At 41.2% G+C, this 64,941-nt stretch overlaps 1 protein-coding gene and 1 non-coding gene across 4 annotated transcripts; one reads left to right on the top strand and one right to left on the bottom strand.

Annotated features, from left to right (window-relative positions):
- Nucleotides 1-5,457: 5,457 nt before the first annotated feature.
- On the bottom strand, nt 5,458-64,332 carry MXD4 (MAX dimerization protein 4). Of its 3 annotated transcripts, none has more exons than XM_067535381.1 (6): nt 64,176-64,332; nt 63,551-63,717; nt 51,980-52,009; nt 19,093-19,207; nt 13,577-13,736; nt 5,458-11,053 (listed from the first exon to the last, which is right to left on the bottom strand). In XM_067535381.1, exons 2-6 carry the CDS (start codon nt 63,667-63,669, stop codon nt 10,905-10,907), a joined length of 573 nt encoding a protein of 190 aa, XP_067391482.1. In that variant the 5' UTR covers nt 63,670-63,717; nt 64,176-64,332; the 3' UTR covers nt 5,458-10,904. The 3 variants fall into 3 exon arrangements, with proteins under 3 accessions (XP_067391482.1, XP_067391480.1, XP_067391481.1); XM_067535379.1 differs by having other exon boundaries at nt 63,551-63,650; XM_067535380.1 differs by having other exon boundaries at nt 63,551-63,647.
- On the top strand, nt 59,357-59,541 carry LOC137144896 (U2 spliceosomal RNA). The gene has a single exon (XR_010917514.1). It is a non-coding gene; the product is annotated as a U2 spliceosomal RNA (small nuclear RNA).
- Nucleotides 64,333-64,941: the final 609 nt, after the last annotated feature.

Here is a 64,941-nt window from a genome sequence, read left to right as displayed (position 1 = left end):
ACCACATACGTGGAGGCTGCCATATGCCCCAACAGCTGCAAACAGCGTCTGGCTGTTGTCATGGGAGACATCTGTAAGTCTGCGATAAAGGATCCCATTGCCTCAAAACGTGGCCGAGTTAGGAACGCTCTGGCCTGTATGGCGTCCAGGGAGGCCCCTATAAAGTCTATACGCTGCACCGGGGCGAGCGTGGACTTCTGCTCATTAATGAGCAGGCCCAGTCTGGTGCATGTGGCGCAAACCAGCTCCAGGCTGTTCTGCACCTGCTCACACGATCTACCCTTGATGAGCCAGTCATCCAAATAAGGGAAGATTTGAACCCCCTTACGGCGTAAGTGGGCCGCCACTACCGCCATACACTTAGTGAAGACTTGGGGCTGAGGACAGACCAAAAGATAGCGCCACGAATTGGTAGTGGCCTCCCTGTACCCTGAACCTCAAGAACCTCCTATGTCCAGGCAAAATGGAGATATGGAAATAAGCATCCTTTAAATCGAGGGCAGCGTACCAGTCCCCTGGGTCTAGAGCCAGAATTATGGAAGCAAGGGAAACCATGCGGAACCTAGTCCGTCTGATATATTTGTTCAGACGATGGAGGTCCAAGATCGGTCTCAGACCCCCCTTGGCCTTGGGGATCAGGAAGTATCTAGAGTAAAATCCTTTTCCCTTTTCTGTCTGCGGAACCTCCTCCACTGCACCAAGCTCCAGGAGAGAGTGGACCTCCTGTAGTAGGAGCTGTTTGTGTGCGGGGTCCCCCATATTCGACGGGGTAGGAGGAGACTCCGGAGGAGAAGTCGTAAACTGCAGGGCGTATCCCCTGAGGACGACTCCCAGGACCCAACAGTCCGTCGTGACTGCCTCCCAAGCATGATAGAATGGCCGAAGCTTATTCGCGAAGGGTTGGTTATGACCCAGGGGGAAGGAAAAAGCGCCACCCTCATAATCGCTGTCGAAAGCATTTATTACCATTCGCGCCGCCGGTTTTTCCGCCCTGCTGTGCCCGCGCTGAGGAGCCCTGCCGATCCTGGCGGTTAGGCCCTCGAAAGCAGTCTCGCCCCCTCCTCTGCTGAGTGGGTCTAGGGGCTGGCCTGGGCGGGGGAGGTGGCTGGCGCTGAGGTTGTGGGCGAGACTGGCGTCTTGCTGCTTCAGGGGTGTACAGCCCTAGGGTCCTCAAGGTGGACCTAGAATCTTTGAGGGCATGCAACTTCTCATCCGTCCTCTCCGAAAAGAGGGCGGATCCCTCAAAGGGGAGGTCCTGAATGGCTTGCTGGACCTCCACTGATAACCCCGACGCCTGTAGCCAAGAACAGCGTCGCATGACGATGGCCGAAGCCATCGCCCTGCTGGCGGTGTTGGCCACATTACTGGCCGCCTGCAACGCCGCCTGGGCCACGGCCTCTCCCTCCTGTGCCACTGTGGCCAGGTCCGCTGCCTGGTCCGGGGGAAGGGCAGCAACCAACCGCTGTAGCGAGGCCCATAAATTTTGGTTATACTTGCCCAAGAGGGTCTGGTGGTTAGCCACCCTCAATTGTAGTGCCGCCGTAGAATAGACCTTGCGGCCAAACAAATCCAATTTCCTCCCCTCCTTATCTTTAGGGGTACTCCCCTGGCTGCCCTGGCGATCCCTTTGATTCACCGGATCAACTACCAGGGTTCCAGGGGCTGGGTGGCTATAGAGAAATTCAAAATTCTCCTTAGGTACATAATATTTTCTCTCTGTTTTCTTGGATGTTGCAGGAACAGAGGAAGGAGTTTGCCATAGGGCCTTGGCAATACTCATGACCCTGTCATGGACGAGGAGGGCCACCCGTGAAGGGCCTGAGGACCCTGAAGGGCCAAACAATGAGTCATCCTTCTCAGACATCTCCTTAAGCGGTAGCCCTAAGTTATTAGCCACCCGCTTAAGGAGTTCTTGGTGCGCCCTAAAATCAAAAAGGGGCGTCTTATGGTCCCTGGAGGTGCCTTCATAAGGGGATGAAGAGGAGGACGTGGGAGAGGCCCTGTAGATGGGCCTTCCTCCGGGTCTGATTCCTCATCAGAGGGAATGTGCGGTGGCAACTGTGAGGGTGGAGGTGGAGGCTGCACCACCCCGGAGTGGAGTGAATCAGCGCCCTGAGCCTGCTGAGCTGCCCACGGACCCCAGTACGGCCAGTGTCAAGGTCCCTGCTGCCACCCTGGCACAGGCAACTGCATGGCATCCCCCTTGTGATCTCGGCGCCCTGAGTCCCAAGACCGTCTCTTATGATGCCTTTGTGGGGAGCGGCTCTGTGAAGAGGAGGAAGAGTAGCGTCGATGCTTACGATGCCTCCTGGAGGAAGACCGACTAGACGAACTAGTGGATTTTCTTCGTCTGCGGCTGGACTGCTTATATCTGCGTTTCCCGCCACGGGAGCGGGAGCGGTGGCTTCTACGGCTACGCTTCGAGGATCTCGACCGTGGACATTGCGCTGCTCCCAGCGCGAAGCTCGGTGCCGAGGCCATCAGGACAAGCGCGTGGCTCGGTGCCGATAGGCTCGGTGCCGCGTATGACGGTGCCACCAGGTTCGGTGCCGCGTGCAACGGTGCCGACAGGCTCGGAGCCGCATAGAACGGTGCTGGTGCCGCCGGTGGCGGTGCCGTCGGTAGCGGTGCCGGTGGGGTCAGTGCCGGAAGCCCTGGAGTCAGAGGCATGGATGGCATCGACCACATCAGGGAAGTCTGCTGCCCCAGTGGATCTGGCAGCGTTGACAGTCCCGGTGCCGGTGCCCCCACGGTAGAGGATGGTGCCAATGCAGTCGGTGCCGTCTTGGAGGGGGTCTCCCGAACCTCACCACGGCGCCGCGACTCTCCGTGCTTGAGAGGGCTCGAGTCCGACTCCTAGGTGGTGCTGGAGTCAACTCTGACAGCCGAGCGCCCGCCTTTTGTGCCTCTGGACCGCCCCCGGTGCCGCGGTGCCGAGGCGCTCGACAACCTAGAGTCGGAGCTCGGAGGGGATGCGCTCTCCGCCCTCCGTGACCGTCTGGGTGAGGGTTGAGAACGTTGGTTCCTCCACCCACCGGGGCCACCCAGCGCGGGTTTGCCCCGAGACGCCGGTCCCGTGCCCCTCGGCCGAGAGGGGGACGGAGGCATGGGCAAGGCCATGAGGGCCCTTGCCGCATCAAACACCTCCAGCGTCAACGGTCCTTGTAGAGGCACTCCCCCAGCTTTTAGAGTCAGGGGAGGCTCCCTACGAGGAGACACCGGTGCCGGAGAAACCTCCACGGCATGTGGCTGGGGTGTCTCCTTCTCCTCTCCTTGCTTCTGTGGATGGGAGGAGTCTCTGGAGGCGGTGCCGGCAGTCTTGATCTTCTTCAGCACCGAAGCCTTTGGTGCCACAGCCAGTGCCAGCGGTGCACTCTGCACCGAGCGTACACTCAGTGCCGGTGACCTGGACGCTGGTCGGAGCGCAGCCTCCATGAGGAGTGACTTCAGCCTCGCGTCCCGTTCTTTCTGGGTGCAGGGCTTAAAGGACTTGCAGATCCTGCATTTCTCCTTTCGATGCTGCTCTCCGAGGTAACGGAGGCAGCGATCTTGGGGGTCACTGACAGGAAACTGCTTTGCACAGAGGGAACAGCTCTTGAAGCCCGCGGAGCCAGGCATGGCTCCAGTCAAAAACCCCTAAGGGCCCTTGAACAGAAAGTCAGTGGCTTCAACTAACTGTCCTGTCTTTGAATAACAATAGTCTCTTCTTAACAACTGATCTCTAATCTTCTAATAGATGCAATTAGCTAGGGACTGCTGCTTGCAACGGCAAGTGGCAGAAGTTCCAGCAACCGTCAGAGGCGGAAAGAAGGAACTGGGGGCCCGCGGGGCCAGCAGCGCCCTTTATACCGCGACATGAGCGTGGCACTCCAGGGGGCGCCAGAGCTGGCCCTGCGGGACTTGCTAGGGAAAAAGGTTCCGGGAATCTGTGCACGGGGTGCGCACACACTTAAATTGGAATGCATATGAGCAATCACTCAAAGAGAAAACCGTTGAAACATTGCACTAAAACAACTGTAAACTAGTTATTCTAAAAGAAGTCATTGGCTACCATCATGAGACTACTCTACCATCTATGTTTCTTTTTCAAATTTAAATTGAGTTGCATAGTGATATAAAAATGTTTCATTTGAATGTTTACCCTATAAGTACTTCAAAGGTGTGTGCACTTTAACATTTAACCAGTGAACCATTGATTGGGAGATCAAATTTACTCTAACTGTAAAGAAAACAAATTATAAATACATTAAAAGATTAGGCCTGTACAATCCACAAACTACACACAGTTTGTTGTATTTAAGTATTGCCATTTTTGTATTTAAGTTTAAGTATTGCCATATTATCTTTCATTACTCATTATTACCTCAGCTGACCTACCCTGCTCACCCAAACTTAGTACTGCCCCAAAAGATGTAGAGGTCAAAATAGCATATTAAGATGATCAAATCCCTTTTCCTATTAAACGGATCAATTTATTATCTAGTAATTTGCTAAATTGCAGTTTCTATGCATTCTGCACCAAGTGCATTTTCAAAGCTCTACTGCAAGAACAGTTTGTGAAGTATGTTTTGTGCAAGAATCTTTAGTGATTCTACACAGCAGAACATAGACTCATGATCTGATACACAACTGATTTAAGAATATCACCAATTTGACAAATTACTTGTGATTCATTACACGGTAAAACCTAAACTGTGATGTGTTGAAATAAATTTGTCATAAACGTCCACATATTGAAATGTAGGTAAGAAACACTCATTGTGGAACAAAGACAAGTGAGTCATGTTGGCTAATACCGATGCAATATAAAATGATATAACTGATATGCTTTTGCATGTTACATTGCTGTATTTATTTTTTCTCATATTAGCAAGCCAAATTTTTAATTTTTAATCAGGATATCTGTCACTTTTGGCGTGAGCTCCATGCTCCATTTAGTAAAACAGTTTAGTCAAACATATTGCTTTCTATGCTGTGTTAACACCTCATTTTGGTTATACCTTGTATACAGCTGGAATGATTTTAAGTGAAGTTATATTTTCTTAATATTTAGAGGAGAAATTAATTTGTTTTTTTATAAAGTTTGGTTTCACACAAATACGGTATTGGTATGCATATTCTAGGGTAGTTCTGGGCATCCCTGTTAAGAAGGAAAAAAATATAACAACTCTTTTAAAATAATGGGACCTAATCAATTCCTGATGTAATGCTATTGATTAAAGAGGAATTAGACACGGTTTTTATTTGGGACCAGTATATTTAGCAGAGAATTTTAATTTGAGTGGTAGCTCCAAACTAGTTATAGCACCACCAGTAAGACTTGAAAGGGTCTTTTACTGAGCAGAGCACCCAATAAGCTTTTTATAAAACGTTTATTAACTCTGTGTGAAATGAATTGCAAGAAAAAGTACACACACACAAAGCAAATGATGAAAGAAAAAATTAAAACTGAAAACCACCACAAATATCAGGTATAAAAATTTGTATTTATGTTACAATGAAAGAATGATACAACACAATACTTTTCAGTGTGTGCTACAGAACGTAGCATGCACCATGTACGTGTGTACAAATGAATCTTTACAATATAGTACATCTTAGAAGCTATGAAGTGTTCCTTTTTGGATATATATTCCAATGGCTCTGGCACAGAACTCACCCAGTACACCTCTAGAATTTCACCAGAAACATAACCTCCACAGCAGGAGGCTCTTTTTCAGTGCCTACTATGTACTTCACATGTAGTGAAATATCACTCACTAAGACTTATTGCACAGACCCTTTAAACCACATACATTGAATGTCACCTTATTTTACACCCATATTACCTATGCAAAGTTGAAGGCTGAAGTTAGACTGCCTTCACTATGGTTCACTACCAAGTTATTCTGTAGGTGTACTTGGGTCACCAGGAATCTTTGCTGGGATTTATTTATAGAATTTAAGATAATGGCAGCCCAAATGACCAAATAGTTTCTAGTAGTTCCCACTTTATACTTTGCCTACATTTTAAATAGTTACATAGTACACATAACTTAGATATTTCTTTTGGAGCTATCAAATAGGAATATTGCTTTTCATTCACTAAGCATATTAATTCACATTCATTGTTGGTGAAATGTCTCTCATATCTGATTAATTTGACCTGTTTTATTTTATAGTGAATGCAGCTGTCCTTTAAAAAATAAACCTAAAGTGGCTTGGTAGTCGTATTGAATTTTAGAAAAGGCATTATTGATGGATTGAATGTTTTGACACAGTTTTTTTTTAAACACAAGATGCTGGCCGCCAGCAGTAAACAAAGGTAATGGAGAAAGATTCTGAAATTTGGTTTTTAAACATTAATAAGGTAATGTCTTCAAAAAACAAGTGTATAAAATTAATATCCTTTATTCAATGACTGTGCTTGGCTGGGTTCATAATTGAGAAGCATTTTATTTTCCATATGGAAGCGACATTTGAGGAAGAAAAAACAATGATAATTAAATAGATTAATAATTGAATTAACATTGATAAAAGAGTCAAATTATCACTTGTCCTACCTGTATACATTGTTTTATTCAACTGCAAAAGAACCGAGGACTGTACTCCACAGCTGAACAAGCTTTGGTGTAGTAGACAAGAGCATACTTGTAGACCAAACTGACATGCACACAATCTCTTACAATTTTTTTCATCTTTATGATTAATTACTTTATCTTTTTAACTGAAAATACTAAAATAAAATTGGTTTAATAGAACTTGTGATAAGAAGATAATCAAAACCAGGTAAATATTTATCAAACAAAAAATTTTCCATTTGTCATGTACTCGCTGGATTGTTATAAACTACCAATTGCCAAAAAAAAAAAAAATTAAATTGCAGTTGATATGCCTGATCCAATACCCATTCAAGTCAGTTAGTCTTTTCCTTAACTTAAATGTGAGTTGTAGCAGGTTCTAGCAGACAATACTGCCTACTCTGAAGAAAGCTTTACAATAAGAAATAAACATTTAGTATCTTTCTAAATACCAGACATAATTTTAGCCCTGTCACTGGTTTGTTTATTTATTTGCCCATTCCTGCACTCTTTACTCTGGCAAAAGTCCATTGAAGTCAGCAGGAGCTTTGCATAAGGAAATACAGGATCAAATTCTTGGATAGGATTATGCCCCTAGATCTGTATGTGGGGAGGGTAGGTTGAGTCAACCCTTCATCAAACCTACCCTCCCCCAATTTGTAGAAACAATTGGGGAGGGGTAGGATGTGAGTCGGGACATGCATCCTCCTGAAGTCTAGTGGGAAATCTGGAAAAAAATAATGCTGCCTCAAAGCTGCTTTGACTTTTCCATGGCCCCACCCAGACTTTGGTAAAGAAAACACACACAACATAACTCAGATGGAGCTGAGAAGGTGTGGAACAGTAGGCACCAGAACTAATGCAAAGGCACTGGTTCTGGCTAGGACCTGGCCTCCTGCAAATCCCCTGAGATGTGCAGATTCTGAAGGCAGAACTTCCTCCTTGTTCCATGGGTAGGAGAGCAGTCAAGCCTTCCCATCTCCTTATGGAACAATTTGAGAAAATTCTGCAAAGAGAACTTCATGGCAATTTCCTCCCTCTAGAATCCTCTTCCAGGGAGAGAAACTCCAGCCCTATAATCTGGTAGACCTCACAACTTTCCACATTTAGCAAGTGCAAAAGAAAGAAATTTAGAAATGTGACATTCTCAACTTTAAAATAATCGTAACACAAAATGGCAGGATGATTGGGTTAGGTGCAGTTACTCCAAGGAAGTGATTAAATACCTTTCTTTTTTTTGCTGTACTTTGTTTTGATCACAACTCTAATAGTTACACACACACAAAAAGCCAAAGACAAACATACATCTTAAAATTTATTTAAAAAAAAATAACAGGAAACTATTCATCCTTAGTTGCCAAGCCACAAGTTAATGTCATAATTAATAACACTGCTGAATAGGGTGGAGAATAATGTTTTGGAACAGAATCATGGGACTATATCCATCACCACAGAAGTCAAAGGGAGACAGGTAGCACTCTTAGCACTTTGCTATGGGAATGATACCGTTCGGGCTATTGGTCTGATCCTGCACACCCTTACTCATGCAAATAGTACTTACATCAGTTGTGCCGTTGACATCAATGGGACTACTTCTGTAAGGAAGGATTTGCAGGAGTGGGTCCCATGTCTGAAAGTGTAATATTACATCAGACTTTAAGACAAACACTCCATGAAAATGATACCATATTTCTCTGTCTTGATAATGATTACCATAGTAATATGTGAAAGAGTAAAAACAAATAAAACCCTTTTTATTTCCATTCAACTTATTGGAGTAATTTTTATTGAAAATATAAGATCTACAAAGCCATGGATACCCAGCGTGGAAGAACTCATTAAGTTAGCACATTCATCTTTAAAAGGAGAACTTCAGCTCAACATAGGGTACAACAATGTTGGGTTTAAAATCTCTACTCTCCTGTGAATTTCAAATCTTTTTTTTTTATTAGGAGGTTCTGTGCAAGAGCTGCTTGTCATGAAAAGAAACACTTTACATTTCATGAATGTGTTCATTATATAACAAATGAACAGCAACACTATACGAGCCTCCCCCTTCCCCCCTGTTAACAGTCATGTGTTAAAGTAAACACTTAATTTTTCCAGATTTGGAAATTAGTTACATATGCACCAAAGGAGCTAGTAATTTCTGCTGCTTGTCAGCTACACACAATGAGTATATTGCTGTGTGTTTTCCCCAACAATGAGGATTTTAGTAATATGCAAGGTGTATAACATAATACCAAAACCTGCATCACAGAAAAGGTTAATTGTTGTTTTTTTTTTATTATTCAGCTGCCAGAGTTTATAACCTTATGCCCCTCCCCAAAGCCAAAGTAGGGGTGGCCATAAATTAGGTTATGTAACTTAAAAGTATACATTTTCCTTGTTGGCAAGTTCCAAGCAGTAAGCGAGAGTGCAAACAAGGATTGTAAGCTGCCACAAAATGTATTCATATTTCTACTCTGTGTTGTAAGAGCCAAAGGGAGGGCACATATGTCAAATGTTGAAAGAACAACTGAATCTTTGTTTTTAATCATTATAGTCAGTATGTCATGAGATTTTTATATTTGAATATTAAAATGGTACCACAGTTAGGCATCCTATAGCATTATACAATACATTTGTTTCCATTGCCATTTAATGTTGGTCTCACAGAGACCCTGGCTTTAAAAGCTAATAAAATGTAGATCTGTGTGCTGAAGAATCAACAAGAGGCCCTGTATGAAGATGATAAACCCTCTCACTAAAACCTAATTTTATAATTTTACTAAAAAGCCCCACAGATTGGATGTGAGAGGATTTATAACTCTCAGTGCTTTACTTGTATAAGATGGACAACTGACCATTCAAATAGAGGATTTTGAAAGAAACAAAGCTTAGTTGCCCTTTAAACAATGAAAAAGGAGAGACATACATAAATGGTCACCAAGGCACAATATGACAAGGGTGAAGAGTCCCTGAGACTCTGATTTGGGTCTGTACCATTCCCCTCCCTATACAAGTAAATGAGAACATTTAGGAAAATATAATACAAAATCTCTTACAGGAAATATAGACTACACTTGCTAAAATCACTTCTCTAAAAGTGTTTATAGCTTTTTTTTTTTTTTCTCTTTCTTTTTTTTTTTTTTTCTTTTTTTTAAAAGACCTTCTTTAAACAGATAATGCAAAGACTGGTCCATTTTTCTTACCCAGCAAGCCAAGCTCTAATGACTTCACTAAGCTGAAGTTGTATTAAAATACATCTTTGTAGTATTGCTACAATTTGGGTAAATATGTTCTGAACAGCTTGATGAGTACTAAATAAACTTTGCTGTTTTACAGCATACACTTTATTTTTTTGCACTTTTTTAAAAATAGAAAATGCAATTATAGCGTGCAAAAGAAGAAAAAATGATTAATTATCCTTTAGCTGAATACTGTAATTATAAGCCATGCCTTCCATAAAAATGTATTGGCAGCTATAAATAGGAATAAAGAAACATTAGCAAACACTCCTTGTAAGGAAAGGTTTAATTATCAAAATCTGGATCATTTGAGCTCTGTATTCTTTACAGAAAATACTGAATTGTTTCAAATGTCATTCATTCCATGATAACAGGTTAACACTGCAATGTTGGTTTCTGCTAGCTCTTATCATGGTGAGAATGATTTGCTGCTGGTTGGATGTTGAATGCAAAAAGCAAAAGAAAGTTGGGATAATCCCACATGAAGTCATTATTAGAGCTGGCTTTCCCCTCCCCGCCCCCCGTTTTGAAGTACAGTAGTGACTTGTTAATATGATCTTTTTCTAAAGATCATCTGAGATTTGGATTTTTTTCTGTCTGCCTCTCTCAAACATAGCTATTAAAAGAATTTATACTCTACAGCCTGCTATAAAGCATTAATAATTTCTCATGAAGAAAAAAAACAAGAAAAAAAGCTGAGTTTGTATAGCTTTGAATCACTAACACATCATAGATTCCATTCTTCAATATTTGAAAATGGTTTCTGTGAAATCAAAATGATTTTCTTATTAAACTTCCTTACACCATCATATGTTTTCAACAGTTTGAATTTAATACTTCTTGCATGGAATGATATGATTTTTTAAAATTTGCAGTCTTGCTACATCAAGCTAGCTTTAAGTCACAACTGTACCTAATCACAGTTCTCTGCAGTAAAACCATGATTTACAATATTGAATATTGTGGTTACAGTGCAGGGAACCATGGATACAAAACCTCCATTTCAGAATGCTGTGGTTGGGGTTTGCCGGAAGAGTGGCAGTTGACACCTCTGGAATTTTCTTCTATAAGTGCTTCAGTTAGATGGTCCTGAGTTGAGTTGATAACTCAGGCACTATGAGAGCCTGGCATTAAGTCTGCGGGAATGTGTATAGCCACCATCACTTGAACTGCTTTGCAAACTGTAGTGGTCTTCAACATCACTGGCACTTCCAATACTGTCCATTTCACCTGGTGTAAATTCCATTCCTTCAATGTCTACTTCTAAATGAAACACAAAAGGCAGATTTTCAGACATATACAGAATAGTCAGTTACTGTAGGCTGATATTGAATGCGTAATTAAAAGCCTAATGTGAAATTCAAACCACACTTAATTTTCCTATACGTTTGGTTTTTTTTCAAATTCAGTGCTAGTGAAAAGTACCAGATTGACAGCCCTAGGAATTAAACCCTCTACATATTTATCCACATAACAAATACAACATGACATCAGCACAAAAGGCTTTCTCACATTGTCCTGAACCCTAATCCAGAGAGACCGCCTCACGGTGTGGAAAGATCATCTCTAGGGCTAAAAAAATAATAGTATAGCTCCCAAGACAATACTAGCAGTCTTTGCTGACACTATCAACAAGGGTGACAGTTAGTGACAACTGTGGGATGGCTATATGTCCACTAAGAATGGGACAGATACCAACAACTCACTTCACACAAGCCACTGAAAATCGATCATTTGGTAACAAGTCTGAGTAACTCACAACGAACAAGGGATTAGCACTGGTGCCCTAGAGTTGAAAGATCCATGTTTTATGACTAATACTTTGAATCATACAACACAAACTTTTGGTGATGAGAATCAGCCTGGACAAAATTTTCAAGCATTTTCTGGTCTGAATAATGCTTTACACAGAAATAAAAATCTATTAATATAATTTATGGGAAGAACTAATTCTTCACAAAAAGAACTCTAACCATGTATTGCTAAATAAAAAAAATTGGCAAGTGCATTTGTAAGTGCTGAATGGCAGTACAAAACTCCTAACGTATTACTACAGCTGGTCAAAAAACTGACATTTTTTGCCAAAATTTTCAGACATTTTGAAGTCACTTTCATTCTGCGGATTTCAAAATGGAACAATGTTTTGTTTATTTGAAATTTAAATTTTGTTTTTAAAAAAAATCTTTTTTTGATTTTTCCTTCCACCTTTTTTGATTTTGCCACCGAAAAAAGGGAAGGTAAACTCAGTGATGAATGAAAAAATTGACTAAATTTTTTGTCTTCCAGCTTCTTTGGAAAAACTGAAAACATTTTTATGACAATTTCCGATTTAGAAAAAGCCTGTTTTTCAATTTAACTTTTTTTGTTTGAAAAATCTCAACCAGTTCTACTTAATTATCCAGAGAAGGAAGAACATGGAACAACCACAAGTTAAGCAGTATCAGAGACTTAGCAGACATCTGAAAAAAAATGTCCTAAAAACGAGTCAGATTCTGATATTCTTGCTCACAATGAGTAGCACCTTATTTCATAAACAGTCTCATTCATTTCAATGGGATCACTTTTGAAATAAAGTGTTACTCATCCTGACCAAGGATATCTGCATCGATCTACAAGAGCTCAATATTGTTCCCAGTGAAGTCAATGGCAAAACTACCACAGACTTAGAAAGGTGCAGGATCAAGTCCAAAGCACCAGTATGGTACATGCATATGACAAAAAATTGCACTGCAGTTACTTATAAACAAAAATTGTTATCAAAATAATAAATTTAACTTGTGATAGCAAGTAACCAAAACCAGGAAATAAAAAGCTAAATTTGATATGCCACCCCCTTAAGTCACAGCTGGCAAAATTAGGACCTATCTTCAAAGAGGACATCATTACCTTTTAAGAAAATGAACACTGACTATATCCGTTATTAGTAACTTCCAGTCAAAATAAAATATGTAACACAAGAAGTGATACACAAGATAAATATCTACTAGGGGATATTATCCTTGACACAGGTGTAAAATTTCCATTAATCTTAGTGGGAAATCAACACATTAATCGGGAGAGAATAGGCCCCAAATGTATTATTAAAATCATGGCATAAAGGAATTTATGTTGTTATTCACTCAGTAAGATAGTTGCCAATACTGTAGCTTTTACATTTCTGTATGGTTTACTGCTGTTACAATCCTGGCTTGTTACAGTGCTACTCACATCTCCTTATAGAAAATGATGAATGAGCTACTAGATCATGAGCCAGATCATCAGCTGATGAAAATCAGGATAGGTCCATTGATTTCAATAAACTCATGAAGATTTTCAGCAGCTGAAGATCTTGCCCTTAGTCTCAAGTACTGTGGGCTACAGCAGCTGGAAACATGATGTAGTCAATTATATTAATTGCAATACATCTAATTCACAATACATTTTCTAATATGTTAACCAATATATATTAGAAAAATACTTACAATAATCTAATTATTAATACAAACTTGTAATGTGCAATATAGAAGACGAACAATAATCTATCAGATTGGAGTAAATTTCATTTTTAATACTTGCATTGATTCCCAATTTACCATAAATACTCTCAGCTAGATTCTGCATTACTCATGTGAAGTAGTAACCTCACTTCGTGATTAGTCCCCCTGATGACATAAGAATGTACAGAGAATACAACAGCTTACACTGGGACTGCACGCAGAATAAGACACTTCTAAATTTGATTAAGGGTGGCAGACGCTGGTCCAAAGTTTTAATAAACCAGAAGACCTCTACCTCTTGCTAGATTACCTTGTTCAGAATCAGTGGATATTGTTGATCCCATACTGTCAGTGCGGATACGTTCCATGCCCTGCACGGATAGCTGTTCCAATCTGCGTTTGAGGTAGCGGTGCTCCCGCTGTAATTGTTCTTTAATATTTAGAGCTTTTCGGTCCTGTTCTTCCAATTTCTTGGGGGGAAGAGGTGGTTTGTGAAAAATAAATTAAATAATTAATGTATACCAATTTTTAAATGTAAGTAACTTGTTTCAAAATATTTTAGTCTATTTCTCCTATATATATAATATTAAAAATACAAATATATACCATGGGCCAAAATCTCTTCTTTAGTTCCACTGGCTTCAGTAAAATTTCAACTGTTGAAGCCAGCAGTAAGTTTGGCCCATAACAGAACACCTATTCTTGGAAAATATCCCTTAGAAATTGCTGTGCCGCTGGTAAAGCTGTCTCAGACTAAGTCCCAATTAATGTTGTATTAGTGCTGGGAATTACTTAAATCATTGTACCAAGTATTAACAAAAGAAATGAAAAACAGGCCATATTAGATTAATACAGAATAAAATAATAAGTAAGAACCAGTTTTCAGTCAGAATGTAATGCTTCCATAAGTGTAAAATGGGTTTTAATAATAGATTTTAAGGTCAAAACGGACCATTCTGGTCATCTAGTCTGACTTCCTGCATAACGCAGGCCAGAGACATTTTACTACTTAAGGCTATGCATTAGTTAGGCAATACTGTGACATCACTAAAATAGAAATGGTTTGCTAATGGTGAATTTTCTACTTGTACATTGTATTTGCTTTCCCCCAAATTTCTCTTGAATAAGTACTGTTCATATATTTTTCATGAAATAGGAGTGTTAATCCAAATGTCCTAGACAAAAAAAATCAATCAGGTAACTATATTGTCTTCCCAAAATTTTCCTTGTAGTTTTAATAAAAGAAGTTACCGATCAGTTAATACTCAAAGCAAAAACAAAAAAACAACACTCCCAATATTTGTGCCATGTTGCTTAGATAGATGGCTGCATTATTAATAATCAATTATTTTCTGAGATTTTGGCTGAGCCTTTTTTTGCCAAATCACCTACAATCATTTATGGAGGAAAAAATAGAAGATACTACACTAACATGGAAGTAAATATAAAGAAGCCTGGGATCATATGCAAAAAATATCCACGAATCAACACCCTTTCACATGTACGTGTCATACATCTTCCTCAGAGACCAGCTCCATTAAAGATAAAAATAATGTCCTTTTTTTTGCTAGTTGGTCCAGAATGATGCAGGAATTACCAGTAGGAGTTTGCTATAGATGCCCTTACTTTAGCTGCCTTCACATGACGACCAAGATTCAAGAGACCTATTAGGAAGGACCAGAGCTACTAGAAGGACTCTTTGCTCATCATATGAATGTATTTATGCCTGATTTTCTAGAGGATAGTGCTGCGTGAAAGTGTGCAGCAAACAGCAGGTTGCCGTCCTGAATGACTCCAAAGATCCTGCTGTTTCAGAGTAGCCATCATAAAATAGACATACTGATCTTTCGAAGGAAGGAATAATTTGCACTGTTGATTTTGGACATTTGCCTGGATGAACAACAAAAGGTGCAGCAGCCTCACATTAAGACTTATACAAGGCAAGGCAGCATTTTTGTGTGTGTGTGTGTGTATATAATACATAGATACAACATTCAGAAATGAAAGAAATGTTCATTGGCAACACCTGGTTTAAGAAGAAGGCCAAGCAGAGGTGGACATGGATCTTAGCAAATGTGAAGAGCAAGAACAAGATCGACTATATTCTGATGGATAAACACCACATTATACAAGACATTTCAGTAGTGCCATCATTTAACACTGAGAGTGACCATTGCTTGCTTAGAGCGAGGCTTAACTTCAACGAAAGGATGGAGAAGAAAGTGCTACAGATGGCAAATCAGACACAGCAGTCAAAAATATTTGATACAGCAATCTTGAAAGCGAACATTCTAAGGAAGACTGGAGTCTTGCAGATGCAATGAGGATTATAAATACTCTGCTGATAAGATGAGGCAATGTGTGAAATCAGCCAAGAAAAAAAGACCAAAAAAAGCGAAGGGAAGAATCTCAGAGGAAACGAGTAACTTGCTAGAGAAGCAGAGGAATATGAAATGAAATGGTGACTCCTTTCTCTGTAAGCTGATAAGAAGAAGACTAAAGAAGGACTTCGAGAAGTACCAAAATGAAAGGTTCTTAAAGACGGCTGAAGATTGCAGAAGCATCAAAAAATGCAAGTGGGAATTGATGCTGTACAGGTTGACAATAATGGCATTGAAGAACAAGGACGGGAAAGTAGTAATAGATAGAACAGAGATGGAAGTGGTCTGCAAAGATTTTTACACTGAATTGTTCGCATCCCAAATAAAACATTCCATTACCAAAATGTCAATAGACCAACAAGCGTGTACTCCCAGTCCTCGTCAGTGAAAGTTCAACATGCAGTTTATCAAAGGAAAAGCTCCAGGAAAAAGATGGGTTGACAACCGAAATGATAAGAACGAGGAGCTAAGACCTCTGGAAAATCCTTGCTCACAGGTTTAGCTGCTACTTAGAAATGCAGAAGATAGACTCCTTCTAGCTAGAGGATAACACTGTTTTGCCGCACAAGAAGGGCCACCAGTAAAGATCTAAAGAACTATCATCCAATATGCCTGCTCTCACGTTTACAAGCTATTCACTAAAATAATAACAAACCAACTCTCACAGACTCTGGACGAGAAGCAACTGAGATAGCAGGCAGGTTTTCGAAGGAATTTCAGCACAATGGACCATGTCTTCACTATAAACTGGCTATTGGAGCGCTCAAGGGAATACAAATTCCCTTTATGCATTGCCTTCATCGACTAAGAAAAAGTGTTTGAGGGCACTGAGATCAATGCAGTGCTGAAAGCTCTTGCAGAGCAGGGCATCGGACACAAATTACATCAAATTACTAAAGGAAGCAAACTCTGACTGCACTACAGATATAATTCTGTATGACGCTCCCCTCTGCATCCCAATCATAAAAGATGTGAAGCAAGGACTCTTCAGAGTCTGCGTCAAAATGGTGATGAGGCAGATGAACTAGAAGGGTGGAATCAATGTCAGAGAGCAGTTAAATCATCTAGATTTGCGGACAATAACATGTTGATTGCTGAAAACACTATCAAACTACAGAAAATGCTGTGAGAGCTCAACACAAAAAGCAGCCAAGTCAGACTGAAAGTGAACCACTCCAAAACTAAATTTATGTGGTCTGATGCCCTGCCAAAAGCCCAAATATTAGTTAAGGGAAAACAAATAGAAATTGAAGAATACGTCTACTTGGGCCAATACATTAATATGTGCCACGATCAGAAAGGTGAACTCTCACGAAGAAAGTAAGCTGGTTGGTGAGCATTTAATTCTATCAAGGATGTCCTCCAAGGAAAAAAATCTATAAGGCAATACATGCCAACCTCTTCCACTTAACAGTACTGCGGCAATGTTGTACGGCAGTGAAACATAGGGCACTGACGAAGACAGAGGAGCAACAACTGTCTGTCACATCCCTCCAGAGGGCAATGGAGAGAAGAATTCTAGGGATTTCAATCCTGGACCAAATCCCTAATAAAGTGATCGGACTGCAAAGTGGAGGTCTGGATGTCATTGTTGAAAGCAGGTACAATAAAATGTGATGGACCGGGCCTATAGCGAGGTTACTGAATTCATGGACTGCAGCTGTCGCCATGTGGTACCCATGGGAATTGAAACAACAACTCAGCCGACCTCCAAAGAGATGGGAAGATTTTGTCGTGAAAAGGCATGGCCGTACATGGAGAAGGAAGGCCAGGATAAGAGAAGAATGGAAGATGTGTTGTGATTGGCGCAATCTATACGACAGCTGAAGGACTGATCGATCAAAGTGACCCCATTCTAACTGGAAGAGAGATTAGCCCACATACACTTGTTGATTTATCAAACTACCACACCCCAACTGATCAGATTTCCTTATTCTCCAGCTGCTACTTATCTGCTATGAACTTGAGCTCTACAGAACACTTTGGCCTTTAACTCTTGATCGACAGACAGACTGAAAACTCTGTCCAATTCTTCAGTGCAAATATCAGTCTGTTGAGAGAAGGGAATGACATGTTCAAAATCTACTAAAGTGACACTGCTACCTTAGCAATAGTGAAGGAAGAAAGGCACTAATGTAATCGGTCATTGCAGGTGCAATAGCAGGCCCAGCTAGTCTTCAGAAAAGTAGTACTGACAACTTGAAAAGCTTTTACACCTGCTGGAAAGAAGCAATCCAGCAGCAATTCAAAAGGAATAGTTTCAGTTTAGCTCTTTAAAAAGAAAAGCTATTCACTTTCCAAAAATGGGAGATTAACTGTAAAGTTCAGAGTGACCAGGGAACAAAACAAGCAAAGGGAATTTATTCCTAGCTTTACTGTCATCTGAATGATGGTCCCATGGTTAGTCGCACAAATTTGTCACTTTTCAATTCAAATCATAGTTCTGCATTCTGTAGTACACAGGTAGTATCACTGACAGACAAGAACAAATAGAGTATTCATGGCCTTTCATTCATTTTAATCTAAACTATAAATATGAGATGCCTGATGCTCAGCACGAATAAATTGTGTAGCTTTATTGAAGGAAATGGAGCTACAAAGATTTACACCAGCTGAGGATCTGAATATTATATTTGTTACTAACAAGGATGACTTTGCTTACCTTCATCTACAATATTTGACAAGAGCTATATGTTCCACTCCTGTTAGTTGCATACTTAATATAGTGCTGTATGACAGCACTCTCATATTTCAGATGTTTTACTATAAAGTACTATATTACTTTTAACAACTTTTCTTTTTACATGATGAACTTTGCTGTAACTTTGGAATGGACCAACTGAATGGCTACAGTACTGAACACAAAACCAGAATTGTTTTAAATAATTTTTTGTTATATTCAATTGTAGAGCAGATTAAAAAATATTCTGAAAGCAGGAGCCATCATTTCAGTTTCCTTTAAATGGCTGTCAAACACGAGAAGATCTAGTTGTCAAGGTACAGGGCACATAGTGTTACTAATAGCCATAATCTTTCCCATCAATTATTTCATCCCTGAATAGGGTTGCTTTTACATTAAAAGCAATGCAGTAGCATACTAACCTGCCCCAGCCTTTCAAAAAAATCAGAGCATGGCCATTATTGACTTGTGCATTATGGTTATAAGGCAGAGTATAAACCAGTAGAGACTGAGCAGAAACCACCAACATTTTACATGCATGGTTAGCAAGTTCATTTTTAAAGTGTCACTTCAGATGAAACAATATTTGATCCAGTGGTTGAAGCATTTGTGTTTAATAAAGATCTGGACATAAGGAAGATCATTAATACTACATGTGGATTTACTGTTAAAAAAAAAAAAAAAAAGTTCCTTCTCAACCAATACACATTCCTGAAGGTTCTGCTTTAAAGAAAACTAAGTATGGATGGATATTTTTGTTTTTACCTTGATATGCATCTTGGCTCTTTTCAACAGACTTAGAGTGGTGTGTCTGGTGCTATCTGGCCCAAGAGGCACAAGCTGTTTTAGCTGCTCCAAATATAGCCGGAGTTTAGCCCGTCTGAAATAATTAAAAATGAAGAATGTTGTAGTAAAGTTATCCAGTAATAGCATATCCTGTATGCAAACACCATCTGCTTTGCAGGATTTCTGTACAGAAGTTGATTCAGCAGCAATGGCTTCCTTTCCTCTCCCTTTGTAAAAGATTCAGGCCCAAAGGTCACTTGAAATAATACTTGGCACCTCTATAGTGCTTTTCATACCTGGATCTCAAAGCAGTTTGCAAGGATGAGTATGAATCATTATCCCTATTTCAGAGAGGGGGAAACAAAAACAGAGATGTGGCCAAGGCCACAAAGTGAATCCATGGCAGAGCAAGAAAGAGAAAATGGGCTCAATCCAACTGCTATTCATGTCAGAGTGATTTTTTTCAATTGATTTAAATGGGAGTTGGATTGAGCACAATGTCTCTTGACTCCTGTGCCCTACTTATTAGGACAAAATGTTCCTCCAAAAATAATACCTTTTATCTTTTACCATACATCAAGAATGGTGTTTACAGTGCAAACAAAAGGGGAAAACTAGGAGTTACAACCATGGTGTATTCTGTCATGTTTACTACAATATTCCTTCATAAGTAACACTTCTTCTAACCACAACAATCTGCCTCCTACATTAAATAACACCCAGTCCCTCAGTAAAAGGAAAGATGGTAAACATCTACAAGCTGGTATTCTGTATGTGTTTTTAAAGCATTCTGTGTTTTCTTTCACCAACTGGCTTGGCAGTAGACAAACAGAATAGTCTGTGAAATATTTTTACTTTAGAACTCTAAACAAAGCAAGTAAAAACAAAACATTCCAAGAATATATTTCTGCATTTAAAAAATATACTTCCTATTTTTTTTGTACATACAATTGAACAAGAAGCAATATGAAGTTAATTTGTGTCTTTACAATGAAGTGGACATCTAAGTGATTACTTGAGCAATGTTTGTAATCTTTTCTGTCCATCTTATCTCAGTGGGAAATTAAAATCAGCATTATTCATATGTATTTGCATGAATGAGCATTTTTAATATCAGAGAATATTAAAGTCTTAATAAACTGATGATCTTGAGGCTGCCTAAGACCCCAGAAGCAGTAATAAAAATAATTAATAAAGAATAAAAAAATTACAAATGTGCCATGAATAATCATTTTATGCAAAGATATAACTTTTTTTTTCAATTCTGCTACATGCTGCAGTAAATCAAACAATCTTATCATAGTAATTATTTGCTTCTGAACAAGATGTGCTTACACTTTGCTTTTTTTTTTTAAATTACTATTTAGAACAAGTGTTCAACATCAACATTTAAGAGTCTAAGACAATTTATAATGCATAAAAGGCCATGTAATCTGCATGAACAAAGACAGAAGACAATCCTGTAGAAAAATAATTGAGTTCTTTATGACAGATGAACTATTATAATACAGATAATTGCAAAACATGACTTCTATAGTATTGCATGTCTGACTACATATCATACTTGTTAGTTACTGTTTATTGATTGTATAAATATTAGCATAATTATAATCAATACAATAAATTTATTAAAATGGCATGATAGTAAAAAGTTCTAATATGAGAGAATATTTTCTCTGTCAGCCAATCTGGAAAGGAGAACACTGCTGAAAAATGTGATGTCTCTGGAGAAAGATTACCACAAGATTTCCGTCTGTGCATGGGGTCTTGTGTTTAAATACAAGGCTTTAAATTCACAATCTAAACTTTAAAAAGGGGAAAAGATTCCATGAATAGGGCCACCATTCAACAACCTGCTCAAATATGCACCTCGCTCTAAACACGAGTAGCCCATTGCATACGAATACCTAAGACGCGTGGTGAGTCAGAATTAGAACTAGAATTTACTTCTACAAAAGCAGAAATTTTTTATCTATATATCTGTAACATTTAAAAGATGTCTGGGAATGGTTTTGTTTTGTTTTTTGAATTAACAATTTGCTGCTTGGATGAAAACTAGTGTAAACATTTTCAAAAGGGTCCTCTAAATTTGCATACAGTCATTTCTGTGTGCAAGTAACAGACTTTGGATGCACCAGCAGGACTTTTGCACATCCATCAGGAGAGTTGAGATTAAGGTACAAGCAGCAATGAAACAGATGAGAATAGAAGACAAAGTGGTGCAGTAAAAAGTTAAATAAACTGTAATATAGCAATCAATAGATTAACAGCAGCTAAATTATGTAGAAATATACAGGACTGTTAACAAATGGGATTTGTATTCTTAATCTGGAAAAATTTGTATAAAAATGGAACCTTCTTACTAAACGTACTTGCTCTCTGATTGCTCAGAGAAATGTCTGCTGACTTAAATGACACAATAAGGTTTTACAACTCTTCAGCATGGAGAGCTTTAAAACAAATAGAAATTAAACACACGAGTTCCAGTGGAAGTAGTTTTATCTATTTATTTTCAAAGCATCTATTCCTTTCCATTATGTGCAACTCAGAGATTGCAGCGTTTGTGCATAGTAATGAGAGAGAAACTGACTAGACTATTTTCACTGATCAGTGACAAAAAGACAAATGATGTTAACAATGATAAGCAAATTCCACTTTTAAAATGTCTTCATTTTTAATAATCTACAGTGTTATTTGTAACATAGATAAGGAAATTGTCCTTTAAAATGATTAACCTGATTAACTTCAGCCTGTTTTACAAAAAGCAGACTTCATCATCTGTTTAAAGTATCTGTTTAGATTTACAAAAACACATTTGCAAACCCTCAGAGCTATACAAGATTTCAAAACATAAGAATGAAAATTCTATACAGATAAAGACACTCAGCCAGTCCACCTGCTTTAAAATGGAGGTTACTCACTTATAACTTGAACTTTTTTTGAGATATGTGATCCCTATCTGCACTCCACATGTGGGTACACATTCGCTCCATGCACCTGAGACCAGATTTGTAGCAAGCAGTGTCCATTGGTGTATGACTGTGCAGCTGCTCTTGTGCTCTGATCTGAGGGCATAAATGGCAGTACAGACCAATACCTCTCCAGTTCCTCTTCTTACCACAAATCAGACAAAATCTGCAGCAGAGGGGCAGGAGGGTGGGTAAGGGAATAGAGATAGTGACCACACGCCTCAAAGAATCTCCAGTTACAGGTGAGTAACCTACATTTCTTCTTCAAATCCTGGTCCTTATATGCATTCCACACATGGGTGATTAGTAAGCAGTACTCAGAGGAGGGTGCAAGGATGCAGTTGGCAAAGATAGCTGTAACACCACTGTCCCAACTGCTGCATCTGGAGAAGAAGCATGGACTAAGGCGTAATGTCTTGTGAAGATGTGGATGGAACTCCAGGTGGCCACCTTACAAATATCCAGAATAGGTACATCTCAAAGTGATGGTGCTGAAGTTGCCTGTATTCTAGTGGAATGGGCCTTATCCCTTCTGGGGAAGGGACATGAGGCAACTAATACCAAAAGAGTATAAATCCAGAAATACATTTAGAGCGTCTCTGATCAGATAATTCTCATCCCCATGCTTATTCAGCTCTAGCAACAAAAAGCCTGGGCATTTTTCTCACTGGTTTTGCCCTCTGCAGGTAAAAAGCCAGAGCTCATCTGATGTCAAGAGACCAAAAATCTCCCCCCTATTCCTCCAAATCACGAGGTTTGGGAAAGAAAACTGGTAAGTGAATAGGTTGATTCATATGGAAATCAGAGCTCATCTTAGGAATGAATTTCAGATGGAGATTAAAGAAACCTTCGTATGAAATATGATGTATGGTGGGACTGCCATCAGAGCTCCTAATTCACTAACCCTTCTAGCTGATGTAATAGTGACTAGGAAGGTGCCCTTCGTGGAGAAGAAGGACATGGAACAAGTAGCCAGCAATTCAAAGGAAGCTCTGGTAAATGTGGAAAGTGAAGTGCTATTGTTAAGTTGGCTTCATAACTGGTTGGCAGGCTCTAACTTGTTGGGTGAGGAAAAACTAGTATAGCCTTCAACTGGAGAATGAAAGATACTCATTGCTGCTAGCTGGACTCGTGGCAAGCTAACAGAAAGGCTTGACTTCTTGAGTTGAAGGATGTAGTCAAGAATAGTAGGAATACCCATGCCCCTAAGTAGAACTGGTTCTATTGTGCCCAGGTGGAGAAGGGTTTCTATTTTGCCAGATAGCATTTTCTGATGGGGTCTTTTCTGCTTCGATTGAGAATAAACTGGACATTCTCTGAACATGAACATTCTAGATCTAACACCCATCCAAATGGATCTAACACCTCACTAGGCTGTGAGGTGGAGGGGCTGGATTGGTCTTATCTTACTGTTCTCTTGGGTCAACACGTTCAGGAAGGCTTGGATGCTGACAAGAGGTCGGACTGACATCAGCAGAAGGTCTGGAAACAAGTATTATCTTGGCCAGTTGTGTGCAATGAGAAGGACTCGAACTTTGTCATGACAAATGTTTCTCAGTACCAATAGTAGTAGTGGAATGGGAGGAAAGGTCCGTCCAGGATAGAAGAGCATCAATCTTGGAGTCCTTGCCCAGAGCTGCTCTGGAGCAATATAGATTGAATTTCTTGTTTGTCTGGACGGCAAACAGGTCCCAGGATGGCATTCACCACTGGATGACTATCATGTTCAGGATTGAATTGTGTAACTCCCATTCATGGTCTGGGGAGAAATGTTTGCTGAAACTGTCCACCAGAGAATTCTGTGTACCTGATAGCTACGTTCCCACAAGTGTTATGTAGTTCCAGATGTACCAGTTCCATAAGTTGATTGCCTGTACACACAAGAGAAGGGATCTTGCTCAACCCTGTTTACTTATATAGAAGACAGTCATCACGTTGTCTGACATTATCTGGACATGGCAGGACTGAATAAGTGAAGGAATGCATTGCAGGCTAGGCGGACTATGTTCAGCTCTAGAAGGCTGATACGCATCATGGCTTCTTCTTCAAATAGTGTCCCTATGGGTGCTTCACTATAGCTGTATTTGCACTCCTTTGCCTCTAATAAGAGATATTCGGTAGCAGTGTCCGTTCAGCCCACACATGTGCTCTTCCTCCCTCATAGTCTACCTCGAGGCTTCTTAGCCCTGCGCTGGCGGACCCCCCCTCAATTTCTTCTTGACCACCTAATGGAGCAAGCAGTTGTCCTTTCCTGATGTGCGTCATTACCATCAGTAGTACTTGTTTTTGTTTCTTTTGTTCTCCTTAATAATTAGTGCTTCCTTCATATCCGGTTAGGATTTAAAAAAAAAGGGAAGGAAAAAAAGGAGAAAGAAGAACTATTTTAGTTTACAGTTCCCGCCCTGTCTGGGAGGATTCCCCTTCAGGGGTGTTTAGAAGACTCTCTAAATTCTTTCAGTTTAAAAAAAAAAAAAGGACTCCCCCTGTAAAGGCTCCCAAAAAAAAAAAAAAAGAGCTCCAAGCCCCCAAACCAAGTCATTGGCCAACCAGAGGGGTTCCCCAATGTGGCCACCTTGGTACCAGGGACACCCACCCGAAGCATGGAACCTAGAATGGGGCTTCTGCTATCAGCTCTGTGGCACTGCACGCTTAGAGAAGCTAGGGGCTCAGGCTCTGACGCAGGGGTACCACCCCCTGAAGAGAAAGACAATTACCGTGCCATTGCTAAAAGAGCGACACCGAGAAAACCGTCAGTACTAGGTGCGACAAAGCTCCCATCCAGGTAGTACTCTGCACCTTCTCAATCACCAGTACCAACGATGTACCATGGACACTCCTCCACGGTACCGAGTGAGTCCACGGTACCACATGAGTTCCGGTACTCTGAAGACCTGATGGTTGGGGAAGAATCGCAATCCCCATTACTCAGTACTGGGGCCCCGGTACTGAGCACATCCCAGCACCCAGAATCGCTCTCAGCACTAGGCTGTGTACCACCAAGACCCTTATCCAGTGATGATTCTGACAGTGATCAGGAGGATGTCATTTCCCTGGCCTCTCACTGTGGCCTGCCGTCACAGTACAAGGGACCTCCTCAATTCCATCAAGCCAATCCATGATCGTGATATGGGCCCCCTTGGGCACCCCCACCACCCAGGTCCTTCCCCCTTGGGTGATGTACATATCCCACACATTGCGGCCATCCAATGTTTCTCAAAGAGAATCCACTAGATGGTCTTCTACAGCCTGGCTGTCCAGAGCCCCTGAACCAGGGGAGGAGAAAGCTTTTGCAGAACAGAAAGAAGGACTCCTCCAGCAAACTTCTCTTTGTCTCTATCAGATGAGGCTGTAATGTCCCCTTCCTCCCCATTACTAGGTGATGATTTTAAGAACTTTCAGGATCTTACCAAGAGCATGGCAGATGATCTGCAGATTCCCCTACAGGAGGCAGATGCACATCACAAACTGGTGGATATTCTGCACACGTCCTCCTCGTCCAGAATTGCCCTCCCAAATAATGAGGTGATTCTAGATCCTGCCAAAGTCATCTGGCAGACACCAGCCTCCATTGCACTAACCTGCAAGAGAGCCAACAAAAAATACTACATTCCTCCCAAAGAGGCAGACTTCCTGTTTCCACATCCATAGCCCAACTCCATCAGAGCGGATGCGATTAATGCATGAGGCAAGCAACATCGTGCCAAGTTGACCCCATATGATTGGGATTGGAAAAGGCTGTATCTCTATAGGAGGAAGGCATATTCGTTGGCTACACTGCAGTTTAGAGTCACAAACTACCAAGCTGTCATAGACAAATATGATTTCATTAATTATGGGAAACTGAATACGTTTCTGGAACATTTACCAGAGAGACAAAAGGAGCAGTTTCAGGCCATTGTCAGAGAGGATCAGTTAGTAACCAGAACAGCGCTACAGCTGACACTCTATGCAGCTGATACGGCAGCCCTCTTGGTCTCCACGGGGTAATGAGGTGGGCTTCTTGGCTATACCTTTTTGGGTTGCCCAAAGAGCTGCAAAAGATCTTCAGTTTGAAGGGCCCAATCTCTTTGTGGAGAAAATAAACTCTTCTCTCCACATCTTGAAGGATTCCTAGGCCAAATTACACTTCCTGGGAATCGACACTGCAGGACAGAAGAGAAGATGTAGTTCTCAGCTACAGCACAAGTCACAACCTCCTTAATACCCACCGTCTCAGCACTATTAGGAGCCACAGCATAAAAGGTCCAGGGTTCAAAAGCGGAAGCAGTCAGCATTCCAATCCAGGACCTCTCTGACCACCTCTTCTAAGCACTTTTGATGGGTTAGTCGAGGGCCTGAACACTTATCTTGCAACATCAGCTGCCTTCTACACACTTTTGGAAGTCACCTGGCCCTCTTTCACAGCAATTGGGAGAATATCACCAACAGATGGGTCCTGGAGATTATTTCGAAGGGTTACACCATTCAAATCACATCCCTTCAGATCTAAGGGCATTAAACAAATACATGACGGTGCAGAAGTTCAAGGTGGTCATGCTAGCAGCCGTTATTCCAGCTCTAGAGCAAGGAGATTGGTTTTCTGCCCTCAACCTACAAGATGCCTACTTCTATATCCCACGTGCATTTGCTCCAGTTTTGCCCACCAAACCAGAAGCCATGACTTGCTGGAAACTATTATCTTGGTATTCATGTTGTCTCTGTCTTGTGAATAAACAGAATGGAGCCAAGCCTGCAAATAGTGAAGTTGGAGTCTGGTAAACGGCATGTAATGTAAATAGACCACATGGCCTAGTACAGAAAGATAGACTCTGGCTGTGGTTTGAGAATGACTTTTATCTTCAAGTTGTTCATGGCATGGAACTTCTCCATAGGGAAATATGCCCTTGCTGAAACTGAATCTAGGGTTGCCCTTATAAAGTCTATAGTCCTTGTGAGAATCAAAGTGGACTATTCTTCATTTACACAGACTCCCAAGGATGCCAGGAGACTAAGTAAGAATATGGCTGCTGACTGGTTCTGCCCTTTGGCAACCAATTGTTCCAGTATGGGAAGATGATGTACCCATTTCATCTCACTTGGGCTGCCACCACTGAGAAGACTTTCATGAAGACTCTGGTTGCTTTGGCTAGTTCGAATGGAAGAACTCTGAACAGGTAGTGTTCCAGTCCTACCAGAAACCTGAGGAACCTTCTGTGGGACGGATGAATATCCACATGAAAGTAGCACCTTTTATGTCGAGAGCTACCAACCCTGTGCCCTCCTCTAAGAAAGGGATAATTGATGCCAGCATAATCACTCTGAATTCTGACTTGCGAATAAAAAAGATTTAACTGATGAAGATAGAGTATGGGCCTCCAGCCTCTGTTTTTCTCGGGAACTATGAAGTATAGGAGGTAGAACCTCTTTCCCTCAAAGCTGAGGAGGTACTTGTCCTATAGCTGCTCTCTGGAAGACAGAACCCACCTCCTGATGGAGAATCTTGTGACCGTGGTCCCTGAAGACGGGTTGGGAAAGAGTGTAGTGAAGGGGAGGGCAAAGGAACTCTCTAGTGTAGCTGAAGTGGATGATCTTTAGTACCCACTTGTCTGTTATTGACTTCCAGTTGTGTGCAAAGAGGGCAAGATGGACATCAAATGTTTGGGGGGCAATATGTAATGGCATTAATAGAGGTATGCAGTTCTTGTGTGTCCCATCAAAAAAAAACCCAGGTAGTGGATGGGGTTGGACAATGGGAGGTGAAGTTTAAAAAGCTATACATCTGGGGTTTTGCACTCTCTGTCATTTACTTTGAGGTCTGTAAGCATGCTGGTGATAAAACACCAGGAGGGGGAAGGGTCTGGGTCTATAAGTTTGTTATCGTGTTTCCTCTTTGGGGCCAGGGTGTAAATGCCCAGGGAGTGGAAGGTTGTCCTATAGTCCTTTATGGAATGAAGTGACTCATCCATCTTCTCACGGAAGAGATTGGACTCAAAGGGTAAATTCTTGATGGTATTCTGGACTTCCCTGAGGAGCCCTGAAGAGTGAAGCTATGATCTGCAATTCATGACAATGGCCATGGCAATGACTCTAGATGCAGTCAGTATTGGCAGTATCCGCTGATGCCTGTAATGATGTCTTAGCCACCAGCTAGACTCCATCAATGAGGGCTTAGAATTGAGCTTTGTCCTCCTGGGGAAGTTTATCTTTGTATTCCACAAATTTACTGTAATTTGTGACGTATTTTGCTAACAGTGATTCTAAATTGAAGGATGGTAGATAAGAATATTTTTTCATCCCAGAACATCTAGTTGTTTATCACCCTTGTCATATGGAGCTGACCTAGGATGCTGTACTCTCGTTCACTCTGTCACCGCCTGCACCACCAAGAAATTTGGTGGTGGGCAGGTAATCAGGAATTCTGCCCCTTTTGCTGGGACGAAGTAGCAAGGATGCTTTTCCACCCTTTTTGGTATAGGAGGCAAGCCGGTGCCACACTGTCCTAGCAGGTTTCATAATGGCTTCATTCACTGGGAGAGTCACCCTGCTAGGGCCAGAGGGTTGAAAAACGTCCAAGAATCTGTTGGGTGTGTCATGGACCTTCTCAAGAGGGATCTGGAGCTCAGTCGTGACCCTTTGTAAAAGATCCTGGTATCTTCTGCGGTCATCAGGCAGCAATGGAGATGATGAAGCAATTGCCTCATCCTGTGAAGAGTATGACACACCCATTGGGACCATCTGAACCTTTGGATCCAGTTTGACTTCCTCCTTCACGTATTCCAATAGAAGCTGTTGGTACCAGCTATGGCAAGTTAGTCGGTGTGATTTCTGCACAGATCTCAGGCGTCTAGTGTAGGGATCCCATAGCCCCCAGTAGGCTAATGTAATGTGTCAAGTGGATGGAGGGACCCCCAAGGCACTGGAAACCATCAGTCCCTGTGATATTTGTGTCTGATAGGAGGGCAGCTCCAAGATCTCCTAAATATTCTGTCCAGGTTAGTCTCTCTCCAAGAAAGTGAAGTCTCATCAGATTCCTCCAATAAGAAATTAGGTTCATGTTCTGCCAGGGATACTGGAGGAGGAATGCTCTAACTTGTAGACATAGTGGAGGAGAGTCTCTTTCTTCAAAGTAATCTCCTCCAGTGTAGAGATATCTCTGATGAGGACTGGACCAAATAAGAAAAGAGACTGTGGATATGGTAAGGCAAAAATATCCTCTAGGGAGGCAAAAGTCTCAGTTTAATCCAGAGTTCAGGGAGTACCAGAGATTGGTAGCAACAGATCTGGGATGTTGAAGGGTGGAACTGTCATTGGCTGAGGTGGTACCATGAAAGAGAAGTCCAGAGTGGAACTTGCAGATGAAGCCATCAGATGTCACTCCTTTGGTCTATGAGTTGAAGCTGGAGCTGGTACCAACAGATCCTGCCCCTTTCATGCCTTCCCTTCTTGAATGAAAGATTTAAGCAAACTTAAGTCCATAAAACCCATGTGTGAGGACTCGCCTGACTTGAGCTGAGTTGGGGAGATATCTTTGCTTTTAGAGGCAGATCTGGAAGGGAATCTGTCCTTGTGTCTAAGGCCATGCCCCTAACTCCCATGAAAGGGATTTTTAGGATTAACGGACCCCACCTTGACCCTGAAGTTCATGCTCAAAGGGGCATACTCACAATCTGAGGCTGCCGTGCCTGGGGGTTTCCCTGGCCTGTGGCCTCATGGTCTTCTCCATGAGATGTTTCTTCAAACGTAGCTCCCATCCCTCACGGGTTCGAGGAGGGAAGGAGTGGCAAATGCTATACTTGCCGGTGATGTAAGCTTCTGTGAGAACATAAAGGCAGTGATGATGTTTGTCACTGATGGAGAATGAATGGGGGCAGGAGACACAGTTCTTAAACCTTGAGACTCTGGGCATAGTCCCTCTCTGTGAGGAAAACTTCCCAGAGCAGGAGAACTAAACTAACTATGAACATATAAAAGGACTGCTAAGACTATAAAAGACTATAAAAACTATATAACCATGTACAATATCTATATTACAGATTCAAAAAGAACAAGTATCGCTAAGGACACAGAATTCCAACTCAGGCCAGGCACTGTTAAGGAACTGGAGAAGGGTTTGTTTGCACCACCATTTATGCCCCTGGATCAGAGCATGAAGAGAGCAACTGCACTGACATGGACCAACAACAGACACTGCTTGCTACAAATCTCCAGTCTTAGGTGCATAGAGCACAGGCATACCCACGTGTGAAATACACATAAGCCCCAACACTTGAAGAAATAGAACATAATACCCTACAGTCATCAGCACATAATGTGCACATTTAAAATAAAGCCCACACTAATGAATATGACCTTATGATGAATTATCTCAAATGTCTTAGTTGGCAAGTCCTGGAAAAGTCTGGAAAAATATATTTGCCTTGTAGCATACCTGGAAGGTTAACAAGTCAATCTCCATCACATCAAAGGGGGAAACAAGTTCCAGAGTAGAGAAACTAATGGAATTCACCCTGCCAGCAGCAATTTCTCTTTTAAAAGAGGGAGCTGACAGCTTATTCACTTCCACTGATCATGACCATCCAGAGAGGGAGAAGTAATCTTTAGGGTAATCATGGACCAAAGCACATAACACTTTATAGGTCAAACACCTTAAATTCCACCAGAAAAATAAACCAAAAGCCAATGAGCTCATTGTGACGGTGTAATTTATTATCTGCGTGAAAACATGGTTCAGCAATGGGAAACCACATTATGTACCAGCTAAAGCTTCTGAGTAGAGCCCAATCTAAGGGTGACAAAACCATGGATAACTGTAATGAGGTCCATAAGAGGTCACACTCTTCTCATTACATGTGGATGGAATGAAGTAATCCTGACCACTGCTACATTTAGGCATCCAGAAGAAGCTAGGATTCTAATAAGGCCCCCAAATTATGAATCCCCAGCACTGCCACAGACACAAGGCCCACGAAAGCAGCACAGCTGACCCACCGCTGGGTGTAGGGGAGTAACAGAGACAACACACGAAAAGGTCCAAAATCCAATTTGAGGCCATGTGGCTTCATACTGTGCACAGACCTGCCTCCCTCCCGTGCTGCATTACACAGCCACTGTAGAGATCTCACTGATAGCATACTGGAAGTATAGAGTGCTCCTGCTCAGGCGTTCACTGGTCTGGCCTCCAACACAGTGAAACACTGCACTTCTGATGGTTTAGGCTCACATGCACCCACATAAGTGCACTCGGGTTTGGTCCTGAATTAGAGTTCCTGAAAATTTAGCAAAATGAATTACTAACAGCACAAACTTGGTAAGTATTCTAAAGAGTGGATACATTGAGAGCCAGCATGGTGGTTCAGCAGCTCCACATAAATAGATTCTAACTGGTTGGAAACCAACTTAATGCCTGGAAGTTGGGATTTTCTTAAACTGATTTCTAATGTATTCAATAGACACGTATTCCAGATGCTAATAGGTTAAACTGTTTTTACAAATGTACATATATGTTTACATAAAAACAAAGGTAAAGTTTATGTTTTATAAGTTTCTGAAAAGGCCAAGTCAATATCAACATTATGAACAGCTCTATCATTACAATTTACTGGCTGAGGAATATCAGTTGAAGAATTGCTTAAATCTGTATTATGGATGGCACTGCATGTAATTCAGCCATAAATCTTTCACATATGAGTTTGAATATGCACTGTGTGTGCATATGGCAAAGGACAAATATATTACATATTGTCATGTGAACAAGGTTCACGCAAACATATGGCTTAGAGAAATTGTAAAAAAAAACAGATTGTTCTTACCAAGTGTCAGAATTGACAAACAAATAATTACTAAATCCCAGGTTGTAAAAAAACAGCACAAAGAACTCTAAACACCACTCAGCCAGCAATTTAGTTATTTATACTCACTGAGTGACAGTATTATTCGGAAAATTTTCCAATCTTTTTTTAAAATGGCTCAGCTAAATCAACTTCAAAATCAGGTTAGAGCAATAGTGTACACCAGGTTTTAGGTAGTTTATGGTGGCCTGATCTGTTTTTACTGAACTGCTTTCAAGACCACTTCAAGTCTTGAAACTGGTTCTGTCAAAATGAGTCAGGCCTCTTTAGGCTGGGTCAACAACCTGGCTCTAACAAGTTTTAAAATTGGTTTAACTGAATAAGTTTTGTGTTAGGAAACTCTCCCAGTGTACATGGGCCCAAAATCTTAAAAACATGCCTCTTTAGCACATCAAGCAGTGGAATATTAGACTAAGCAGAAAAGCCTTGTGTATGCTAGAGAAATCTGTCATTCCAAGAACTTGTTTTACCACTGGAATGCTGGTTAAACACTTCAGGTTCACATACAAAAGTACTCCAACTAGTTTACATGCATTCTTGAGCAGGTTTAAGAACTAGTTCCAATGGTTTCAGTTTGAACCATTTTAGTGCCAGTGTCATCAATGTGAACTAGCTGAAATAGTTCAACTAGTTTCTCCCACTGTCCCAACATACAACGGTGGCTTTTTGAAATGTCCTGAAATCTACTGCTTTTGGGAACTCTTCTGGGAACTGCGAGACACCTCTGGGATACAGGAGGACTCAGAGTGCATTGCAAACAAAATGTTTTAGAACAGCACTAATGAGGGCAAGAGACACAAACTGCAATGGGTTTTAAATTAAAGATTAAATTAAACCTTTTGTGCTTAAACCAGTTCTAACCAAATGGTTCAATTTTCTAGTGAAGACACAACCTTAAAGTGCACTTGAACGACCAAATTCTGCCTTTGTTTGCATGCAAAGCACCCATATGTTTTGGTACAGAAAAGTTTTCTTTAAAGAGGATGGAGTTATTGCCAACAATGTGGATGAACAAAGAACTCAAAATGTAGCTCAGGGAAAACAATACTATACAACTATTGAACTCTGGATAGTAGTACTCTATTTGTAAAGTTAATTCCTGTCCCTCCTCATAGGTTTTAGCCAATTTTTTCCACACTTAAAGCCTGCCCCAATCCTATATAATGAAATGAGATTCACTAAGAGGGACTGAGTTTGGCACTAGTACAGCAATGTGAACTTGGTCATTGCAGATATGCAGTATGTTTATTCCTTATTAAATATAACTTCATCTAATCTTTTTAAAATGCAAGCCACCTTGAGAAATCATTCCTGGAAAGTTTACCCTGTAATGACATAGGGACCAACCCTAACCCTGTTAAGTCAGTAGGAGTTCTGCATGTTGCAGGATCAGGCCCTTTCTTCACTGAACCACTGTGCCGGCTCCTGGAGTTAACATCTTTTTAATTACTACAGTTATCTTTCTGTCTAGCAACTAATATTTTACACCTGGTCACATTATGTATTGTGCTAAGGGTTTTGCTGTAAACTGCCCTTCTCTCTCATGTGTTATCTGCCTAAAGATAGGCATGTGCTCAAGGGCCTTAATCCCTATTAAACTCTATAACACTTTTCTTTAAAGGCAAGGTATCAAATATATCCTATTTATGGCTCTAATAATATTTTTACAGGCTAATTAAAGTTATTTTGTGCCAATGAAAATATAAAATTATATCTTTTTAAAGTCTTCTGTAAGTAAAATGAAAGCATCAGTCAATGTTAATAAGAAATGGTTCTAGAGAAACCAATTCAGTTGTGGCCTAGACACAATTTAGCAGATATTAAAAGTAGATTAATTGCAAGGTAAGATAATACAAACTAAACTGTGCATTTCAAAGCATGACATTCTGCTTTTTTCCATATTTATCCAGACAGAAAGAATCCTGATTTTTTTTTTCCCTCCCAATAAATATTTCCAAAGAATATTTTTACAGTGAATCCCAAGTCTAACTCAAATGACATAATATGCTTCAAATATATATCAATACATATATATAGCACATTTTATGTAGATGTACCATTTTTTGCTCACTAAGGCCCCAATTGTGCTAGTTGTTCTGTGTGTGTGGAGTATGAGCCAAAATCCATAGACGTCAGAAGGAGTCTTTCCATTGACTTCAGTGGGTTTTGGATCAGGCCTTAAACACATACGTAAGATCTCCTCTGGGCTCCTGGACCTAAATTCTGCAGCAAGATCTGTGGAGTGTGTGTTACTCTGGCACAGCGGACAGGAAAAGCTATGGCTGCTTAATTTAATTTAGAGGTGGAGTGTAGTGGATCATATATGAAAATCAGTCATACAACAGCTCCGTGTTATTTACTTTAATAGTACTATCAGTTTTAATCTCTCCCCACATTGGCAGTGTGCTGTAGCAGACTTCTGCATTGTCATGCATCTGCATGGCTGAAGCTATCTGGAAAGAAGCTGAAGGTTTTGGCAACTGGATGAGGATGAGCTGGAGCTCTTGTATTTGGAAAGGTATAGGAGAGGATGGGTTTGAAGCATAAGCACATTGGCTGGATAAATCTTCTAAAATGATCAACAATGAAAAACTTAGCAATGTTGACATTAAAATTGTTATCCTTTATCTTCAGTATATACACCCCCACTGAAATGAGTAGTGCTGTTCATATCTCTTGAGCTAATGTTTCAGACTGTCTGCAGGCTCAGGAACACAACCCAGCATCGATTAATGTTTGGTTCACATTTTCAAGCTTTTCTTCACAACCAGACAACTGGACTTTCTTTTTAAAAAAAAAAGAAAAAGTTTTTAGCTTGGAGCACAATTCTGCAACAAGGAGTGGATTCAGTGGCAAATTCTGCAGCCATAGACTCATGTAATACACAAAGCTCTGACAATACTGCAACACTAAACTGGAACTACCTCTGGGATTTGGGGGCAACAACAAACCATGGTTAACAGTGTCAGTCTGTGAGGGAGGTCTTGCCCCCTCACTGTTGCACCAATATAAGCAGGCTCAAAGCAGGGAATTAGCTATCTCTGGTGCCCAAGTCTTCAGGCACGGCAGGGCAACCAAGCAGTCTATGGCCCCAGGTCCTCAGGGCATCTAAGCAATCTGGGGCTCACAGACAGGGGTGAGTACCCAACACAGTCTTAGGGGCTCACAAGCAGTGAAGAGTGCCAATGCAATCTAAGGGCTTATAAGCAGAGGTTGAGCACCATCAGGCCTCCTGGCCTATGACGAGATAGCTGCCACCCCAAACGTGGGATCGGCAGCAAGGGAGGTGGGAGGGGGAACCTAGCCCCACCCTACCCCAGTGGGTCCCAGCCTAGGGCCCTCATAGTGGCAGAGTGTTCTGCCACTGGGTCAGCGGGGCTCCAGCCAAAATGCACCAGTGTGATATCAGGCCACCGCACAACCAGACTATTGTCTAGTTCCCCTGGGCTACTTCCTACATCTGCTCCCTGGAGTACCTGGGCTTTGGGGTTGTTGTCCATCTCCCTGGGGTAAACAGCAAGGGGTAACCTCAATAGCTCCTCAGCATCCCAGGCAGCTGGCAGTTCTGGCAGCTCCTCCAGGTCCCAGACAGCAGGCAGCTCCAACAGCTCCTCTGGGTCCCCGGCGCCAGGCAGCTCCAGTAGTTCTTCCAGGTCCTCAGCACTGCAGTGGTTGGGCATGGGCAGCAATGGTGGGGGAGAGACGTCCTCCTTCGGCAGCTCCCCCACAAATGAGCTAGAGAGCCCAACTGTTATATTTCCCGCCCTTCTGCTTCCAGAGTGGTGGCTCAGGCCTTCCCAGCTCCGTCCAACAGGGGTGGATGGTGGTCCCTCCTTGTCAGTCTCAGAGGGAGGCCATGCCCCCTCACTATACCCATTCAAAGATAAATACACCATTAACTGACTGGTAATCAATTCATCTACCTTTAGAAGGATGAAAGTCTAAATAGGCTCCACCAAGACAATAATGTTACATGGGGTGACCACATATCCCTTATTTTAAGGGACCACCCCTTATTTCACTGACCCATCCCTTTTTTTTAATGATATGTTGAAATGTATTACAATTGACCATAAGTACCATTTTAAACATTACTTTGAAGTTTAAATTGCATTGTATACTTAAGGTCAGTAGAAATGTACACTTTAGTAAGAAATACATAATATGTAAATGTTTCCCTAAAATGTCCCTTAAAATAGAGCATTGTCCCTTATTTTCAATGTAGTTTTCCCTTATTTCCATCCAACAAATGTGGTCACCCTAATGTTGCGTGAAAGAAACAAAGCTTTTACAACAGTTTTTGTAGTACGGTACTGATCTATTTAACAAATGACCAGGGCTTGGAATATCCACTTGCCCATTTAGTGAGCAGAAAGCTTTTCCTGGTCAATGTATGTGTGTGTTTGATTGGTGAGGTGTGTGTGTGTGTGTGTGTGTGTGTGTGGGGGGGGGGGGGGGGGGGAGGGGAGTTAAGCCATCAATTTCTGCATAATTTTATGTTTTGGGGGTAGTTTTTTAAGTTTTCTGTTCCTTGCAAAGATAACATTCTAGTGTGAACAGAAACAGTGTGGAATTCCTGAGTTTGCAGACTGCTCCAATGTTTATTGCCACCCAATACCGCCATGAGTTATTGAGTTTCACCCTGCTTTTGCTCAGGAAAGCTTTGAGCAACAGTAGAGATGGGCACTGGAGCTAACCCTGTCGGAGGATGACTCAAAAATAGAAACTGTAGGAAAGGATAGCGTAGAAGCTTATCCATTCTCTGACTTTTTACCAGAGACCACACTGGTGAAACCCCCTCATTTTTTTTATTAGCCTTAATAGGTTTAGTTTTCTAACAAGTAGGTAACTGGTATTTTTGCAAGCCCTGAAAAATGACCCTGACTAAATAAGAACAACCATATATACCATCCAGTTGATTATTTGGTTATAATGTAACCTCATGCTCCAACCACCTCACTGAATTACACTGTTGTCAAAAATTTTATCTTAAGATTTAAATATACCTGCTCTTAAGTAGAACAAGAAAACTTATGACTTTGGGAACATAGATGTGTTGTACTACAAAAACCTCCTGCAGAAGACAATTAAAGAAAAACCTAAATACCGATTACATTCAGTCTCCTGTGTATCATCCTTTTTAAGAAGGGTGACATCTGGTTTAGATCACTGTATACAATTTTACATTCCATAGTATTCAATGTATACTTCAGCTCTCACAAAATGGGACTACATTAAATACTACCTAACCTGGGCCCAGGTTCCAAACTCTGACTTGGGCCTTTTTCCTTCTGAAGTTTGAGGCTTGTCCATGCCATAGAAGAATATTTGTGTGAAACCAGAAACTAGTCCTACATCTTTTAGCAAACATAAATAAAGGGAAATATCTGCAATACCACAAATGTATAAATTCTTGGCCAGCTCAGCAAGTTGGCACCAGCATCCAGAAAGCTGGACTTGGAGCAAGTTGGGGACAGGTGAACACTAGCTGCATTGTGCAAGAGATGCACTTGACTCATTAGAGAGAAGGTTCCTGGAAGAAAGCCTCTACATTTTTTTCACAATCAGTTCACAGATGATTACCTCTGGTGGCTGACCTTAAGGGGGAAAAGAAGATAGTAATTCTGCCTTGTTTCCTAAATAACAGCGAAGTGCTGATACAGCAGCAAGGAAAAAGAATTGAAGCAAATATGTCTAGCAAAGTTATGAATTTAACCTCCCAGGCTCATCTCTTGAAAATTTTGTGCAGGTTTCCTTTGAGGATGAAGACTGAGAGGTCAGATATAGAGTGATCGCTTTGTGAAAAGTGTTCACCCACAGATGAGATAATGTTTTTGCCTTTTATCATTTTCTTGTGTGAGTTCCTTTGAGAGCGTAGTGATTGTCTGGTTTCACCCACACAGTTGTTGTCGGAGGATTTAGTGCACTGGACAAGGTACACCACATGTTGTGATAAGCATGCGTAGGACCCACGGATCTTGGAAGGTCTGTTGTGAGGGGTATTGATCACTGTAGCAGTGGAAGTATGTCTGCAAGTTTTGCATCTGTTGTTCTGCCAGGATCTTTGCACATCCTGATCGGTGGGGAGCTTGCTTCTGTTGATGAGCTTGGAGAGGTTTGGGGGTTATTTGAAGGCCAGAAGAGGGGGTTCAGGAAAGACTTCTTCCAGGATGGGGTCCCCATCAAATATGGGTTGTAGTTGTTTGCTAATACCTTGCATGGGTTCCAGTGTGGGATGGTAGGTGACAACTAAAGGTATAGAAGCATGCTGGGCACAAGCAGGAGTGACTAGAGCACTGCCGTAAGTTAGAAGTCGTTGCTAAGGGCTTGTCTATAGTTACCTCGGAGATTCGGCGGCAGTCGACCGGAGTTACGCAAACTATGCAAATAACTTGCGTAACTTCCGTCGACTTCTGTGCTTCTGTTCTGCGCGCCGTCTTCACCGCACTGCGCCGCTTGAGAAGGTGGTCTTAATACGTCGATTACTGGATCGACTGAGTGGGTTTTCACTGACCGCTCAGTCGATCCAGAGAAGTCGATCTGACGGCAGCAAATTTGTCAGTGAAGACATAGCTTAAGACTGTGGTAAATTAAAGCAGCCTCGTGGGGGCTGCAATGACTTTCAGAGCAGCCTAGAATATGGAAGGCATAAAAGTAGCTTGAAGCTATCTTTGCCCCACATCTCAGTGCTGTACCTTTACCCTACTGACACTAGAACACGGCACTATCTTGACTATACACAGAATGCTAGGCTCCTATTCGAACTATAGTGCAGTGCTCATTCCATTTGTGGTTTGCCCATCCGGGCAGCAGCTAAGAATCAACTCAGTTTTGTCTGTATAAATCTGTTTTCGTATAGTTGACTGCACATGCCTGGTTGGGAACCTGCAAGGTCTGACAACTCCAGATCAGTTGCTGGTTGTACGAACCTTATTTCCTGTCTCTTGAACAAGGCTTACATCCCTGCTCTGCCAAAAGAACCATGAAATGGAGATGGGGCAGTAGGGAAATTGTGGGGTTTTTCAGTAAATTCTCCCTTTGTGACTTCTTTTGAAGAAGAGGGTGAAGTGGGCCTAGTGGGCCTTTTGTTGTGTATCCATTTATCCAATAGCTAGAAACAAAGCACCATTCTTTTGTTGTTGTGAATAACTCATGTTGATTTTGAAAGTTTGAGATGTATATTAAATTTGTCACCTGCATAAAGGCAAATTCTGTTTAAGATATTCCCTGTTTGTATCTTTTACTCCTCCCTCGCCTCCATGCTGTTTGATATGGCTGTGAGTGGTTCTAGTGAAACAGTTAAAAGAAGTAGGAAAGAGGTCAACCCTGGTATATACCTAATAAGTATTAGGAATTTTGAGCAATAACTCCAATGACGTCTAGTACAATGAAAAAATACAGCTGAATGAAAAATGCATTTATACAGGATTTGTGAGATTATTTCCTCTTCGGTGCACTAAAAAATCCAATAGCATACATACAATCCCATGTTACCTATGTAATTCAGAGAGATGAACAGCAACGCCTCTTCAAGAACTATGCAAACTGTTGAAAATAAATGTACACATGCACACAAATATACGTACATAAGCATACAAACCGCTGGGAACAGCATTTACAAAAATAAGACTGTTAATGGGTTCGTATCTTCAAAGATTTTATTAAAGGCTCTCCCCTCCCCCACCACATCATAGCCTTTTACTCACTCATTGTGCACACTAACATGCTGGAACTTTTCTCTCCTCTTCCCCGCATAACACAGCTCCACAAATCCATCTGTTTTAAGTTTGGTTTTATTTGTTAAATTTGAAAAGTAGAAAATCCCAAATCTCCGTAAATTAGTCTGGTGCCTCGGGAAACTGAGGGCCTTGTCTGGCAAACCCTTGAGGGCAATGAGATTTCCATTGCAGGACCCTATTTGTTTAGATGCTGGTACACTTTAGGTTTAATTCCATTACTTTATATCTACACATTCTGGACATATGTCTTGAAACTCCAGGGCCTGATTCTGCCCTAAGTTAGATCACTGTAAGTAGGGAGGAACTCCACTAAAGTTGGTGTCGTTACACAGGTTTTATACCAGTGTAGGGAGAGCAGAATGACATCTCCATTCTTCTAGAAATTAACTTCATTATTTTAAACAATGTTCCCCCTAGGATGTGGGTTCAATCAACATGTACGCACACATACTATGCATAATCAGGCACAAGTAACACCGTAGCTCAGCTCACACAAGCTGTATATTTATCGACTGACAACACACATCCTGGAGCAAGTTGCTGCTTACAAATCAGCTCATGGCTTGAAACCTGCTTTAATTATCAGTGTTTCCCCACATCAAAATGCTAAGCAAGGACATTGTGTCTCTGGACTATTGCCAAGAGGAAGGGATCTAGAAAAAAGTGACTGTAACGCTCGAAAATCTGAGTGGCAACATAGACTACATAAACAATGCACAGTGCAGGGCTCTCAGCAAGCCTTTTAGTCTAAGAATGATAAAAGGTTTTTTGGGTTTTTTTACTAAAGAGAAAAGGCATTTTGTAACATTCAGTTTCGCTTAGCGGGCAATACTGAGTTGATGGTGAGGCAGGCCAAGTCAGATATAGAGATTAATTATGGACAGCGTCCATAAATGCTGAAAATAATATCCTCTCTTCTTTATGTCACAACACAAAGCTGCTGGGAGGTATATACCTTGCTTTGCTCATTACCCAGAAAAAACAGTGATCAGTGGGTGAAAGCAATAGAAACATTTAATTTATCCACATTAAATCCCTTCTCCTACCTACAATTAAGTGTAGAATAGGCAGATAAGTAGAATAATAGATGCATGTGTTTTTTTCCTGTTATCCTGGCCAGGTATAAAATCCTTTATATCCTATTACAAGTTAAATATTTAGGAACTGAGTATTTACTTCTAAGGGCCATCCATATACCGTGCAAATGTCACAGACAAACAGGAATTCCACCAGGGATCGAGGGCAGGATACAGCTACAGCTGTTGAAATAGCTCAGAGCCTTGTTTTCAAAGCAGGGTACCCTAAGATAGGCATTTAAATCTACAGCGAGGCACCTAACTTAACATCTGATTTTCTGAGATAAGTGCCTTCAACTCTCATTGGCTTTTGTGGGAGTTGTATGTGCCCAGCATCTCTAAAAATCAGGTGATTAGACCCTCTGACTTAGTTTATATAACTAACATTTTAGTTAATAGAAACAAATCATATCTGGGAGAAGAGCTTTTAAATATCAAAAACAGAAGTTTTTTCAATGATATTTTTGTATATGCCCAGATGAGCTTCTCTCTCTGCTAGGACCATCCTGCTTGTGATAATCCCTTCTGAGCACCTGAAGTTTTAGCCAACGCATGGTTTGAGCAAGTTGCATGTGGTGGGAACCTGAGTGTGTACAAGCAGAGTAAATCCTAGAGCAGCTCTAGCTTTCTGCCTGTGTTTAGAGCAGTGAAAGTCTTTAATATTTATAATGCTGGTAGTAGAACAGGGCAGTTGTGATGCTCCCTTGGAATGAACAACATTTGGTGGATCTCTCTGCCAAGAAATGACTCATTAATGCTCTGAGCAAGAACATGGAAGCTAAAAACCCTCCTCAGCTTTGTGAACATATCAGAGTCCCAAGCCACTCTTACACCTCTGAAGCCCCATCTATCAAAACCTTCAGCTTCTGCGACATAGTTATAGAGTCAACAGAGCAGACTCCAGCACAAAAAAACCTGAAAATTTAGGGACAGGGTAAAATAAAGTGAACATAATAGAAATACACAGAGATACTCTACTAATTCTATTATTCATTTTCAAATTTAATGAAATAAAACCCTAAACTTTCATTTGTTTAATATTTCCCTCAAACTGCTACAGAATTTCCTGTCTCCCAAACTGAGGCAGATTAAAGGGGGCCTTGCCACAGAATTTAGATTTACCTTGCCACAGGCTACGGAGAGCCTTGATTATAAAAGCAGTTCCATCTATTGCCATTTACATTTAACAGCATGAAACTGGTATTTCTTTGTGCCAAACAGGATGTGATCAGGTAGAAGATTGGAGCCACCCATCTGGGGTGGTAAGATAGGGAACAGGTTTTGCAATCACTTTTTCAAAAATTCTCTCACTTCATAAATATCCTGAGAAGTATCTGGTGATGGCAGGACAGAACTAGTAATGGGTCCAAATTTTAAACTTGAGCACTGAACGTTAAGACAGTTAAACCTATAGCCAAGCACCTGAAAAGTCTGTTTTAAGTGCCACACATTAGCATCTAAGTTTGAATATAGGTTTCAGTGCTAAATGCAAAAAAGAAACTAAATCTCTGCCTGCTTCTAGCCAACAAATAAAACATACTGAGTTCAGATTTCCCAGCAGAAATGGATCAAACCCATGTCTGACTTACACCAACCAGCATGAATAGTGTAAGAGCCTAACACCAGAGCACTTCCAATAGGATCAAGTCAGCTTTTTGAGTGCTGCTATAATAGGCTATGTTACCTTTACTTTAAGAATATTAGTAGTATATATAAAAAGATGTTTGAAGTTAGGTTTCTCAGCCCATTTTAGGCATCCAAAGAAGTGGCTTGCCTTATTTTCAACAGCACCCGCAGACTTCAGCTTAGCACATTTGAAAAATCAGGCAGGCCACTTATTTAGGTGCCTAAATATGGATTTAGAAGCCTGTGACAGAATGTACCCCTGTATCCACCCACTACTGTAATAATCTTTGTATAAAATATGCCTTGTGAGAGGTCATTTAAAAACTCATAATTTGCTGATCAATACGATCATGGCAAAATGCACATAGCGTTTTATCTGAAGTTATAAACATAAGCTGAGATCATGATTAAAAGTATGTTTTCCAGAGAAGTCTGGGGAGTGGCCAAACCGCATCCTGACAGATAAAGGGCAAGCTGCACCTCAGCCAGGTGTAAACAAGACTGATGGGTCATTACCTGCTAAGTGGCCATTCTTTAGCAGGAAAGGAAGCATGGGCAAAAAATCTACAATCTACATTTTAGCAAACATACAGACTGCCTGACAACTTGCTCTCAGGTGGAAATGCTTCTCAGAAGGGGACAAGACTATAAAAAGAAGCGGAAGACACCCAAAGTGATCCCTCCTCTCTCTCTCTGCCTATCAAGTCACTGCACCAGAAGAAACAAAAGAAATAGGGGTCCTGATCAGGGAAGTTTGGTCAGACTGCTAAGAGCATGTAGTGAGAAAAACTCTGCTTTGAATTTAACACAGTTTGATTAGTTAGACACCCGTTGCGGTTTACCTTTATTTTTCTTGTAACCATTTCTGACCTTTGTGCCTCATTACTTGCACTCACTTAAGAGCTCTCTCTTTGTAGTTAATAAACTTGTTTTATTGTTATATCTAATCCAGTGGGTTTGAACTGAAGTGTTTGGGAAACTCCATTTGGGGTAACAAGATGTGTGCATATCATTTTTATTTATAAAGTGATTGATTCTGTATAAGCTTGTATTGTCCAGGAGAGGGTTGGGCAGTACAGGACATACATTTCTGGGGGGAAATCTAGGAGTGGGAGCATGTTGGGGTCACCCTGCGGTCTAACCAAGAGTCCAGATGTGGCTGGCTGACTGCAGCACACACAGACATAGCTGGGAGCGATTTACATGCTGGAGGCTATGAACTGTCCAGACTGGAGGCTATCGCAGCAAAGCAGCATAAAGGGCTCCCCAGGTTAGAAGGCAGGGGTGACACAGCTACTCAGTCTGGACTGTACCCTTGGTATGTCACAGAGCCTAATTTGGATCGCCCACAAAACAAAAACAACTGAAACACAGTGGGCTTTAAACCCCCCAGAGGCCTTTGTCAGCCAGGAGGGGAGAGGACACACTCTTCCCCTCAGAGTAGCCCAGTTTGCACCAGCTAGGAGAGAAAAGGACACACCCTGCCTCTTTAGTAGCTCTTCCCCACTACTAACAACAGTTCTTATAGTCCTTCCAGGAATGCACAGTCATCCCCAACCAAGGCTTCCCCCCTAGCCAGCTCCTGCTGCTTGCACACTCCTAGGCCTTTTGCCTAACAGGTGCAGAGAGTCCTCTTCCAGATGTTTTCCTGACTCTAGGTCTCCTTCTCTGCCTAAGAGGTAGGAAGACTTATATGTGATTTCCTGTGGGACACATGACTACATAGGAACATGGGACTAGAAGTGACCTCCTGGGTCACCGAGTCCAGTCCCCTGAAATCCCCAGGCACCCCTATCATATAATCTGGTTTATAAATTTATCAAGCTCCATCTTAAAACTAGTTAGGTTATTTGCCTGCATCATTCCAATTGGTAGGTTGCTCCAGAACCTCGCCTTTCTGATGGTTAGAAACCTTCTTCCAGTTTCCAATCTAAATTTGTTCCTAGCCCTTTTATACTCACTTATTCTTGTGCCAACATTGTCCTTTAGCTTAAATAGCTCTTCTCCCTTCCTGATGTTTACCCCTCCCAATTAATTTATAGTGAACAATTACATCTCATTTAGGGAGCAGGCATGTGACCGGCAACTACACCTCCCAGCTTTAAAAGATCCATGGGCCAGAGCAGACGAACTGGGACACATGCATGCAGCCCAAGGCCCAGTCCCCCCTCCTGCGCATCCATTTTTAATAAATGTGGCCATTGACTGTAGGGTGCATTTCTGGGTTGCATCCTGTGTATGGAGTAACTGTGATGATCCGATCTTCACAGTGCCATGCTATTGGTTACAGTGACGTATGTACATGTATGGAAAAAAATAACTATCATTGACAACTGAAAACAAAATAACCAACTCCTTGAAAGACTCCTATTGCTGTCGAGCAGGGCTTGGTCTCCACATATACAAATATATACCTACAAAATTCAGTTTAATCTATTAAAAAATACCTAATTAAAAAAATACAACAAAACCTTCCATTCTTATGAACATCACAGTGTTCTGTTACAAGAAAATGCTGATTTAACTGGACTAAAAGTGTTGGAAAAACTGCTCCAATTAAAACTGCTATGAAGAGATAGCATTATGCTTTTCACTAGCATTGTTTATTATCTGCTAAGCTAAATATTCACATTTAGCACTATTTTTGGAACCTAAACTGCATATTTTACAACACAGCAGGCCCAGTTCTGCTCACAGCTATGCATGCATAACTCCCAATGAATTCCCAATGAAATTGAGAGTGGATTTGGATAACCAGTGAAGAAGGCCATCCATCCACCCATTGTCTTTCTGCACCAAAAAAAGTTTGAAGGTAAAGCCTCACCGTTCAGAAAAGGATTATTACTTGTGCAATATGTTGAGGCCCTAGTTCATGCCACAAAAGGACAGACATTAAACTGAAAGTTGAAACTTAAGTTGATCCCTTTGGATCCACTCTGTAAATAGATTTTAAGTAAAGGCACTGTGGAATTCCAGGTTTATTGTCCATTGTGGATTCTGTGCTCAATATACAATTTTAAAAAATGCTTTTCTAATTGCCAGCCCTGAAAACTCAACCTCACTAATAAAGGATTTGCAGGCCAAATTAGACCTTTTATTACATGTATGAAATCTCCTGGTCTTCACATTATGCCCCGAGTGACTCCTGGGTAAACTCACTGCACTGTGTAGTTTCCACTGATGTAACTGATTGGGATTTAGGAAACAGTTCTGTTGATGATGCACAAAACTAGACTAGACTTCAGATTTGTATAGGTTTTTAGAGCCTGGATTCACAAAGGAACTTAGGCACCATAACACAGAACTTTTAGGCATGTAGAAAAATCACAGGAACAACGTGATCCACAAAGCCGAGACAGGTGCCCAGGCTACCTATACAATGAATGGAGAGAGACAGGCACCTTAGGATGCAATCAACAAAAGTCAGCACACAAGACGGCGCCTAAGCTAGCCAATGGGAGATGCTGACAATCGAGGTGTGTGCGAAGCCCTGCCCCTCTCTCAGAGACAGGAACCTGAGTCGAAGGGAGGGGCGGGAGGGCTGAATGGAGGTGGCTATCTCTGGTTAGCGAATCTGCCACCTACAGGCTTGCATGCTGAAGACACTTCTTGCAGGATGAGAATGAGTTAGGTGCCTGCCTCCCTCCACACGCAATGTCAAACGAGGAGGAGGTGCCCACCGTATAGCCTTTCAAGGGGAGCAGTGGGGGCAAAAAACCTAGCTGGCTTCAAGACTGAGCTTGATAAGTTTATGGAGGGGATGGCATGACGGGACAGCCTAATTTGGCAATTAAATGATTTTTGACTACTAGCGTTAAATATGCCCAATGGCCTGTGATGGGATGGGTTGTGAGAGACTACAGAGAATTCTTTCTTGGGTATCTGGCTGGTGAGTCTCTCCCACATGCTCAGGGATTAGCTAATTGCCATATTTGGGGTTGGGAGGGAATTTTCCCCCAGAGCAGATTGGCAGAGGCAGTGGGGTTTTTTGCCTTCCTTTGTAGCATGGGGCACAGGTCACTTGCTGGTGGATTCTCTCTACCCTGAAGTCTTTAAACCATGATTTGAGGACTTCAGTAACTCAGTCAATAACTCAGGTTAGAGGTCTATTACAAGAGTGGGTGAGTGAGGTTCTGTGGCCTGCGTTGTGCAGGAAGGTCAGACTAGATGATCATATTGGTCCCTTCTAACCTTAAAGTCTATGAGTCTATGATCTTTTAGCTCAGCACTTGCCTGGGATGTGGGAGACCCAGGTTCAGTTCCCCTCTTTGCTGGTGGGGGATGAAGCTTTTGTAGAGGAGTCTCCCACCTCTCAGGAGAGGGCTTTAACCACTGGGTTATGGGATACTCTGATGTGGGCTTCCCTCAGTCTCTCCTGTTGAAATTGTTCCACTGTGGATAAATAATGAAAGAGTGATTGGGGCAGAGGGACTAGAGCCTGGATCTCCCACTTCCAGGTGGGTGCCCTAAACAGTCATTCCCTCTTTAGTGCTCTCTGGCCCAGTGACAGTGGATAAATACTTAACTAGAGAAACAGTCAGTGGGCCAAAAAGAGAGGTCACCCACATGCCAGGGAATGCTCTAACCACTGGACTACAAGTTTTAAGGTGAGCACCACCACTTCCTCTTCCTGCAGCCAGATTCTGAATGGGACCCAATCCGATAGGCAGACGCTGAGCATATCTGCTAACCCCATTCATTAATTGCTCTGGGGCTTAAAATAGAAGGAGACAGCACTGCTCATGCCCAGATACAGGAACACAGACATCAAGTGAACTTTTACCCTGAAAATCTAAGCACCGAATGAGTTTAGGAACTATCGGGTTCAGCAGGAATTCTGTGGATCATAGTAGAGACTAAAACTGGGATTTAGGCACCTAAATACCTTTGTGGCTCCCACTCTCTTGTCTAAATACCTTTTTAAAAATTGTCCCCCACATCCTTTGCAGTGAAGACTGATGCAAATAGTTAATTTAGCTTCTTTACAATGGTGTTGTCATCTGTGAGTGCTCCTTTACTACCTTAATCATCCAGCTCCATGGACTGTTTGGCAAGCTTCCTGCTTCTGATGTACTTTATTTTTTTTTTAACTGTTAGTTTTTGTGTCCTTAGCTAGTTGCTCTCCACACTCTTTTTGGCTGCCTTATTATTCTTTGGGTTAGTCTGACTGTTATTTCCATCTCTGTCAGTCAAGGAAGTAGAAAAGGGGTCCCACAGCTCATTTCCTTCCCACCACAACAGCAAGCTGTGTTCTCAAGTACCGGAGGATAAGTCAGCCCATTCCCCCTTTGCCAGTAAAAAATCTAGTCCCTTTAGCCACTTTTTCCATCTGGAGTCCAAAGGGATGAATTTGGAGATGGAGTGTAGGAAGATGGCTTCCTGAGGGTCAGGGCCTTTGTTTCTTTCTCTTCTTGAGCTAAGCTGGCTATTCAGAGTCATCACAAATAAGAAAGCCATAGCAGATATCTACTGGTATACAGCACTGGTTCAGGTTAACTAGGAACTGGGGACTCTTTGGGGAAAGGAGGAGCCTTTACAGAAAGGATGGGCTCCATCTAAACCAAAATGGAACCAGACTTCTGGCATGTAAAATTAAAATGGTTGTAGAGGATTTTTTAAACTAAGGGCTGGGGGAAAGCTGACAATCAAGCTTCCAATCAAGACAGTGACAGAACATCCATGTGCTTCAGTGCAATCAGGACGGGGCTTTAAGTGTGCCTGTATTAGTGCACACACTAAAAATAATTCTGCGGTCTGGTATCAGCACTGTTATTATGCAGCTTCTTTTTACGTTTTCTCCCATGTGTTTTTCTTCTGCATCCACTTGCTAGGAGGTTCAGAGCAGTAAAAAGTGGTAGAAGTACCATAGTGATAATTCCACCATTTCAGTTATTCGGTAGACCAATAGACTACAATGAGAGGATACCTGGCAGGAACCAATACATAAAAGTCAGTATATAAGAAGATGGAAGGGGGGGGGGGAAGGGAAAGGAGAGGAGAGTCGGGGAAAGATGCACAGTTCACGACTGTGGGTTTCTAATTGCAATTATTATGGAATCTTGTTATAAAGGTTTATCTGTTTATTGGTAATTCTGTTTTGATCATTGTGTGTAACTGAAACCTACATCCAGATTCATGAAATTGGAATTCTCACATAAGAGATGGGCACAGAAGCAAAATCTCCTTATTCTAAGAACAGCGTCAACCAAGGCATTTTAATGCCAGAGGCAGGTCAGTCAGTTATATCTGGCTGTAACTGGCACTCAGACAAGCTGTAACATTCTTTCCCTGTGGCTGAGTGGCGCTCAGAAAGGTGTGAAATTTCAACCTGCCTTAGAAGCATCAAACACATTATTTGCAGTCAGATCCTTGTATCAAAATGTCCCACTGAACAGCATAAGTAAGTCACAAACATAGTGGTTAACAATTCCGTTTTTGTAAAGCAACTTTTGATCCTTGCAAACCAAATCACACTAAATAAGGATTGCAAAAATTGAATTCCACTCTACACTATGCAGTAATGTGGAAATCACAGTAATTTAGTAGAGACTCAGATGTCAGAAAGGTACACTATAAACTCACTTTCACACTTTTTTTGTCCTTCTGAATAGGTAGTTCAGAAATATTAAGACTCCTACTTCATATTAAAAGTCATATTTCTTATGACTTGTGACTAGTGATTCATCTGTCCTATACTGTTCATGTAAGGGCTTGCTTTGTACAAGCTGCAGGGGACTACAGTAGGAAATGTCACTCCCTTTATGATGATGATGCATCTCTGCTTTTTTTAGCAGAAGGAACCTTATTAAGGAATGCCTTTTAAATGTACCAGCTGAGAACTCTATCTTTATGAAATACATGCTGATGTCACCCATAATACATTAGGGTGGTGATCATCATATACTGAAGTGTAGGACTGAAACTTTGTGTTTTGTTGTGTTGGGAGAACAACCATTGGAATTTCTGTAGTTTTTTAAAATATTTTGTATTTGTGAAACTGATATTTCAATGGATTGAGCACTGAGCTGTAAAAGCAGGCTCAGTCCAGGAGCAACTTTGTCTTTTTTTTTTTTTCCTTCTTCTTCCTTGCAAATTCTCAGTTATTCTTTAAGATTCTTAAATTGTAGTATTTCCCCAAAATCCGATGTCCTCACTCTGGCCAAACTCTGAGTGCAACTGATGTTCTACCTGAATAAAGACTGCAGGACTTGGCCACACCTGAGCCATTCTTTTTAGGTGAAAAAATCTTCAGAAATGTCCCAGACTGAGGTGACAGTAGAGGAGGTTTTTTAAATAAATTGACATATTAAACATTAATAAGTTGTCACCAAGACCAAATGGTATTCACCCAAGAAATCTGAAGGAACTCAAATACGAAATAAACCATCAGTTTTCACAATGGATAGAGGTAAATAGAGGAGTTCCCCAAGAATCTGTACTGGGACCTATGCTGTTCAACATATCCATAAATGATCTGGAAAAGAGGGTGAACAGTGAGGTGGCAAAGTTTGCACAATACAAAATTACTCAAGATAAGTTAAGTACAAAGTTGCCTGTGAAAAGTTATAAAGGGATATCAATAAACTATGTAACTGGTGACAAAATGGCAGATGAAATTCACTGTTGATAAATGCAAAGTAATGTACACTGGAAAAGATCTCAACTATACATATGAAGTGCCCGGGTCTTAATTAGCTGTTAACACTTAAAGAGATCTTGGAGTCAGCGTGGTTAGTTCCTTGAAAACATACAATCAATATGTAGTGGGAGTCAAAAAACTAACAATGTTAGGAGCTATTAGGAAAGGGATAAATAATAAGACAAAAATATCATAATGCCAGTATATAAATCCATAGGATGCCCGTACCCTGAATACTGTGTGCAGTTCTGGTTGCCCCATATCAAAAAATATATATTAGAATTGGAAAATGTATAGAGAATGAGATGGAACAGCTTACACATGAAGAGAGATTAACAAGTCTGGGACTGTTAGAAAAGAGATTAATAGGGGGATATTATAGACATCTATAAAATCATGAATGGTGTGGAGAAAGTAAAGGAGGTACTTCTTCACACAACGCAGAGTCAATCTGCAGTACCTGTTGCCACAGAGATAATGTGAAGGCCAAAAGTATAAGTGATGGTCAGGCATGCAACCCCATGCTCTGGGTGTTCCTAAATCTCCAACTTCCAGAAGCATCTGGCATTGGCCACTGTCAGAAGACAGAATACTGGGCTAGATAGACAACTGGTCTGACCCAGTGTGACTGTTCTTATGTTCTTAAATTTTGCATGTTCATGTTTGCAGGCTGGATTAAGGTTAGCTGAAAATTTGGCTTTAACTGCAGTATAACTTTAGGACATGCAGTATGTAATTACAATTATATATTGCTAACTGAATGCAATTAGAAGCTATATCTTAAAGTTCCAATGTGAAAATAAGTAAACTGCAGAGAGAAAATGCCACAGTACTATTAACATGAATGTGAAAAGACGCATTGCAGAACTCAAAATGAGAAACTGAAATATGTGTCTGTATATATTATATGTATAAAAATTATAAAATCACTCCCCCTTCCCTGCACCTGCATGCAATGTTAATGCCTCCCCCACACTGTGCTGCTTAAAAGCGCTCAGGACTAGAGTAGAGGGAGAAAGAGGAAACTATATGCAAAGATAATAAAAGAGGAATGGAGGGAAATGGATACTTAGTAAAAATCGACAGCTTAGTAGTGACAGAGCAGGGAAGGGTACTAAGAGTTTGAATGAAAGATCAAGGAAAAGGAGGATGAAAAAACGAGAAGGTAGAAGTATGGCGACAGGAACTTTAATAGAGAAATCGTGATTAAGTTACTTTGTCCTATTTTGGGATAGGACAGGAAGAAAATGTCAGCATTACAAATATAACCCTTCCCTTTGGATGCAATACAGTAAGAGTCTAACTATCAACCACCTTTCACACAGTCTGAAGCATGAGTCAAATCTTTGTGCACAATTTCATGAGCCATATTTGCCACCTACTCTATATTGCCATAGTTTGTTTGCAGACATTCTCTTCAGCTGCAGTAACTCCCCTCAGATGCATGGCCTCTGTAGAAAAGAGTCCAGACCCCAAAATTGCACACATGCATTTTGCATGTGTAGCTGTTACCATAGGCATGACGAGGCTATTTAAAATTCTGGGCCTAAAGGGTTTTGTGAACTTCATTAATAAATAAATAATAGTTTTTCAAAGCACTGCAGGTACATCCAGCCCTAGTGGGAGTTGCAAGACTAAATCCTTCCTCTATGACACATAAGTATACTTTAAATGTTGTTAAACAGTAAAGAAACTCTGCATTTCATTTCATTCTCCCCTAACTCCAAATACATGCAGGTTAATCATGAAAACTCAATTTCTATTGCATTTATTACTCATAAGGTTTGCTAGCAAGCAGCTACAGAAATTCACTTCTTTAATAACATCACTAATATTAAAGTTATACTTCTATATGTACAGTAGTAACCAATTATATGTTTAGATAGAATTGTGCCCTGATTGAGCTAACACCATATACCTGTCTATACATAGTTGTCTTAACATCTACAATACTTTTTCTAGATAATTACACTCTCTTTTCATGACTTACCTATGTTTTTCTAGTTCATTGTGTGATGACCTATTAAAAATAGAAAAAAAATAATTTAGAAAGATGAATACTGGATTTCAGAAAAGCTAAAAATATCACCTATATGGCTTTCAAAAGAGATGTTAAAAGCCTGCATTTTAAAACGTATTATAAACAAAACTAAAATGTAGACTTCACATGGATTTTAATACAATTTATGTTTTAAATGGGTTGCTTTTAACATTCCTTTTGAAAGTCTTCAAGGTGACAACATGTTTAGTTGTTTCCCTAGAATATCTAACTACTCCATTTGCATCGGTAAATCTTTTTGCACAGACAGACTATAATTTGCACGGAAAAGTTTATTAAAGGGTCTTCAGGCACTTGGCTCAATTCTGCCTCTTAATTTGATCCAAATGGTAAGAGAAACAAACCACACAACATTTTCAGCCATGGAGAAAAGGGAAAAAAAACAAACAAGAAAACAGTTACAAGATCTAATTGATAAAAGATAAGAAGAACTGTAAGAATGGGAAGCAGAAAAAAAAATCTATATAATTTTGAAAGAGAAAGATCACCATTTCACAGATGCAGTAATTGTGAATATCAATCTTAATGCAGAAAAGATGCATTTTTTCATTTGCTAAACCTACGCATGGATCAAAAACCTAAAACTTTAAAAAAAAATTAAAAACGTCCAAGAAATTAGGATTGTTTTCCCATTGTAGCAAAACTGAACCTGCTATTGAAAGATTCAGTGTTTTTTTTTAAAAAACAGATTCAGACAGAAATATTCATTATATTTATTTATACAACTGAAATTAAAAGAAAAAGAAATTCTAAGATAAAATTTTTGTCACTGTTACAAAACCAGTCATATCCTGGACCAGTAGTTCTTGTTAAGTCAGGATGGAAATAGATTTTTATGATTTCAGTATGTGAAGATCAAGGATATGAAGGCAGAGGCAGCTTTTATGACATAACACATTTCAGCATCAAGATGCATGCAAGCAGCTTTTGTTAAATCAGTTTTCCAACATGCTAGAAATCCAACCTGCTTCTGTGCACCATGTGCTGACAGAGGGTGCTTTGTTGATGCCCTAGATGTAAAGGGCACGGTCCATCCTAAGAAACGTGTAGTTACCAGGTTTAGCACAGGGCCACAGATCATCCCTACAGACGCACGTAGCTGACTCTTAAGCAAACCACCCACATAGATTCTGCAGCATGTTGAAATTTCTTATTGATGTGAACACTGCAACCAATGTACCCATCTGGCTGCACAAGAGAAAACAAAGCAAGGATCACTGATGATCAGACCCTGAAACGGTTTCCTCCAGGTCCAAGTCTACCCATTATGGTCTTAATCCTGCAAACATTTATGCACTGACTTATATGGACTATCCAGGTAAGGACAGGAACACGTGTAAACTTTTGAAGGATCAAAGTTTATGAGCCCAATCCAGCTTCCATAGAACCCACCCACCCCCCTCCCTCCTCTACCCCCACACACACATTTTAGTGAGACTTGAACTAGATCACGTATGAGTTGGTATCTTTTTTGAAGAAAATTTTTTCTTTACATTTTAAATTTTAAACTAAATGTGCCATATTACAAATAAAGTAACACAATGGGAACACATATGCACACTACTTCCTGCTCAAAATAATCATGTGAAAACCATTACATAATCATGAAAACCAAAACATAATCAGAGCTACAGCGGAAGGCCAAAAATATGATCTGTCTTTTTATCAGTTTATCACATAAGATTATGTAGTTATGTCACATACAGCCCACCCCACCCCCGCTTCCTTCCCCCGCCCCCCCAAAAAAAGACAGAATTTAGCTCCAAGGGAAAAGAGCAACCCTGCAACAAACCAACCAGTGTGGCATCCCCACTGTAAAACCACTGCACATAACTGTGTCCTCATCTTTTCTGACCTTGCCCATGTGTGTCTGGGGGCATATCCCACTCTGCTTTGTGCTGAAATGCTTTAGGATTCTTTCCCAGCCAATTGCCTCAATTGCAGTAACACTTCTCTGTTGTTCAGGGAGATTGGAGGACTAGGAGGCACTCCAGTGATTTCGCCAGCATCCTCACTGCGAAGCAGGCAAATTCCAGCCTAACTTAAAGCACAGCCTGGCTTCTAACCCAGTGTTTCCCTAATGGAGGATTGTGACAAGCTATTAGGTGGGTTGCAGGCCCAGAGCAGAGAGGAGGCCCAGAGGAGGGGAGAGGACATTGGAAAGTGAGTCCTCCCTACACTTACCCTGCAGCAGTGGCTCCTGTCCTGCGGGGCTGGGCGTGGCTCTGCTCCTAATACTGCCACCCAGCACACGGGGTCACAGTGCTGCTCACTCAAGTTTGGCCTGGCCACCCTTCCACCTCTCCACCCCATGTCATGAAGGACGGGTGGCTGGGTCAAACCGGAGAGGCACTGCAACCCCCTGTGCCAGGTTGCTGAGCTCCTCTCAAAGCAGGGAGACAGGCTCAAACCGTGGGACAAGAGCTGCCACTGTGGGGTGTGTGGGGCAGGCTCACTCTCCAACCCTCTTCTTCCCCCCGGGGCCTCACCTCTGCACCAGGCCAGATTTAAGATTGCAGTGGCAGGGCAGAGGGTGCTGCTGCAGGTTGTTGGTGCCCCCTCTGCAGGGTGAGGAGGAGATGTAGGGTGACCAGACAGCAAGTGTGAAAAATCAGGACAGATGCTAATAGACACCTGTATAAAAACAAAGCCCTGAATACCGGAATCATCCCTACAAAAATCGGGACATCTGGTCACCCTATGGAGGTGGCAGGGGCAGAGAAGGACACTGGCCCATGAGTTTTGGACTTACTCATGAATTTTGACCCTGAATGGGTCACATTTAAAAAAGAATAAAATAAAGACATGCAGCTGGTGGGTCACCTCACTAAAAAGTTTAGGAACCACTATTCTAACCCAATCTCCAGCCAGGTAAGCTAGACCAGGCTTAAAACAACCTACAAACTTGGGTAAAAAGGCTTTTTTTGTGTGGATGGTAAAGGGGTTTGGGGCTAAAACCAAGTAAGAGCCCATGTTAATTGTACAGTAGAGACACATATACAGGGAAATAATCTTTCAGCAGGAAAAGATTTCCAAAGCTCTCATGAGCAAATCATTTTAAATTGCCGAGAAAATTGCTCACACAAAGTGTCCTTATGGCAGATGACACAGGTGTTGGGCTAAATCATCTCTACTGCACAATAACTTTATGGAAGTCACTAGCGTTGTACCTGGGATGAATCTGACCTGTTACAACACAGCCAACCAGCTCCAACATCACTCTAGAAATCAGCCTGCTATAAAACAGACTGTATAGCAGACACCACATTTGGATTATTAGAGCAGACAGAGGTAACAGTCTGTATACTGTAGTTTATCTGGCAGAACAGCAAAAGCAGTAGAATCCTTAAACAAGAATTTTTCCATGAACAGAGTCCTTGATGTGCAGGATATGCTTTGCTAAGTTAAAGAAAAATTTGTTATAAGTCTTACAAACGTTTGAAAGTCTGCCGGCGTGCAAGTGCAGTCACAAAGCTGCTAGACTACGCTACGATGTGACTCCAGACTGCACTGTACATATACATGCAGCTAAATGAACTGTGTAGTGAAATTCTTACCCCTCCCGAATTAGGCCATCTGTAAAATGGAGCTACTAACACATACCTGCCTACATAAACCACTCCAAGATCTACCCATAATCAAATCCTGCGTATATGGAAAGAATTATTATTGGCCCCATTTCTCAGAAGCACAAAGGGGCTGAGTTACTTGGTTATGAAGGCCAAGTGGTCGGGGTGCTGGAACTAGGTATATGGGGGCAGCACCCCCTGGCTTGAATTAGCAGTAACAACCAAATACATGGTTTCCACTTTTAGCACCCCCATTATAAAAATTGCTCCAGCATCCCTGCTAGTGGTTTAGGCATTGAAGAAATCTGTGATCCGACACAGAACCTGCCTGTTTCCATCTGTGAAATGGGAGTTAATAGTTCTACAATACCCATTACCTACCTCCCATGTGGGTGATGAGGGTTCATTAAGAAAGGTTGTATCTAAGTAATTACTATTTATCATCCCTTCAGTTCTGTGAAGCACAGAGCATTGCCCCAGGGAGACCCAATATTTCCCCCACCCTTCATCCTGCATCCCCTGCTTTCCAAAGAACCCAAAGGGCGATTTTAATCCACATCTTTTGTTATTTCAGCACAAAACTGTGCACAGATCAGCCCTAACCAGAGGAGGAATAGAAGGGATTGGGCAGGGATATGTTTGCCACAAACATTTCCTATGGGGGAGGGAAGAGGGGAAAGAGTCCAGATCCACAGAATAACTCTGGCTTCTCTGTGCCACTGGATGCAAAGGAGCTGTTGCAAATGGTGATGGCTACTATCCAGTTGAGACAGCATTAGCATTCATTATCTAGTACCAAGTAGTTAAATAGAGATTAACCAGGTGTATAATTCTAAAATCTGATTATTTTAAAATACAAATTATCAAATAAGGATTACCAGCGATGTTTTCTTCTATAGCTGGAATCAGGGATGGCAGATCCTAAGGGTATTTAGCCAAGTAATTCTAAATTATGGCATTTATATTGCAATTAGAGCATATTTTACAAACCAGCAGGTCCTTAACAGAAGCTATTTCCTCTCCACCTCTTTTTTTTTTTTAAATAGGAAGAGTATCCCTAGGAAGTTACCTTTCAGATACCATGTTAGTTCAATGTTAAAACTACATGAAAAATGCTCAGATGTCAAGAAATATCAAAGTTAAGATTAAAAGGGTAGGGCCCTCCCTACCAGCTGATACTGGCTATGAAGATGGTAAACAGACCTCTGCACAATGTTCTGTAGTTTGTCTGCTTTCCTGTTAACTCATCTTCCTCTCCTTCCCCCACTCATTTGTCTCATCTGCCTCTTGTGTCATGTCATAACCTAGTCTGTCAGCTCTAGGCACTACTGCAGTTCAAATACTGGGAGCCACAGACAAGCTGCTGGCTGCCGCCATTATTTTAAGCCCCATGTCTATTAGAGACAGGTAGACAGTATGTTTAAAACGATGGGGACGCCTAGCAATACTGGCGTATTGTCAGCATTGGAAATATATTAGAAATATTAGCCCAGTCCAAAACACAAGAACAAAGAGAGAGGGAAGTTCCAAAAGATGCTACATACATATATCCACACTGGTGTTAAAACACACACAAATACACATGACAAGGTATCATTTAAGAAATAGCATGTGATCATTTAATAAGAGCCTGCAATGTAACAGACATGTATGGGGCAGAGAGGTGGTTTCATTTTCAATTTTAAGGTCTCAGTTGGCTTCACTAGAGCTCTGTGCCCGCAAACGAATCTGCCACTGGGCTGTATGCTGCAGGATCAGGGCCCAACTTTGGAATTACCTGAGGTTTGAGTGGTTACAACACAACTTCAGTTCTGCATTCATTTATTCTGACTCCCTTTCCCCTTTTTAAAAAAATTGACCACAGAGCATCTCTTAAAAATATTTCCTTTAGTTCCTCCTCAAAGCAGAATTTTGCCAGTATTCTGGATGAGGGCAGGGATTCCACAAATAAATGCATGAGTGCAGTCCCTTGTGCCAAGCTTTGACTCTAGTGAGGTTCAAGAGTTTGTATGACATATCTGTGTGTAAGAGCTAGGCCTGAGGTTGCTTCTTATTCTTTTTAAACCACATAAAGACTGCAACTGTCATACATACTCACTGGTGATAGATCAGGTTACCAAATGTATTTTATTAGTGTAACACTAGCACTATTTAATTTTTTTTTAATGTATTCAGTGATATAGATCATTTTCCTTCAGGCCTCATTTTCCTGAGGGGTAAAAAACAAGAAGGATACACTGAGTTCAGAAAGTGCAAAACAGATCATTGCGTATCCACATTCTGGATTTTATGGGCATTTTATTCTCTGCCTCTCATTTAAAATTTAAGGAAAATAGGCCTTGATCGCTAAGCTGCTCCATGTGGGTGTAGAGATCTGTCTACTTTAGTGCTGTTCAAATAAGTGAATTTCCAGTTCTCTGACAGTTCAGGGGGGAGGGCAGGAAATCAAAACAAGTTTTCAGTTGAACCGAATCCAACATTTTTCAGAATTTTTGGTGAAACAAAAAAAAGGTAGAAAAATTTTATTTCAGGTTGAACTGAATGTTTTGGGTATTTTTAATAAAAGCAAAGGAAATGAAGAACTAGATTCACAAAACACAGCCAGAGGAGAAATAAGTAGTGATACTCTTTAGCCCAGTGGGTAGGGTACCACCCTGGAATGTGGGACACTCAGGTTCCAATCCCTGCTCTGCCTGATTTGGAGCAGGGACTTGAATCAGGTCTTCCGCCTCCCCGATCACCCAGGCTATGCTGGGGGTTGGTCTCTCAGCCTCTCCTACTGAAGCTGTGCCACATTGTATGAAATACTTTAATAGTCATTGGGCCAGAGAGAGAATGACTCTATAGCCCTGTGGTTAGGATTCCAGTTCCTGCTCCAGAGTGAGGATTCAGACCAGGGGCTCCCACATCCCAGGCAAGTGGCATTAGGCTAATGGTTATAAGAGGGCTGCCCCCCACTGGTTTTGGTGTGTAAATCTAGCCTGAAAAAGAAATCAAAATGAGACATTTCAGAAATGTTTAAATGGTTCCTGTTGACATTTCTGAACTTTTTTTCTTTTTTCCATTGCAACCGAAACAATTCACCAAAGTCAACATGAATTCACAAAATATTGCAGTTCACCCAAAGCTGCAGTTTTTGGCTAAGAAAGTTTTGGCTGAACAATTTCACACACCTCGAGCTGGCAAAGAGCAGCTTGTCAGATAGGGGTCACAGTCTGGTTTGAAGTGACAGACATGCAACGTTAATGAAAGAATTCAGACATTAAACAATATTTTCATTTGCAACATCATACAGTTTTGACCCAACACTTTCTTTTACACATATCCCTTCACCAGAGCAAAGTACATTGTACACAACTTTATTTATTGATATAAAACGTTATCAAATATAAATATTGGTTAGTTTCAATAGATACAGTGGGCATATTTATAAGCCTAACTTTTGCTTTCATTTTCCCTCATTTTTATCAGCTCCTAAATTAACAGGCTAAGCAGGCTAATTCACAGACTTCCAATTCCCTGCTCTCCCAGTAAATTTAACTGTGCCCCAATAGACAGCCATCGAGCACTAAGATCTTACTCTGCATTTTACCTTACTTCTGATCTTTTCATGGGTACAGAACACACGTCTGCTGCTTTGTGCAGTCTATTACATGCATATAAACGTACAATGGTAGCATTTTACACCCACTATTCACAGTGATAAGAGACTGAACAAAGTACAAGGTAGATGGAGACTAAGGCTGTCCTTCAGTGGTTAAGATCAAGTGTAGAATCTGTTCTTATCAGTTTAATATCTGATATGTTCTCTCTGTGAGAACTCTATTAAATGGATGTTTAGAACAGGGAGATGGAGTAGGAGCTCGCTCCATCCACTCCATGCATCAACCTGGTATTGCAGTATTTCCTAATTGTGTACTGGCGGTGTGATGTGGGATACTGTCCACAAGGGGGTCAGTTCAGGCTACCAGTTTTCCCCCTTATATAAACACAAAAATGTATAGGCTTATCTGTATTAAGGCAACATCACAAACAGGAAACAAAACAAGAACACTCCAATTATCTGCAAGCTACAGTGAATTCCTATTAACAGAAATGACTTTCTTCAACCAAGTAATCTTCTGAACTTCAATGACTTTCTGTTTTTCTGAAATATTCCCTTTTAGAACTACAGACATCTGTAATACATCCATTTCATTACACTCACAGTATTCGACGGAAAGACATTTGAAAGTTTAGCATTACAACCTCCAAGGCACTCTATTAAATCTGAATTTTTTTTCTAGCCTGATTTTATTCCAACTGCATATTAGCAAGAATTTTAACGAGCTCCACTGTATTGCTTTTAGGAACTACAGTTATTACTCTATCAAGAGGAGACATTTACTGAACAATAGCCAAAGACTGTCTAGCTATCAACATTACAAGAAGAGCTGACCTGGGTTTACCTCCCCACGCCCAGAAAATCTTACAATCTTGCGCCTTTCTTAGATCATCCATTCAGATTGGAAAACAAAAACCCAATTTCATCTACTAGGGATTTTGGTCATAAACATCTGAGGGGAACACTTCTGAATCTCAGGAGAGAATGCTATATAAATAAAGAAGTTTTACATAAAAAAAAACCTTTCAAATATCTGTTTTGTGTAAAGTGGAAACATACATATAACCTGATTGAAGGGCAGGAAACCGCACATCATAAAAGGAAATTTGTAGATCAACTCATCATAAATAAATTAAATATATATTATACAGAGATGGGGCAAAAATGGCATCAAGCAGCATTTTCTGCCACCTTCACAGCAATATGAAAATATTTTCTCTATCAACATACAATTAAAAATTGCCAAGTAATATCTTAAACAAACATCAGCAAACAAAAAAATGTAAAAATTATTAACTCTTTCAATGGACTGACTTATAGTTTTCTGGTAATGACCACAGCTATGGGCTGAAGAAACACTGTTTTCCTACAAGCACCTGTTTCCAGTTGCCTGCAATTTTGGGGAAAAGGGAGATTTGAATTGAAATTTCTCATGCTTGCTCTCAGTCCAAAGGCTAATTTAATTTTTTTAAGTTTGATACAATTCTGTGTCCCATTTTTGAGTTATCCCTGCATAAAAAAGATGCTTTTCATGCTTTAGTAATCATTGTTTGTGTGCTTTTATTTGTGCTCAGATAACACAAGCACAGGTTGGTTTTCAAACCTGCTGAGACTGCTGAAAGAAATAGGATTTAGAAATGACCAAGTTATTGAAAAATAACATACTGCAAAATTGCAGAATGCAATTCCTCCCACTTAAAAAAAAAAAAACCCAAAAAGCCCAGAGCACTAAGAGGTGGCCTTCTAGACACATATACACAATCATGCCTGAATCTATCCACACCCTGAGATTCTGTAAAGTGGTTAAAATAAACCAGCAAAAGGTTTGCCTGACTTGTTAATTTTATCTTTGACCACTCAAGATCCTCTAACCTTTGCCCAGTTGTCTACCCCCTTACTTCCTGAATTTCTTATGAAGATTTGATTGCATGGTCAAACTGAACATTATATTCAAATTCTATGCACTCTGAGGCTGTCACTTGACAGCCAAATAACCAATATATTAGTTCCAAATATGAGAATGAGCAGTGGTGCCATCTGAATTTGGGATTACAGAGTCAGATGTTCAGATGCAATTTTGTTTCGAATTTAAGTAACAGGTAAAAGCAGACACGTTGCAGGACTGCCCACACACCTCTGCCGATGCACTCCAATCCTTACCACAACATCTGTCTATTTCCAGCCATGAGTCTGTGTTTTATAGAGACTGTCAGGTGTGCCCAATGGCAGACTCATGTTGGTTTCTTTAAGATGTGGATAAATATCCATAACGAACTAAACATAGAGACCAAATTTGTGGCCTGTGCCACCTCGGAACCCACTTCTCCAGAGGTATTGCCCTACCCCACAGTATGGATGAGCCTTTCCTAGTCTATAAACAATAAAACTGGTAGGAAAATAATAAAAAGATCATTATGCATTTTTAAAATAAAGCATTCGCATGTGAATAACAAGAATCAGACAGGAACAAAATTGTCAGAAATATCTGACTGAATGGTATCTGTGAGTAGCGATGTGTGCTCTGGCTTTGATAATACTAACAAATCTGGAACAAGAAATCTTTCAATTCTGCTGGAATTGACAGATTACAAATCCCCTCCTAAAAATTCCTAAAAGCGGTTTACAGTTCAAACGACTGCTTTGCTGTGGACAACAAGAAACCCAAAAGAAAGGAAATGATGGAGTAACAGTTCCCCGAGTAATACAGATTTCTGCCTCTTGCATACAAGAAACAAGGATCAGTACAAGTCCATGAACTATAGAACTAGAAACCCTAAGAATTCTGTTTAAATTAGCTGACTTTGTACAATATAGTTACTTTATGGAAAAATTCACAAAGACAAATGATTTACATAGATGAAAAGTGCCTCCAAAGCAAGGCAGCCCTTTGACTGCTGATCACTCTACTTTAAAATGAACTGATGATTATCTTTGTACATCAGTAAGCGATAATGAATTTAATAATTCCCCTCCCACCCGAATTTATATCCAAAGTATCAGCGCTGTTTGGAGTAAGGGATGGGGAGGGAAAGATTTACACCACCTATTGCCTCAATTATGTTCAAGTAGATTGTCCCACAGTAGTAACTGCAAGCATAGCTCATTGTGATCTTGTATTTTTTCCTAAGGGGGGGGATGCTTGATTTTTTTTAAAATTCATACTTTCAAAATTTAAGATCCACCAGCAGGCCATTTTCTGCTTTCCATTTCACCACCATAAATCCAGAATAATCCCATTGACTGTACTGGGGTTGTGCAGGATTTCACTGGAGTAAGTAAGATCAAAGAATTGTCCCCAATAAGCTTAACTTTCCTCTAATTTGGAAAAAAATCATGTGCAAGTTTTGTTCGTTTTAGGCTATTCTGCAGCATTCACATTAATCATCAACACATTTTTTTTTAAAGGAGACGTTTTGTAGAGAGCAGAGCACCAATGTTTTGGAGAAAGAAGGCACCATCTGGGCATTTTTTTTTCTCGAGAACATAAAGTGCAAGAAAAGGAATTCCCACGTAAGGAGGAGGCGCTGTCTCTTTAAGACAGCCTTCTGCACGTAGACAGTGCACTCTGGGCACTGCCTGGTCAGCCAAACAAAGCTGCAGAGAGTCTGCGCAGAAAACCTCGAGCTAATGGTGATCATAGCACAGGTAGTAGCGGCTGCAAGAAAAAAACAACAAACAAACAAGGCAGATGATGATAATAATGTAACCATGCATCGTAATTGCACTGCATGCAGAGGGACTCGCACGTGCAGGCGATGCACAGACCAGAGCAAAAGTGCAGCAGACCTTCCGGAGAGGTCAAGTTCACTCCGAACGCTTTAAAATATATACCTAAGCCCAAATTCGGTCTGAGATACGTTTGCCCGTCTCTCTCCCTGTCCCTCTTCCTCCCCCCCCTCCATCAGATCCCGGCACCACGCTGCAACTGGAGGCTGCATTTGATTCCGCAGCAATAAAGAGGCAGCTCGTTGTAAATAAGTCCTGGGAGGGAATCCGTGTCATACCAGGGAAGTCTGGGTTTTGATTATTATTTCGAAATACGGAGCAAAACAAAGCGCATCTCCATGAACACAGCAGGGGACGAAGCGTGAGTGCAGATGGTTTAGAAAGGCAGTGAGGGCTAAGGCGAGGGTGTACGCGTGGCAGTGTTTATATGAGAGAGATCAAAACAGAGCCAAGCCCATACAGGAGGAAAATGGCGACTACTGGGAACTAAGACACAGGATTAGTTATTATTTTTATACATCTATGCGCTGCATGAAAGCAAGACATCCAGGAAAAGTTGCCAATTCACTGTGAGGGGAAAAAAAACCCGGCACATCTATTTACCTGTTATTCTGGGATTTTCTGGCCAGGCTGCCTGCCTTTGTTTTCTTTCTGGAATAGTCACTATCGAAGGGTAACACTGATGCATAGCCATGTTCTGCTTCTAGGGACAAAGTCAGCATTAGTGGCAATATATTTTTCCATGCATTTTTTCCTCCTTTGCAGGAACGCTAGGGTAAAAAAAACAAAATGTTGGGTTGATTTGTTTGGATTTTATTACGACATTTTAACAGAAACGCAACAAAGCGTGGCAAGATAGGAGAATCATCTGCGTAAACAGTAAAAAAAAAATTAGCTACAGCATGCAAATCTTGAAACACTGTGACAAGGGAGACTGGGGGAAACTGCAATACAATCACAATGGCAACACACACAACACTGTAACGTACACTGAAAGCTGCAACAATCCGAACAGACTCGAGCATGGGCTCGTTTGCTTAAAGATTTTGCAAGAAAATCGCAATTTGTTCCTCCCCCTATGCAATGCATCTGACAAAAACATGTTTAAAGCCCATGGCACCTTTGCGGGGGAAGGAAATATGGGCTCAGAGAAAAGGGCGTCCGTAATAACCATGCAACAAAGAGAGTGAAAGGTTTAGAAGTGCCTGCTAGTCACTTCTCTGAATACCTCTGTCTCTTCTTTCCAAATACTCAGCTGCTTCCAGAAGGATTAACAGAGAGTTCAGCTCCATTTTTATGTGCTCTTTGAGATACCCCCAAACTCTGTATCTGCCTTTCACACAGCTGGGGAAGGCACCGAGCATCAAAAACTGCACTGAGTTCACAGGCTGGGGACTTCCAAGTCCCCTATATAAACCACCTCTCTCAACCTACATTTGACACACAAGCGACTGGCGACTGGCATAACCAATCCTGGACAGTATTTCTGGGTAGAGGCGGGATTTAGCCCTAAAGTAGAGCCAATCAGGGCAGACAAGCTCCCTTTGGTTTGGCGACAGAATGTTGACAGATCTGAATCTTCTCTCTGATAGGCCAGCCAATGCAGTAACAATTTAGAAGCCGAAGCTTAGCAACAGCACGTGGTGGCCCGGCCCCCAGTCTCACTGAGTGGCCGGCTTTATGCATGTTAAGCAGGCAGCAGCTGCTGATTGGAGATGAGGAGGCTATGCAAATAAGCAGAGGGAAACTAGCCAATAGTGTTGGAGAGGTGTGTCCCGTCGCAGGCAAGTGAAGCGGGCGGGGCTCAGGCAAGTGAAGGAGGAGGGGTCCATCTACCCAGGGTGCTGGTGGAATTATTGTGTTGCTGTGAGGAAGAGAAGCCTGGGCTGCTGCTCAGTTAGGGACTGGGGATAAATGCTAGGGTGTTCGAATAACAGCCTTTGGGTCCTTTCTCTCCTTCCCTCACTGCAGTCAGAATGCATGAGGTATAAAAT

This window comes from Emydura macquarii, unplaced genomic scaffold, assembly GCF_026122565.2.
Source record: "Emydura macquarii macquarii isolate MOO-44397 ecotype Brisbane River unplaced genomic scaffold, CSIRO-AGI_Emac_v2 contig_3488, whole genome shotgun sequence".
Classification (NCBI taxonomy): Eukaryota; Metazoa; Chordata; order Testudines; family Chelidae; genus Emydura; species Emydura macquarii.
Note: the sequence above shows the minus strand (reverse complement) of the source record. Positions and strands in the feature narration are given on the sequence as shown.

Bases quoted from the DNA above. Each gene is read 5' to 3' on its own strand.
- MXD4 (XM_067535379.1), bottom strand. From the start codon at position 64,311: ATGCTCGGTGCCTTCCCCAGCTGTGTGAAAGGCAGATACAGAGTTTGG. The intron at 63,651-64,175 runs GTATTCAGAGAA...CTTTGTCCCTAG, and splicing joins TTTGGAAAGAAGAGACAGAG to AAGCAGAACATGGCTATGCA. The intron at 19,208-51,979 runs GTAAGTCATGAA...TAATTATTTCAG, and splicing joins AATGAACTAGAAAAACATAG to ACGGGCTAAACTCCGGCTAT.